This window comes from Chenopodium quinoa, unplaced genomic scaffold, assembly GCF_001683475.1.
Source record: "Chenopodium quinoa cultivar QQ74 unplaced genomic scaffold, ASM168347v1, whole genome shotgun sequence".
NCBI lineage: Eukaryota > Viridiplantae > Streptophyta > Magnoliopsida > Caryophyllales > Amaranthaceae > Chenopodium > Chenopodium quinoa.
Genome location: NW_018745105.1, coordinates 2192772 through 2264860, shown reverse-complemented (window position 1 = coordinate 2264860; position 72089 = coordinate 2192772). Strand labels below are relative to the sequence as shown.

The 72089-nt window shown below is 37.2% G+C and overlaps 4 protein-coding genes across 4 annotated transcripts; 2 read left to right on the top strand and 2 right to left on the bottom strand.

Moving 5' to 3' along the window:
• Positions 1–3726: 3726 nt before the first annotated feature.
• Positions 3727–5297, bottom strand: LOC110710042 (protein FAR1-RELATED SEQUENCE 5-like). The gene is made up of 2 exons (XM_021888303.1): positions 4869–5297; positions 3727–4734 (listed from the first exon to the last, which is right to left on the bottom strand). The coding sequence occupies exons 1-2, from the start codon at positions 5295–5297 to the stop codon at positions 3727–3729; spliced, it is 1437 nt and encodes a 478-aa protein (XP_021743995.1).
• Positions 5298–5327: 30 nt separating this feature from the next.
• On the bottom strand, positions 5328–14028 carry LOC110710041. Its single transcript, XM_021888302.1, has 6 exons — positions 12991–14028; positions 12175–12877; positions 11756–12018; positions 6353–6491; positions 5613–5861; positions 5328–5533 (listed from the first exon to the last, which is right to left on the bottom strand). The coding sequence occupies exons 1-6, from the start codon at positions 14026–14028 to the stop codon at positions 5328–5330; spliced, it is 2598 nt and encodes an 865-aa protein (XP_021743994.1).
• Positions 14029–45077: 31049 nt separating this feature from the next.
• On the top strand, positions 45078–47135 carry LOC110710040 (ankyrin repeat-containing protein BDA1-like). Its single transcript, XM_021888301.1, has 2 exons — positions 45078–45575; positions 47085–47135. Exons 1-2 carry the CDS (start codon positions 45099–45101, stop codon positions 47133–47135), a joined length of 528 nt encoding a protein of 175 aa, XP_021743993.1. The 5' UTR covers positions 45078–45098.
• A 3883-nt stretch (positions 47136–51018) lies between these two features.
• LOC110710038 lies at positions 51019–52018 on the top strand. Its single transcript, XM_021888300.1, has one exon. It carries the CDS (start codon positions 51019–51021, stop codon positions 51709–51711), a length of 693 nt encoding a protein of 230 aa, XP_021743992.1. The 3' UTR covers positions 51712–52018.
• The last annotated feature ends 20071 nt before the right edge of the window (positions 52019–72089 follow it).

Sequence of the window (72089 nt, the reverse complement as noted above, 5' to 3'; positions counted from 1 at the left end):
ATTAAGTACTTCTTTACCCTTAATTCAACATTGGAATGATGAGTTGATTAGGGACAGAATTAAGAAGGAAAAGTTGTCGAAAAGTTTTGGGTCAGGGATTTTGCTCTGTGATGTGTATCCTGTTAGTCGTAAGCTGAATTTTCAGGATGCTCCCGTGGGTACTACAGTGGGAAGTGTGGGAAATGTTGAAAATGTTAGGGAGGGTAATGATGTACCTGGTACAATACAGTTTAATCTCCCACCAGGTTCGATGTCAGATCAGGAGATCCATTCATCTGCTATTGATGTAAGGAATAGCTGACTTTTATTCTTTTTTTTTTTTGAATTATTGGATTTGATTTCAATATTTATACATGATTTTTTTAATCTCTTTTCAGCGTGTTCATGAACAATTTTTGTTCATGAAAAGAGATATGAATGTGATATCTTGTTTTTACAATGACAAGATAAAGCAGATTCTTCTTTCACGCCGCAATGAGATCCACAATGCTCCTGGTATTAATGATTCTCAGGATGATCATTTTTTTTTTGGAACCTCAAGTTCAATCTGTGATTGATGAATCTCTGAACTTGCTATTTGGGTGACAAAAATGCCCGAGGTGTTGGATCAAGTTTCTGCATTTGAGCACAACAAGACAAATGAAGGGAGGAAGGAAATTAGGGAGGAAAATAGGGGAACTTTACCTGTGATTGGCTTTGAAAATATTATTACAAATGGAGGGTCCAGGTGTTCGATTTCTTTTAATTGGAAATCTGATGAAAGGCTTATTGTTATTTCACACTTTTTGAAGTCAAATAACAAAGAAATGAAGCTATTGGATCCATTAGTCTTAGAGATTGTTGACTATTGCATTATCAATGATTCTTATTTGCCTCCTAAGTAAGTAAGCTTTTGTTTGATTACATTGTTTTTCTTTTATTTTTTTTTATTTATTTATGAAACACTTTTATAATTATTACTTTATATTCTTTGACACAGTGAACTATTGGTATGCTTTCATGAAAATCATTTGATTCAAAAGCAAGAGTTCTACACATTAGGAGAGCCTTCTGAAATCATGAACAGTAGTATTTGGATTGCTGGGCGGTGCTTCTCAATGAAAATCAGAAATTTGTTAAGGATGGACCTCGAAAATTGTACTTTGGTTCTTCAATTAGTGTGAGTTTTTTTTATTATTTCAATGTTTATACATGTGTTTACTTTTCACTTATTTTTTTATTTGTTTAAATGTTATGAAGGTTACAATAGTAGAAGCTGCCTGCAGTGATGACAATTCACAACTAATGGACAATGTATATCAAGAATTGGAGGAGTGGATGAAAATAGCTTGCAATAATTTTGATTTGTCAGAAGTGGAGCTGGTAATACTTTCTTTTTTTGATGCTATAATAATATAGTTCCTTTTTTTTTTTATGTTGTAGTTACCTTTATTTAAATGAGAGTTCATATTGTAAAATACTCTTAGAAAGTCTACATTATAAATTGTTTTGGTTTCTACTGGTACTTTTTATACAATTCTTTTGGTAGTTGTATTTTTTTTTATGTTGTAGGTACCTTTACCACAATTACAAATGATATGTGTTTTTTTTTATTGCTAATTATGATATCTTTGTTGCAGATATTTTTACCTTGTCTAAGTGGCAATCGCTATTGCTTATTTGTGGTGAATTTGACTCAAGGAAAAATTCAGTTTATTGATAATCTGAATTATGATGAGAATGGTCGTAACTTCTTGAAAAAGTTATCTAGTCTCTTGGTATTACTTTCTCCCTCTTCCATATTTTCACTATTTTCTTGTCTAAAGGTTTTTACAGTGAGTTTTAGTAATTAGGATTTGGACAAATTTTAAACTAGTTTACATGTTATAATGACTCTTAATAGATCATTTAATGTGACTGTGATCTGATTATATGATTTTTTGGTAGTGTGATATGATCAGTACCTTCTTTGATCAAAGACTTACTCAATCTGGAGCTATGGTTGACTATGCTTTGGAGTTTCCTACTTTGAATTGGAGATCTAGCAAAGATAATTCAGATTCTGGTGTTTATACTATAATGAGTATGCTTTTATTCAATGGAGCTGATGAGTTTAAATGTGAAATTTTAAAAACAGTTATGATTCTATTCCTTTTAACTTATTTCTTTTAATTAATATCACAATATCTTATATTGATTATATACTTTTTTAGGCTTCAAATAGGAAGCTTCTCCGGGTTCAAATTGCTGCATCTTTCTGTTATCTGATATGAATGAAGCTAGATCAAATGTAATTGGTAAGGTGGCTGAATTCAAACCTGATAGGCAGCGCCTTTCAAAAGAGGTTGAAGAAAGAAGGAAGAAAGAGATTGAGCAGAGGAAGAATAAGAAGAAGCAGACTGTAGACAAGAAGAAGAAAGGAAAGGCTTAAGATATCATAATTTTCTGAAACTAAGCAAGGAAAGGCTTAACATTGTGAAACTGATTTTTAAACTTAGTTGTTATCATAATTTTCTGAAACTAAGCAAAGTACTTTGAAGAATGTATAGCTAATTAGTATTCATTCAACTTTTGTGTAGGTTATTGAATGAAGAATGGAAAAATATTCATTTTGTGTAAACAAACTTTTGCCAATATATTATGAAAATGGTATATTGTTCGTTTAATTCAATTATTAAAGATCTCTGTTATCTTATGTCACTATATGTTAAAATAAAGTCACTATATTATTTATAAGGTCCTTGTTTGGTTCAAAAAGGTCACATTTACCATAGGTCACTATATGTTAAAATAAAATCACTATATTATTTATAAGGTCTTTAGTTGGTTTAAAATGTCTCTTCATTACCATAGGTCACTATATTTTAAAATAAAGTCACTATATTATTTACAAGGTCTTTGTTTGGTAAAAAAAGCCCACTTCTGTTTCAATATTTTATAGTGTCAAAAGTATAAGGACTATGTTTTAAATTAATGGTAATTATCATAGGTCACTATATGTTAAAATAAAGTCACTATTTTATTAATAAGGTTACTATTCTAAATATAAAGGTAACTAAGTCAAAATTATGGACTATGTTAACTAATGGTAATAAACTAACAATATAAGGGTATTATATAAAGATTACTATATTAAAATAAAGATCATTATATTGTAAAAAAAGATTACTATTCCAAGAAGTATATATCTCAAAATTAAAGGTTACTATGTTAATCATAAATGATACTATATCATAATAATCAGTATTTAAGATTTAAGCATTTTAATTTCTTGATTTGTTATCTGTTGATCACAGGAAACATTGAAACAACTTTAACAACTAAAAGGAGCCTTCTGTGTAGGACAGCAAACTACCAATTAACAACAAGTTTAGAGAAAAAAGCTTTGTGTGTAAGGTATTACAGTACTCATGTGCTTTATTCCTTGTTTCTTTGAAAAGCAATAAGTACAATTAAGATCAAATCAAAAGACATAATACTATAACAAAGGACACTATGTCAATCATAAAAGATACTATATCATAAAAAAGACACTATATCTTAAAAAAAAAGAAACTATATAAGTATTTAAAAGATATAAAGTTTCCAAGAATGAAATTACAAATAAAAGGTAACCATGTAACAATTCAGGTTACTATGACAAAAAATATTAATATTTGGTATCTTAAAACTATCAGAGCATATACTTATTATTAATATTTGGTGTTTTGGCACCAAATTCTCTATGTTTCCTCCTCTTCCCCTTTTTCATGTAGTCATAGCTTCCTGGAATCCTTTTATTTTTGCACGAGCTAGGTCTAGTACTTGAACCACATTAGATGAAGTTGCTTCTGAATTCTCTTCTACACCTGTAGTGTTCTCAGAATGGTTGTCAGTTGACTTCATAGCAGAAATAATCTCATCAATTGCACTTGAATCTTTTGCATAGCTTTCTTCTAACACTTTCCTTGATTTTTCAAACTTGTGGCTCTTAAGGATTAAACTATAATACTTCCTCACCATGTGTAGCCGCCAGGGTGTGAAGTTGTTTAATGTCCCCTTCTTCCTTTGCTCTGCCTCAATACTCTCCCAAACTTTATCCTTAGCCACTTTAGTCCACCTGATAGATATGTATTGCTCTGGGATTTTTTCAACAGAATGCATGTGTAAGATTCTAAGGCTATGGAAGCATAACCAACCTGACTCTTCAAAATTCTTGCATGGACATTGAGTTGTTTGGTTAACAGGATCATAAGTTACTGCTTGAGTTGTGCCATCCCTGAATAATGTATGTGTATAAACCTCAGCAGCATGTTTTAGTAAGGCAGACATTGGATAGCTTGAAATAGGAATTGATTTTATGCTATTGAACTCATAAAAATCCTCATTCCTTCTCCAAGTCTTCACTGTCTTCTGAAATATGTTGTAGAATTCTGTCAAACTTGTTTTCTTGTTTGCTTTGAATCCCACTGCATGATTTGTGCTCTCACTTCTCTGTGATGACAAGATTCCCGCGGAGAAAAAGTCCTTACTTAGAGCTGTTGACCACTTGTGCTTTAGTGAGTATAACCTTTTGAACCAACTATTGTTTTTCAGTTTGTACTTTGTCATCATTGAATCCCAACATACTTCAAACTGAGCTTCATTAATACAACCACTCAAGCATTTCATGAAAGCAGCTTTGAATGTATCATCACTCTTCAAAACTCCAAATCTTGTTACAGCATTTTGAATCAAGTGCCATAGACATAATCTATGTCTAGTATTTGGAAATACCTGCACATTTTTATACAGTTACTATAGTTTCAAAATTGGTTATTGCATTTAAAATATAGGTAACTATATAATTTTAGTACAAACATATTTAGATGTAGTGGTATTCAAAAAGTTCCTTCAAAATTAGAAATTACCTTTGGTATTGCTGCTGCCATGGTTGCATCTTGGTCTGTAAACAGTGATACAGGACATTTACCACCCATTGCCTTTTTGAAGGTCTCAAATAACCACACAAATGAATCTGTGGTCTCATCACCAATAAAAGAACAAGCAAACATAGTGTTCTTCCAGTGGTTGTTTATTCCTACAAAGGGTGCACAGATGAGGTTGTAACGATTAGTCCTATATGTTGTGTCAAATACAGTGACATCCCCATATATTTTATAATCTTCAAGCATCATGGAATCCCTCCAAAACAAGTTACAAACCCTTCCATCTGAATCCAACCTTACTCTGAAAAAGAAGTTAGGGTCCTCAGAATAAGCTTCCTGTAGTTTGTCACAAACTACTTGAGAATCTCCTCCTTCAATGGCCTCTATTTTTAGTTTATAACAATAATTCATGTGGTCTTTCACTGTATGACCAATAGCATCTTATCCACCAGCTTCATTTGACATGTAATTAAAGGATTCCATAGGTCTTAGTCCAGATTCTTGCATGGCCTCAATTACTTGCCCTTTAATTCCAGTCATTGCACGCTCTGAACGGTGGAAATGGTTCCATTGTGGTCTAGTGAGTGGATGATTGTGCACCAACACATGCTGAACTATCTCAAATTGCCCTTCCTCATTCAATTTTGCTATTATCAAAGCATTACAGTTTGTCCTTGTTATTGGAACTCTCCTACTTTGTCTTGTTTTTTTTTTTAACTGAAGAACTTTCCTCTGTCAAGAGTTCTTCTGCAATTTTTTCCTTCTTTTTACCAGAATTTCTTAATCCTGCTGCAGAACATACAAAGAACTTTTTGGTGATGATATCTTTAGTTCCAATTTTGCTTGTTTGTTTTTCTTTTCTAACACTAAAACCATCTGCAGCAGCATGTTGACAATACAATTCATGTATTTCCGCAAGTGTTGCTCGAGTTTCTCCTACTAACCAACTACTAATCTCATCGTTATTACTTGCACCTGTTATTTTAAAAAATAGATCACTATACTATCACTAAAGGCAACTATGTTACTTAAAAGTGGCTTTGCATGTCAGAAAAGCTTTAACAAGCATCATATAAGTACAATGTATTTATTTTTAAAAATAGATTACTATACTATTACTAAAGGCAACTATATTACTTAAAAGTTGCTTAATTATGCATAATCGCTTAATTTTCAATCAACATCAATTACACTTAATCGCTTAACTTTCACAATTACGCATAACTGCTTAATTCACAATTACGCATAATTCAATAAACATAAATTACGCATAATTACTTAATTTTCAATCAACATAAATATGCATAATCGCTTAATTCACAATTGCTTAATATAATCGCCTAATTCAAATTATCAAATTAAAACCTAAATGTCTAATTTAATCTTCAAATCAAACAATTGCATAATCGTTTAATTCACATTATCAAATTCTAATATGAATTGCATATAAATATATCGTATAATACCCTGAGGCTTCATTAGAGATTGATTTTCGTCATGAACTTCATTATCATCCTCAGCTTCAATAATAGCTTGTTCTTCATCTTCAACAGCTTCATTCAGATCGAAATTGATGACATTAATATCGAAGTTTTCTATAGTGTCCTGTATACTTCGATTTAGATCCATTTCAATTAATTGTATAGAAGAATTCTCCATGAAATTTGAAGAAATTGATTGATTAAGTAGAAAATAAAACCTAGAATTCAGTAGAATTAGAAGGAGAGAGATGAAAATTCGAGCTTTATTTTAGTTGTTAATGGCGTCAAACTGGAAGGAAATTAGTAGGTTGTGGCAGAAGAAATGTCTTGTGAAACAAGTTAGTGGACTGGGCTATGAAATAAGTTAGTAGGATGGGCTGTTCAGTGGCATGTGGCACGTGAGACCCTAAGGTCCACCCAAAAAATTTTAAAATATTGAATGCCTCCGATATTATTTATTTTATTCATAAATTATGCCATATTTATAACAATTATACTTTTAATCTACATATTATTTTTTACCTAAACCACAATATTTATTTAAACACGAAGCGGTATCAAAATCTCAACACGGATTAATAGCATAATCATCTGTCTCATTCATATTTCTTTTTAATTCGTCTGGTATAATTTAAATAATCCTTTGTCCAAATGTCTGCCAACCCCAGAAAAAACCGCAGAACTTCCATTCAAAGTTATGCTAAAACTTCCAGAAAAAAAACACAGAATACTCAAATCAAAATTTCAAAAAAAAAAAAAACACACACACACACAAAATTAAGCTCGAAATGTTTGGAAATTTTGATCAACTACAAGAAAATCAAAGTAGTAATAAAATTGAAAAAGAAAGAAAGAGATTGGAAACAAAAATCGGTAAAAAATAAAGAAAGAAGCCATCAGATTAGCATATTGGCACATTCGTCATAGCAACAACAACCCCAAATATCAAATTGGGAGCGCAATTATTTATTGTTGCCACTCGTGCTTACTGTTTTCATCATCGGCTCTGTTTAATTTTTCAACAATTTTTCGAAGTTTGAAATCAAAATCAATGTCAGAAGCTCAAAATAAAACTAAAAATCATCGAATTCAAAATTGAAAATGGGTAGATTTAGGGTTTGGAAGGTGGAAGATAGTACGGAGTATTATTATAGGGGAAGGTGAAGGAATCGTATAGGTGATTCTCGGCCCAATTTGGCTATACTGTGTCTGTATGTTATAAAGGGCCCATAATTGGGTTTAGTTGATTTAGTTTACAAATTTTTACCTAAGGGAACACTGGCTATACCCCTAACACCCTCTGTAAGTCTGGTTCTGCATTTGTGTATCATAAGATGTTTATTTTTATTAAGGAGTTTTTTTTGTTCAAATTAATATATATTTTGAATTGAATTTTAAGAATTTTTTATAAATAAAAATAAGAGCAAATTTATTTATTAGGATTACTATGTACAAATTAATTTTTTTTTTTTTTAAAAGAAGTAGTGCATCATCCAATGTTCATTTTTGTTTATTCCCGTTTCAACAGATGTTCATTTTTGTGTCATTAAATGTTCATTTCAAGAGTTATGGGTAAGTTTCATAGAAAGATGTATGCAAGTACACACGTCTTATATTTCTATTTATTCAAAGAAAACGTTGTTAACAAATAATTTTCAATATAAAATAAATTTAATTTAACTACAATAATTACACATTTTTATATAGCTATACTATTACATGTAATTGTTCTATAAATATGAAACCTAACCAAATGTACATATGTGTCTTGCTAAATGAACATTATTTGTTACATGGAAAAATTGAAAAGAATAATCCCACCTTTCGCCCATCTTCTCAAAATAATCTCACCTTTTCGAATTTCAAAAATAAACCCACCTTGTTACCCCATCTTCCCAAAATAAACCTTTTTACCTACAACCGTTTCAACAAGTATTTTTTTTTTGTTCAAATAATAAATCAAAGGCAAAAAAAAAAAAAAAAAAAACAAAAAAGAAAAAATCCCCTAACACCGTAACTCAGCCCCACCCCACCATTGGGCATTGGCACTTCCATCACCATCACCACCACCATCACTGTAACCCAGCCCCACCCCATCCCATCGGTGGTTGTTCAGAAAGCTGGTGGTGTTGGAATGATTCTCGCTAACGGAGCATCTAACAGTGAGGGATAAGTAGGTGACGCGCATTTGATCTCAGCCATTGGTGTTGGATCCGACAAAGGAGATTTAATTTAATCAAAGCTTACGCTGCAACACAATCACCGAAAGCAACAATCAAATTTAAAGGAACCGTCATCGGAATCAAACCGGCGCCGGTGATTGCGTCATTTTCCGGCAGAGGACCAACGGGTTAAACCTGGAGATATTAAAACCCGATTTGATTGCACTCGGAGTTAACATTCTCACAGGTTGGACCGAAGCAGTGGGTCCCACCGGGGTAGACGTGGATACTGGAGAACGGAGTTCAACATTTTGTCCGGCACTTCAATGGCGGATCCGGATTATGTTAACTTCTTGTGTGCGATTGGTTAGGGGCCGAAGACGATTCAAGTGATTGGTGGCGATTTGGTGTGTGTGGGTTCGGTGGTGGTAGGTTGTGATGGCAGCAACAACAGAGGAAGCAGAGACTTTGTTGTGATGGTGGCGATGGTGGTAAGGCGCGACGGACAACTGGATCTGACTGGTTGTGATGGGGTTTAGGATTTGTTGTGATGGTGGCAAGGGATAGGGGGCTCTAGCATAGTGGCAGGGGAAGGAAGAAGAAGATGGTTTTATTTTTTTAATTCTTTAATTTTTTAAAAACCAATTAAAAGATGACACATGTCAAATTACCTTTTAAAACAGGTTACCAATGCAAACAATCGGTCATTAAATGAAAAATGTTCATTTTCGGAAGATGGGGTTACAAGGTGGGATTATTTCTGGAATTCGAAAAGGTGGGATTATTTTGAGCAGATGGGCGAAAGATGAGATTATTCTTTTCAATTTTTCCTTGTTACATTTGATATAATAAAGTGAGTATATATCTTCCTTGTTGCAACCCTAATCATATACTTGTATGTTTCCGATGAATAATTTAATCTAATCACAATATATACTTGTATGTTGCTTTCAACTTCCTTACTTGATTATCCTGTACAATAAAAGATTGAAATTTTTTTTCAAAAATAATAATAATAATAATAATAATAATAATAATAATAATAACAACAAAAATAACACATTCCAAACAAAAGTATATGGAATCTAAGGATTCAAAATTGAACATTTACTCACGAATAACAATTAGAACTTAGAAATGAACACATTATAAAGATATAAAAATATTCAATGTATGAGAATGAAAATGTATAAACTCTGAATTAACATGTATTTTATTTTAAATGAACATTTAAATCACTTCCATTAAACAAAATAAGACAATTAAATCATTCACAAAAACAACTTTGATCACATTGTTAGAAAACGAACAAATATTGATATCTAACTGAACATCTTTCAGCATGAAAATGAACATACACCAAAAGTCAAATGAACATGTTCAATAAGAGAATGAATAAATAAAAAAATTAATTAAGCTTTTTTTAATATATAATAACAAACAAGTATTAAAAATTGAAACAAATATCTTTTAATATGAGAATGAAAAAATATTAAACTAATGAATATGCTTAGATCAAAAATATTAAACTAATGAATATGCTTAGTCAAATGAACATGTTCAATACGAGAATGAATAAATAAAAAAAATTAATTAAGAATTTTTAATATATAATAACAAACAAGTATTAAAAATTGAAACAAATATCTTTTAATATGAGAATGAAAAAATATTAAACTAATGAATATGCTTAGATCAAAAATTAAATATTGTATTATGCAAATGAACATCTTTTCATATGAGAAGGAACATGTAATGCAAAGAGAATGAACATGTATCAAATTTAAATGAACATATACTACTATGAAAATGATCCTCAATGAATATGAATTCTATGCCATTTAAAAATGTTTTTTTTCCATCTAAAAGCTAAGGAACATTTATGATAGATATTAGCCAAAATTCGTCTAGTAACACTTTTTAGTGAAAAAATAAGTAATATTAAATAATAATTGATGCTTCAATTTGATAAATTAAATTGATAATTTGTCTTTAATTTTAGTTATTATAAATTTATAATTTTTTTTGCAACAATAATTTGAATATTAATCCTTTTACAAATGAACATAAAGTCCATCTAAAATGAACATTTATGATAGAATAAACGTATGAGTCAAAATTCACCGAATAACAATTTTAATTAAACTATAATATAATTATGGAAAATTCTTATAACATAATTCAATTATTATAATAAAAATCATTTCCATTAAAAGCTATGATATGAAAATAATTCTAATGATTATTTTTTAATAAGTAAATGACCATATACTAGTATAAATGAACATTTGCGAAAATAAAAATGAACATTCATTAAAAAATAATTAAAAAATAAAAACCATTACGAACTAAATTTACATTTCTATGATTCTACGAAATAAATCAAATTATTCATTATATATATTACGGTAATTGAACTCTATTTTTAATCTTTTGTCCAGTAATTGTATAAGCTAATAACACACACCGCAATTTAAATCAACTTATAATAGAGTATATAAAACATCATTCTACTATAATCTTAAGAAATCATATAAGAAATTATGAACTACGACTATTGAAATTTCATATTTATTGAAGAATAAGGCCAAAAAAAAAAGTTAGGGGTTGATTTTTTTTTTTTCAAAAAATAAACAAAATCAACAACTTACAATTTGATTGATGGTCGTTCTTTTGTAGAAATTTTTTTCGATTTCTTGATTTTTTCTTTTACAAGTAGAGATCTAAAAGCATTTTGATTTATTTTTCAAGAAATATTTAGAAGATTTTGGTAGTTAAATTATGAGGAGAGAGAAAGCGGTAAAATTATGAGGAGGGAGAAATTTTAAATGTTAGTAAAATTATGAAGAAAGTTGATTTAATTATAAGAGGAGAGAGAAAATATAGGAAACTAAAGGGGGAGGTGTTGTAGGTATTATGGTAATTTAGTGGGGGGTGTAGGCAATGATGCCTAAAGGGGGGTGTAGGTAACAACTAGGTTTAGTTCGGTTATTTTTTGTACGATTTCCATTTAGGTAGGGATTTGAAAATGGTCGATTTGTAAATGAGTTTTTTTTTTTTTTTTTTTTTTTTTTTTTTTTTTTTTTTTCTTTTGGCAAAGAGAACTAAAAAACTTAGAACAAAGAAACTAAAAAACAAAAGACAATAATTCCCTACGCCGAGCCGCTCCCGCTAAATCATGCGCTTGAGTAATAGAAGACCTCGGCACCTTACGAATGTGGCAAACCATAAAGGAACGAAGAAGGCTTTTAATATCTTTAACAATCCAAGCCACAGTGATATCCGTAGGCCCAGAATCCAAAAGTAAGTGCGGAATAACTGAACAGTCCGTCAGAAGCAAAACACGAGAAACATCATGACGCAAAACATGTTTCAACGCAAATAAACAGGCCAAAAGTTCAGCTTGAAGAGCCGAATTAGTCATACAGACACGAGCCCCCCCAGTCACCTGGGGAACAGCAGAAGAAGGCAAAACAGACCATCCTACCCCTGCATTATGAGAAATAGCATCCCAAGAACCATCAAAACAAACAGTCGAATCACAACTATCCTGGATACTACCCCTAAGAACATGAACCAAAGGAGACCGAGAAAAACCAGGCGGTCTACCAGACTAAGTGACACCAAACAAGCGAGCTGATTTACTTCTTTCAAACCAGGTGTAGGCCAAATCAAGAATAGCAGGTGGAGAAAAAACTGCAGATCGAAAACGCACACTAGTCCTAGTCAACCAAATAGCCCATAACATAGCAAACACTCTATCTAAATTGTCCCAATCCTTCCCACGAAGAAACTCAGAAACAAAATCCATAAACCAAACCGACCAATGGGCTGGCAATGAGGAAGGAAGAGAAGGTAAAGGAAATTCCTCCCACAGCCATTGAGTCACCCGACAGTCACGGAACAAATGAGCAATAAACTCATATGTGTCCCGACAGAAAACACAGGTAGGGTCAACGGGAATACCCTTAAGGGCAAGGATGTCAGTTGTAGGCAGAGCATGGCGAATTAATTTCAACGCAAACATCTTCCATTTGGGAAATAAAGGAGATCCCCAAAGCTGTTTCCAACAACCTACGGGTCTTCCACCAGGATCTAGAATGAAATGCTGAGAAACCAAAGTTGAGTAGGCTGACTTAGTGGAGAAAATACCATCCTTCGTATACTTCCTATACACAAAATCATCAATTCGTTCTTTAGGAAGATCCAGACCTAGAATAGAAGAAGCAATTGAAGGAGGGAATAAGAGACGAATTAGAGATGCATTCCAAACCATCGAATCAGACAACAACAACTCAGATACCAATTCACGATGGTTCTCAACAGGAACGGTATCTTTAAACACAACCTGAACATGTGGAACCCAGATATCATTAAGGATACTAATATTGCTCCCTGATCCAATTTTCCAACCCAAACCTTTAGAAAGAGCCAAACCGCCTTCAAGAAGGCCACGACTACCCCAGATGGCCTAGACCCAGAAATTGATGGCGGATGAGAAAACAAACCCGAATGCTTAGTCTTAAGCACACGAGAGGCCAAGAGATGAGGCTGCCTCATAAGACGCCACGATTTCTTGGCCAACAAAGCTATGTTGAAGGACCTCAGGTGACGAATACCCAAACCCCCTAAACCTTTAGGGGTATGCAAACCTGTCGAAGAGGCCAAAGAAAGACCCTTAGCATCTGAACTTGCCTTCCACCAAAACCGAGTTAACAACAAATCCAGACGATCACAAATTGTATCTGGAATCTTAAAAACAGACAAAACATGAGTAAAAGCAGCCACCAAGACCGAATTAATGACCACCAACTTAGCCGCAGACGACAGATTAAGAGAAGCATAGCACGAAAGTCGTTGAACGACTTTATCTATCAAAAACTGGAAGTCTTTACACTTACTCCGACCTAAATCAACCGGGAGCCCTAAATAACTTCCTATTGAAGATTTTGCGTCCAAACGCAAAGAATCGGCCAAAAAATCCCGATAATCAGAAGGATTATTAGCACTAAATCTAATAAAGGACTTCTGTAAATTCACCATCTGACCAGAAACAGGACAAAACTCCTTCGTAACAAACAAAATATGATCACAAGCCGACGACGAAACACGAAAGAAAAATAAAGCATCGTCAGCAAAGAACAAGTGAGAAACCGAAGGAGAGCGACGAGAAATTTTCAAACCTTGGAAAAGACCTTGTTGTTCATCCCGTCTCAACATCAAGGAAAAAATCTCCATACACAACACAAATAAATATGGAGATAACGGATCACCCTGGCGAAGGCCACACTTAGGGCGAAATACCGTAGAAGGAGAGCCATTAACCAGAATTTGGTAGGAAACTGTAGAAACACACTGTTTCAAAATATGAACCCAATACGGAGGGAAACCAAAACGACGAAGAACCTCCCATAAAAAATCCCAGTTTACTCTATTATAGGCTTTATTCATGTCAAGCTTCAAAGCCGCCGAACAAGCTTTTGAAGAGGAGGAAGACATTTAAGAAAGCAATTCATGAGCCAGTAATCCATTATCCGCCATAAGTCTACCCGGAACAAAGGCGGTTTGTGTATCAGAAACAAGAGAAGGAAGAACCCGACGCAACCTATGCGACAGACATTTTGCAATGCATTTATATAAAACATTACAAAGGCCAATCGGGCGAAACTGAGAGGACAGTTCCAGGTTATCCACCTTCGGAAGTAAAGTCAAGAAAGTACGATTCCATTCTTTTAATAAATAACCATGCGCCAAAAAATAACGAATCGCACTAATTACTAGGCCACCAACCACCCCCCAATGAGACTTAAAAAAAAACAGCTGTAAATCCATCCGAACCAGGAGATTTATCATCTCCAATATGGAACATAGCCTCTTTAATTTTATTATCTGAGAAAGGAGTTTTAAGGAATTGGTAATCCATTGAAGACAGAACATGCATAGAAAGACTATCCCAATCACAGATCCCCAGAGTAGGAGAGGTATCCTGACAATTATAAATGGCTGCAATATGCTGCTGTAACAGATTAGCAATACCAGCCTGTAGGGAATAGATTTCAAGCATTAACCCCTAGCTTGAACCCCACTGTGATCATACACTAAAGTACGGTGGCGTCCAAAAGGGAAGAAGATAGAGCAAAAGAGTCGCCAACAAGTTTTAGGAACTTGTAAACCGTTCACGGGGTGAAGGTTACACCCCTTAACGATCCAAGAGATCGTCAACTCCATAAGGTCTAGAACCAAATAAGGGTTCGGGGATGAAGGTACAAATCCAACTTAAAAGAGATTGAACCTGCCCTAATAATAGGCCTTTACTTTATTCTGATTGTATTTATGTGCGCTTTTTAATTAACATGCAATCAATAAGTTTAACCCTAAACCTGTTTATCTATGTTGGTTGAATTTAATGCAAAAATAAATCTATTATTGGCTATCACTTGAATTATAATCACATTAACCCTAACAAGATTATTAATTATCTTATTAAGCGTGATTACAAGTACCAAATTCCCTTTAACATGCATAAAAGGCATGATCAAGCAATAAATAAATAACATCAAGCAACATAATAATAAATAAATAATTAGAATCATCATCAAAATAATAATAATAAAATAATCATCATGAATAAAATAATCATCATGAATTATAACAATTATAATCATAAATATGTTCATGTTAATATTAAAGCATAATAATAGCAAGATCCTAGGCATGATACTAACAAGATTAATAGCAAACCCTAGCATGTCACTAAGCAATAAAGATCAAATCTTTAACCCTAACATGATACTAACAATCATAAATATTAGGAAGAACATAGGAAGCATCGCAACAATCATATTTAATATTAAAATTACCCTAGACATGATACTAGGAATATCATAATAACAATATAAACATGATTTCTACATCATAACATCAATTAAAATCATTAAAGTACTTACTTTGATGCTTCGTACCTCTTTCTAATTACAAAATACACACTATAGGCATCGCTCGAAGTGCGCCTACGTTAAAGCATGTGTGAATATGCTTGGCACTCTTAGGAAGTGGGAAGTGACGTATACGATTAGGGACAAGGAAAGTAGGGAGCCGCCAACAATTTTTTTAAGGAACTTGTAAACCGTTCACGAATCATAAAAAGGCAACCACAATAAGGGACAACGATAGGCAACAAAGATTGACACGTGAAGGTTAATGTAGGGAATAGTTTCAAGCCTTTAAAAATCCCACTAGCTCGAATCCCACTGTGATCATACACTAAAGTACGGTGGCGTCCAAAAGGGAAGAAGATAGAGCAAAAGAGTCGCCAACAAGTTTTTAAGGAACTTGTAAACCGTTCATAGGATAAAGGTTACACCCCTTAACGATCCAAAAGATCGTCAACTCCATAAGGTCATGAACCAAATAAGGGTTCGGGGATGATGGTACAAATCCAACCTAAAAGAGATTGAACCTGCCCTAATAATAGGCCTCTACTTTATTCTGCTCGTATTCATGTGCGCTTTCTGACTAACATACAATCAATAGATTTAACCCTAAACCTGTTTAATCTATGTTGGTCGAATTTAATGCACAAATAAATTATTATTGGCGATCACTTGAATTTATAATCACAATTAACCTAACAAGATTATTAATTATCTTATTAAGCGTGATTGCAAGTACCAATTCCCTTTAAGCATGCATAAAGGTGATCAAGTAATAATATAAAATAATATGCATATCAAGCAAACATAATAAATAATCAACATCATTAATAATAATAATAATATCATAATAATAATCAATGATAACCATAATCATGTTAAAGCATAGCAAGATCCTAGGCATGATAGTAACAAGATTAATAACAAACCCTAGCATGTCACTGAGCAATAAAAATCAAATCTTTAGCCCTAACATGATACTAACATGAATAAATATTAGGAAGAGAATAAAAGACATCGTAAAAATCATATTTGATATTAAAGTTACCCTAGACATGATACTAGGAATCAAAATAACGATCTAAACATGACTTCTACATCATAATATCAATTAATCAATTAAAGAACTTACTTTCATGCCTCGTACCTCTTTCTAATAACAAAATACACACGTTAGTAACTTCAAGGAAAATAAATAATCAAAACAATTAAATTAAATAATTGAAATAGAGATTTGGGACCAAACCCTCAGAAATTAAAACCTTTCACGTCTAGGGCGAAGGCAACTTCGAATATGGCTAGGCGTATCAAGATCTTGTGAATGCGGAATTTTGTATTAAAGAGCAAGGAAAAAAGGAAAGAATGAATGAATGTTAAGAATTATTGAAAAGAGATGAAGATGATGAAAAGAATTGATGAACGATTTATTAATAAAAAGAGTTGATTAATAGTCAATGAATATTGATCATGGGTAATTGAAAAAGTGATTGTTGATGATAGATGATGAAGATAGTTGATGAAGACTTAAGAATAAGGAGAATTGGTGAACGATAGAGGTAGATGATGAAGATAGTTGATGAAGACTTAAGAATAAGGAGAATTCGTGAATGAAAACGGAGTTTTTGATACGATATTTATACAGAAAATCATCCAAAAAAGATAATTTATCAAAACAGAGTCTGAAGATCGAAAAACTAACTTGGCGCCAGGACCAGTGGCTAGCGCCAGGCGCCAATAGCTGGCGTCTAGCGCCAATCCTGATTCCAGGCGCCAAGGCCTGGGGTTGGACGCCAAATTGGATTTCAACGCGTTTTCGAAAATCTGATAAATTTCCCGTACTGGAAGATAAAATAATATAATTTCAGTCGAAAATGCTATTTGATCATTTGTTCTGAAGAGTCCTAATTGAGTTAGGAATGATAAATCATATTAGGCCCTCCCCTAGATCATTGGGCCGTACTTAAAACTCAAACCGGGCCAAGTTTAGTAAATTGGCCATAACTTCCTCAATATTCATCCGAATTGGGCTTATAATATATCGTTGGAAAGGTCTTTGCAAGCCCCATCCAACTACACCACTATTGGACCCATATCATGGACCAACCAAACTGGATTGGCTGTTTTCTTAAAATAAAGTTTTTAAAAACAGAGAGAAGAGAAAAGAAAAGAAAAGAAATAAAACTTTCCGCAACACTAGACCTTTCCACACTTTCGTTTCATTCGATTATGATTCGACGTGAAAGGTACTCATCACTGGGTTTGGTTTTGGGGAGACACAAATGGGTGTCTACAGTTACACCTCATTCATAATCCATGAGATTACTAACTCCATATGGTTCGGAACCATGAAAGGAGGATCGGGGATGATGGTACGAAGTGAGTCATGGTGTCACATTCGCCCGTATTGGCCTCTACTCGATTCTTATAGTAAAAAGTGATTCCTGCGATCTCAAAGGCATATAAACAAAGATTCAATTTGCTCCAAACTATCATTAAGCTAAATTGGTTGAATATTAATGCAACACATAATTCTAAAATATTTGTGATCACTTCAATTAACAACAAGATTAAAAGGAACCTAAACCGGTTGTCCAAATTATCTTATTAGGCGTGATTTTCAATTACATATTCCCTTTAAACATGCAATATGGTGATCAATAAATATAATAAAATAAACATTAATATTGGAAGCAATTCAACAATAAATTGTTAGTCAAATCAAATATAAAATAACCTAATCATGATACTAGAAATATTAAAAATTAAAATAAGAGTAATTAAATTAATTAATTACTCACATTCTGCGCGTTCCTTTAAATTGCTACATCATGAATAAACTGTTAGTAGCTTAATAAAAAAATATAAAGTAAATGGAAATTAAATTAAAGTAGAGTTGATTTGGTCCAAACCCTCAGTCAATTATACCTTTCACGCCTTGGTTTAAGTATAGAACTTTGGGTATTGTATGAACTCCTTGGAGTGCTTAATTAGGGAAAGAATGAAAGAATAGGGAGGCTAGTGTTTAGGCTAAAGAGGGAGAAGAGAATTATTTTATGATCAATATTGTTGATGATTGGAAAAGGGGTGATATGAATCTATTTATATAGAAAAAAGAGGGTCGAAGAATCAAGAAAAGATCGAGTTCGAATCGGATTAAAACTCTTGCGATACACAGCAGTTTTTGCGGTTTTTGTTTTTATCATATCTTTAGATCCAGAAATAGGAATAAGATGAATAAGATATCTTTGGAAATATATTGAAGTCTAATTTCTAACCCAATTAGAATCAGATTAAAATATTTTATAGAACAAAAGATATAGCCGAAATAGTGAGACGGTATCAGTTTTGGATAGAGTTTGATATCTTATTCATATCTTTTCCGTTATAGCTCGGAATTGATATTATAATATATCATTGGAAAGATAATTTCAAGGGCTATCCAAACATATAAAATTTGGATAAAAACTATGAGGAACTAAAATAATATCTGTCTATCTTTGAACGTCTTTCAATTCGGATAGAAATAGGATTTTCAAAAAGAAAAGTTTTATTCAATTTCAAACTCTTTAATCTTATCTTTTCAAAACGGATAATTAAGATCTTTTAGAAAATTTTATAAGCTTCTAATTAATCCTAATTGGTTTAGGAATGGGATTAAATAATTTAGACCCTCCACATGATCATTGGGTCGTAGGTAAGGTGGGCTTAGGTTCGGTTTGGACTCGGTTTAATATTTTGGCCATAACTTATTCGTTATAACTCGGATTTGGGCTTATAATACATCGTTGGAAAGCTCGTTTCAAGCCCCATCCAAAAATTTAATCATTGGACACAGATTATGGACCAAAATAAACTGGATCAAACGTTTTTTTTTAAAAAGGACACGAAATGAATGATTTTAAAGGACACGAAATGAATTATTTTGGGTTTAAAGGCACCAAAAGAGGAAAATAAGTTATGGTTTGTGGAAATGGGCTAGGAATTGGGTTGGTTTTATGGAAATATGGATTTAAGCACTCCAAAAATTAAATACTTAACCCAACCCTTTTTTTTGTTATGTCCACGCATCTCTGAACAATAGAGCTTTTGATGATATGATCTTCTGAATGATGTGTCCACGCGTCTCTGAACAAAGAGCTTGATAATAGAAGATCTTTGATGATATGTCCATGCGTCTCTGAACAAAAGAGCTTGAATAATATGCCCACGCGTCTCTGGAGCAAAAGAGCTTGATGGAAATGTTCACGCGTCTCTGAACAAAAGATCTTGATTGATATGCCCTCGCGTCTCTGGACAATAGAGCTTGAATGAAATGTCCACGCGTCTCTGAAAAAAAGAGCTTGAAAAGGATTGTCCACGCATCTCTGAACAAAAGAGCTTGAATAATATGCCCACGCGTCTCTAGAGCAAAGAGCTTTGATGGAGATGTTCACGCGTCTCTGAACAATAGAGCTTCGGTACTTGAACGTTTGTTGCGATAATATTCTGAAGAAAAATTTCCGAAGAGCAATGTTTGTCGATCTCTAAAGCTCGCCTAAACTTTGCTTCTGCTAAAACCAGTATGTCGGTGTTTCCGTGATGAGCCATTTCTTAGGCGCTTCAAGCTAAGTGAGACGCTCTTTCATCAGGTCGACTTAATTATCTTAGGGTTGACCTAAGGTTTAATGTTGCTTGACTCATCGACTTGACACGACTCAAGGCACGGAGGCTAAGTACTTCATACTTCGTGATGCAACGATGATTGATAAGTGAAGTGATAAGGCATGCTTCAGCGTTATGTTAAGATTTCATGACAAAGGGTTCCTAAGGGAAGTATATTTGGTCATGTATCTGTGTAGTGTGTGAAAGTGACACTAAAGCTAGGCCACAAGAGCTAAGTGTGTGGAAAGATATTATTTGTTAAAAGAGTCAAATGGTGGTGACTCTTAGGCTAGATAAGCTAATGATGTAGGGATCAAGCCCCCAAGTCTAGCTCTAAGTGAATATGGATGAGCATTAGAGATCCCTTGATATGATCATGGTGTAAGTGTGTGAATGTGAATATGAATGTATGTTTATTACGGCCGCACCTCGATGTGAGGTTGCCTATGTATCCGTTAGGAATCAGGTCGAACGTAGCTCTAGCCGAACCTCGCACAAGTGTGTATACCTCAAAAAGGTCTTTTTAAGGGTTGTAACGTGGTTAGGCTAAAGGCTAAAGAAGAAGGGGATAAAAGTCTCAAAACCCTAGATAAGCCTCCAAGGTGTGCAACCTTGCTTCTGAATCTTTGTATTTTCATGCTTGAGTTTCTACTCTTTTTTAGCTCTCTTTTTTTTGCATTATTTGTTTTATTTTCATAAGTGTGGGCAATCCCGATCATGCGGTCTATCACTCACTTGGCATTCATGTTTCTCAGGCACGGTATCGAGCACTCGATAAGAGACGCAATCTGAGACGTGTTCTTATCGAAGATATTTTCATATCAAAGACATTGGAACACTTTCCCTTTTGTACACTTTATTTATTTATTTATTTTTGCTTATGCTTATTTTTGCTATTTTAATCTTTTGAATCACTCAAGCTTTTGTTCTTTTTTAGGATTGCATAAGTTACACACCATCCCATCCCAAGGTTAAGTAGATGTAGGTTGAAAAAAGAAAGGTTTATCGTTAGACGAGCCTCAAAGTGGTTTATGAAGAAAAGATTGTAAATTTGAAAGGTGAAAGGAGATATGATGTGGCTACAAGGGGTGCCTCAAATCATTGGTATACCTTGTGCTTAATTCGACATGGTTTTTTTTTTTAATGCAATATAATGAAATGATCATATATAAGGAAATAAATGCTCATTTTTATTAAAGGAAAAGAAAGAATCTACAAAATTAATCTAAGGGAAAAGAAAAGGTGCCTATGCTAGACTTGTTGGGGAAAGGAAAAAATGAAAAAGAAAATAGGAAAAGAGGTCATGAAATCTTGTCGTTGAAGCTCGCCTCTATCTTGTGTTGTTTGCTCCGTCATCATCAAGTCTTCTCGCTAGCTAGAGGCAATGGGATCTTATTTGCCTCTATGAGATCTTGAATGAGGTTTTGAAACCTGTATCATTCATCAGTAGTATGACCGTTTCCTCGATGGTACTTGCAATAGGAGTTTGAATTCCATCTCGAAGATCGATTTTCCGGTGTTGGATCCTCGATAGGGCCAATAGGTTTGATTAATCCTCGATCGTAGAGACGATCAAAAGCAGCATCATAGGTCATTCCAATGGGTGTGAACTCTCGCCTGGGTTTCCTTTTAGATCCTTGATTGTCCATGGCTAAGACACCATTATGGTCAAAGGTACTAACATTATTACTAGAGTGGGCGTTTTCGAAAGAATAAGGATTGTCGCTCTTCTTTCCTTTCCAGCCACCGTGGTTACTATTGTTAGTAGCTTTTTGCTTTGTGAGGTCGTCTTCGATTTCAATTTCGATGTCATAAACGGCCTTGAAAGTATTCAAGTTGTGTTGATATTTTAAGTGCTTTGAATAATTTTCTTGGAGATTCTTGATAAACATCCTCACAGACTCCTTTTCGGTGGGGACCTCAATCATCTTGGCGGAAGTTTCCCTCCATTTATTAAAGAAAGAAGTAAAGCCTTCATTCTCTTTTTGTCTTAGAATCTCAAGTTTTCTATGGTCGGTTTCAACTTGGATATTGCACTTGTACCTATCAACGAAAGCGTTTACTATCGATTCCCAGGTAAAGGTTTTCTCCTTGTCAAGGGAGAAGAACCATTGTTGGCAAACGGTTTCGAGAGATAGTGGGAATAGAGAGGGGAAACCTTCTTATCGATACCCTTAATGTTCATTATAGTTTCGAAAGCTCTTAGATGGAAATAAGGGTTATCTGTTGCCTTTAATTTAGGGATGTCAGTGGCGTTGAACTTATGTGGAAGAAGTTCCTTGTCCAGCGAGACCCCTTGTGAACTCATGCCCTGAAATTTTTAGTCACTAGATATCTTGCTTAGACTCTCTTGCATGAGACTCATTTGTTGTTGTTTCACGGGATCATCGATCTTGAGTGTGAGTAGCTTCAGTGTCTCAGTCACGGTGACCAATTGGTTCCTAAGCTCATTGACTTCCTCTTGAGTTGCCATTATCTTTTTAGCCTTCCTCTTTTGACGAATCGGTTTATCAAAAAGTGAGACTTGAACAAAGAGGTTGTCCTTGATTAATCGCCCTTCTCTCCTCGACCAAATACTGTGGCAAAGGAATTTGGGGATATCTATTATTAATTATTTTACTCAAACTTTATTCAACATGCAATGGATGGAGGAAGTGAAGAAAGATTGGAATATAAAGTGAAAGAAGATTTAGATGGAGGGATATGAAGAATTAGGAATAGAATGTACCCCCCAACTCAAATGACGAAAAAAAACCGACTTATGCATGAACCTAAGATATGGTCATGGTGATGTGTACTCAAAGTGTGTACTAAGACTAGTGAGTGTAGGTGAAATGTTAAGACTCGTGTCAAGACCATGTGGCTAGACTATGTGACTAGACTCAAGCAAAGACTAAGTTAAGACTTCACGTATATGCATTAAACTTGACAGACTGTGGTATTTTAGTCATAACTTTTTATATGTGACTCTGATTTGGATGAAACTAACGCCAAATTAAAGATAAAACTCGGGACTACAGATCCATAGCCTTTAAGACTCGTAGTTCTTTCTAGAACTCCGGCTATGACCAAAAAAAGGTGACGTTTGTGCAGTATACAGGAATAAAAATCCGGGTTGACTTAAAGGAACTATGACTCGATTTTATGTTTATTTATTAGCTCAAATTAATTAATTAATTAAACAAAGTCCTTTAGTCATTAATTAGTTTATTTAGTCTTAACACAAGTCAAACAAACGGTTAAGAAAACATAGAATATATGCACAACAAATAATGCACAATTAGTCAAGTAGGCACAATATGATGCAATGAGTTTGCAACCTAACCATGGCTCTAGTTCTCTAAAGTTCGGGACATGGTTTAGTCAATATAGGGTCCATGGTTAATTGTTTGGATGCACCGCGCGGAAGCCTAACTGATTAGGGGATTTTGCTCCCACCAATCGGAATGCGCCACGTGGACCAATCAGGTCCTGCCAAGTGTCCCCCAGTTGGAACAGTCAGGGCTTCCCACGTGGCACGCGCTTATTCGTCCACCTTGGACCTGTTATGTCAAGACATGTGGCATACTCCATGCCTAATGGAGAAACCGGCCACCCAGGCCCAACTTCCGAGGGAAGCCCAATCGGCCCTAGGTTTACCTAAACCTAGGATGGGCACGTTTTCCAAGGTTATAAATACCTCCCTTAATCCTCATTAAGGGGAAGAACATAAACATTACGGAAAAAACACATTAATTACACACAGTAATAACCGGCTGATCTCGCTAACAAAGCAGATTACCTACATTAAACACTCTCACCTAGAGAGACCAAATCACTTTAATTTCCGCATTAATTACTCCTTAATCAGGTACTAACTTGACCGTTGGAGGCGGAGCTCACAGGTATCTCCGTTATTTTGCAGGTACAGGCGTCCGGTTCCAGTCTCGGAATTGTAACTCTCCCGCAGGACATCAGAAAACCCCGAAACATCTGGCGCCGTCTGTGGGGAGAGTACTTCTGAGATGGCATCCAAGTCTGTACCGACTCCTGAAGAGAGACGTCCCCTAGACGACCCTCAAGTTCAGTCGGACCATGATACCGAAAGTGAATTTGAAGTTGAAGCTCATACAGCTTCAGACGGGACCCTAAGGGCCCGACGTACCCGTCATACCGACAGGAGGGAACGGGAGCATCTTCAAACAGGAAGCGAGCCAGCAGGCGCACCGCCTGTTCGGCAACAGCCGACTGATGGGTCTGCTCCCATCATAAGGAACGAACTCATGACCTTCATGAGGGACTTCAAGGGAGAGATTCAAGAGTTGATCAACAAGAAGCCGCCTGCTCCAGTCAAGGAGCAGTCGGCCAAGAAACCCTCCACTTCACTGAAGAGGAAGCCAGTTCAAGGGCGAGAGGCGACTCCTCATCCTAAATCTAGGAAGCGGGAGCCACCTGCCCTTGATTTCACAAAATTCCGTTATCCTACAGGAAATAGGAAACCTGTTCGTCATATTCAGGCGGACGGGTCGAAGCAAACATTCACAGATGCTCGGCTACTGCTAGAGCAGATGAAGAGTGACCGATTGTCAGAGTCGACCTCTACTTCAAACTTTCAAGACAGTTTGCGAAGTGCCTCGATGAGGCATACTCAGTCGTACCATGAGAGTCAGTCAGGCGGCACCTCCCGTCAGTCCGGCTTTCATAGTGACCAGGCGGTACCAAACTTACCATTTGTGCCGCAACAACAGTATTTTTTGCAGCCACCTCCGTTTGGTGGACCTGCAGTAAAAAACGTCCAACCTATGGACTGGCAGCTACGGTTGCTTAGACTTGGTGAACAGCCGTCGGCCTTCTCCAAGGAAATTACTGAAGCCGCTCAGCCGGCCAAAGTGAAAAATGTACTAGTAGGCGCCTATGACGGCACTACTAACCCAGAAGACCATCTGATGGCATTCACCAACCTGATGTACCTTCAAGGGTTGGATGATCCCACTTGGTGCAAGTGTTTCCCAGCGACTCTCAAAGGAATCGCACAGCAATGGTTCGGCAACCTGCCGACTGGTTGTGTAAATAGCTTCAGGACGCTTGCTTACTTATTTGCCTCCAACTTCACCATGAACATCCCTGCGAAGAAAACGACCCTTGATTTTGGAACAATTCAGCAGGGCGAGAAGGAGGGGCTTCGTTCTTACATCAGGCGGTTTAACCTGATGAGAATACAGATTCAAGGGTTACCGGATGAGGTAGCTTATACTGACTTTTTCAGAGGTCTCAAAGACGGGTCTACCTTCAAATTTGATTTGGTTCGAAAAAGGGTGGCGACTCTTCAAGAGGCCTTGATTGAAGCAGAAGCCTATATACAGGCGACTGATCTTTGTACGATAAAACAGTCGGACGGGAAAAGGTTCGACAAAAAAGAAGGACGACAGAAACAGTCGTCAAACAAAGATGAGAAAAGAAAAGAGGTCTGGGCGGCTGATTCCTCTAAACAGCCGGCCCAGAAAAAGAAAAAAGAATTCAAACCATACTCCCCAAAGTATGCGTTTAACAAGGATAACCAGTTTATCCTAAAAGAAATCAAGGGACGGATCTCAATTGAGAAGCCGGTCCCCATGAAGGGTTCTGCAAACAACCGGAACCAAGATAAATTCTGTGCTTATCATGATGATGTTGGTCATCACACCAATGACTGCATCAGTCTCATGCGGTACCTAGACCGCCTGGCTGAGCAAGGTGATCTTGACACTTATGTCAAGAAATCCGCGGGGAACACTTCCTCAAAAAAGCAGTCGGCCAAAAAGAATCAACAGGCCGACAGCTCCGATACAGATGATGCAGTCGTCTACACTATTGCAGGCGGCTTCTCAGGAGGCGGCCCCACTATTAGGGGCAACAAAGACAATATCAGGCGGTTAGATGTAAATTCCGTTCACCAAAAACGGCCGTCCAAATATTCATTTCCTGAGATTGTCATCACTGAAGAAGATCTAGGAGGGGTAAGGGGGCCGCATGACGACCCTCTCGTTATTGAATGTAAAGTGGCCAACCAGAGAGTTGGCCGAATCCTCATAGATACCGGAAGCTCCTCAGATCTCATCAGTAGCAAATGTCTGTCGAAACTAAAATATCAGACTGATTGCATACATCCGGCCTCCCACCCTTTAGTAGGGTTTGGAGGAGGAGTCGTCCACCCACTGGGACGAGTAGATTTACCCATCCGCCTGGGCGAAAAAGGGGAAGGACGACACATGGTAGTCCAGTTCCTGGTAGTAGAGGAACTCTCGGCCTACAACATGATTCTGGGTCGACCTACCCTGAATAATTCCAAGGCTGTTATAATCCCATCTCTTATGTTGCTCAAGTTTGAGAGGGATAATGGAACAGTCGGCTCCCTAAGGGGAGATCAGAGGATGGCCCGAGAGTGCTATCTCTTGGATGTCAAGCCCACTGTTATGGCTACTGGGTCAAGCGGTGAAAAAACAGACCTTGACAAGGAGAGTGCGCCTGTTCAAGAAGCAGGCGGCAAAAAGAGAAAGACATCCCAGACAGGGGCCGCAAGAAAAGAAAGAAAATAGCAATCATTGGCAGAGGAGCGGCCGGATGAGTTCCGCCCTCAGCCGGCTGGTGAGCATGCGGACCTGATCTTAGACGACTCACGTCCTGACCGAACAGTCAAAGTTGGGACGACTGCTCTGAGAAACCTTGGTGACAACTTTCACAAACTATTGAAAGAATACAAGGACATCTTTGCATTCGAAGTCCATGAAATGCCTGGCATTAGTCCTGATCTGGCGGTACATAAACTGGCCGTGGATCCGAAAAAGAAGCCGGTACGGCAAAAGAAGCGGAACCATGGCGAAGAAAGAAGTCAGGCGGCAGCCGCCGAAGTTAAAAAATTACTTGATGCAGGGTTCATTCGGCAATGTTACTTACCAGACTGGGTTGCAAATGTGGTGCTTGTTAAAAAGCCGAATGGCACCTGGCGAATGTGTGTAGACTACACAGACTTAAACAAGGCGTGCCCCAAAGACAGTTACCCTCTGCCTAAAATTGATAACCTGGTCGACTCAACAGCCGGCCATGCCTTGATGAGTTTTATGGACGCCTATTCTGGTTTCCATCAAATTCCTTTATGGAAGAAAGATCAGGAGAAGACGGCCTTCGTCACTGATCAGGGGTTATACTGTTACACGGTCATGCCGTTTGGTCTTAAGAATGCCCCGGCTACCTTCCAACGAATGATAAACACTGTGTTCTTTGATCAGATTGGGAGAAACGTCGAGGCATACATTGATGATATGATTGTCAAGACTAAACTTCAGAAAGATCATCTGTCAGACCTCCGAGAAACTTTCGCCACACTCAGGCGGCACCATGTCATGCTCAATCCCAAGAAATGTGTATTTGGAGTTGAGTCTGGGAAATTTCTCGGATTCCTTGTCAATCAGAGAGGAATAGAGGCGAACCCTGAGAAGGTGCAGGCGGTCATTGACATGCAGTCGCCTCGTACCATCTGAGAGGTTCAGAAGTTAACAGGTTGTCTGGCGGCCTTGGGAAGATTTCTAAGCCGATCAGGCGACAAATGCCTATACTTTTTCCAGGCAATTAAGAAAAAGGCAAGGTTTGAATGGGGGCCGGATGCTGAGGCCGCCTTCCAGAAATTAAAAGTTCACTTGCATTCCTTGCCGAGGCTGGTCAGCCCTTTGCCCAAAGAGGTACTCTACATGTACCTGGCCGTCTCTGATCATGCGTTAAGCGCTGTTCTCCTTGCTGAAAGAGACGGCTGTCAGCTCCCGGTCTATTTTGTCAGTCACGTACTGAAAAATGCCGAGTTGAGGTATCCCCTAGTGGAGAAATTTGGTCTTGCACTCTTCATGGCTGTTAAAAAATTGAAGCCCTACTTTTTGGCACATGCAGTCGTCGTGTATACAGACCAACCTATCAAGCGGCCACTTACCATCATGGAGTCGTCAGGCCGAATGATCAAATGGGCCATAGAAATACAGAGCCTCGAAGTTACATTCGAGCCTAGAAAAGCAGTGAAGGGGCAAGCCTTTGCTGATTTTATTGTAGAGATGACTCGTCCTCCTGACTCTCAAGTTCCAGACCAAGTATGGAAGGTATATGTGGACGGAAGCTCTACTTCAAATGGTTGTGGAGCAGGCGTCATATGTCAGTCGCCAGAGGGCGACAGGTACGAGTATGCTCTACGCTTCAGTTTTCAGGCTTCAAACAATGAGGCAGAATATGAAGCTTTACTAGCCGGGATCCGCATGTGCAAGGCGGCAGGGGCAAGAAAAATAGACGCCTGTTCCGATTCACAATTAATAGTGAGTCAGTACAATGGCGAATACGAAGCAACCCATCCGGCCATGATCAAGTATTTACAGGCGGTCCGACAGGCAGTCGGCTCCCTTGAGGATTTCCATCTGATCCAAGTGCCGAGATCAGAAAACAACCAGGCGGATGCACTGTCAAAATTAGCATCATCCGCCTCCTCTGATACTCCTCGAACTGTTTTTTGGGAAGTAATGGAGAAGAGAAGCATCGAGGAAAACCCTATTGGAATCCTAGACAGAAGCTCAACCTGGATGGATTCAATCAGGGCATATCTGACAAACGGTACACTGCCGAATGATCCTCAACTGGCGGCAGCACTGAAAAAACGAGCCACCTGTTTTGAAATGATAAAGGGAGAACTTCACAAAAAGGGGTACCTTCAACCCTTCTTAAAGTGTGTTACTCCAGAAAAGGGACGAGAGATGCTAGACGATCTTCACTCTGGTTACTGTGCTTCTCATATAGGCGGTAGGACGCTTGCTCAAAGGGCAAGGCGGCAGGGATACTTTTGGCCTACTTTAGAAGCAGATGCAATGGAGATGGTGAAAAAATGTGACAAGTGCCAAAGATTTGGCAAACTAATTCACCGTCCGACTACTGACCTCACTACCATTCACAGCCCACTACCGTTTGCTAAGTGGGGCATGGACATTCTGGGTCCATATACGCCTGCTACAGGCGGAAGGAGGTACATACTTGTTGCCGTCGACTACTTCACTAAATGGGTAGAGGCGGAGGCTGTAAAGGGAATCAAGACGAAAGATGTAATTTCATTCATTTGGAAAAATGTCATCACTCGGTTCGGGGTTCCCATGTCTATGGTTTTTGATAATGGTCCCCAATTTGAGACGCCTGTTCTCAAAAGCTGGTTGGGTGACCAAGGAATTGCAAACTACTTTGCATCTGTCGGCCGTCCACAAGCAAACGGCCAGGTAGAAGCCTTTAATAAAATCATCTCAGACGGTCTCAAGAAAAAGATTGAACGAGCAGGCGGCCTATGGGCGGATGAACTACCACATGTTCTCTGGGCCATTAGGACGACTGAAAAAGGGGCGACTGGAGAAACTCCATTCCTCCTAACTTACGGTGCGGAAGCTGTTCTTCCAATAGAACACTACGAGCCGACTCTTCGAGTAATGCTATATGACAAAGAGGCAAACTGGGAAGCCATGCGCCTGGCATTAGACTCACTTCCTGAAAAGAGGGGCAATGCTGTCTTGCGCCATGAGATCTATCGCCTGAGAATGACTAGATCATACAACAAAAAAGTACACAGGCGTCCACTCAAAGTAGGGGACTTTGTACTTAGAAAAATGGAAGCAGTTGGTAGGGCTAATGAGTCTGGCAAACTAACTCCCAACTGGGAAGGACCCTACCGAATCTATGAGGAAGTCAAGGATGGTACCTACCGTCTGGAAACACCAGACGGACAACCGTTGCCTCGAACTTGGAATATAGATAATCTTAAGAAATATTTCTTTTGAATGATGTAAATAGTCAAGAGCTACTTAATAAAAGTTTGCACTTACTATTCAATTTCGTACTAAGAGGGGCACGCCTACTAACAAATAGTCGGCTACTCTCCATGTTTAATTTTTATTCTTACTTCAGAGGGGCATGCTGTCTGTACCTTTACAGTCGGCTACTCTCCATTGAGTATTTTTACTCTCTTCAGAGGGGCATGCCGTCTGTACCTTTACAGTCGGCTACTCTCCATTGAGTATTTTACTCACAATAGGGGCATGTCGTCTGGGCATATAGTCGGCTACTCTCCATAAGAAGATGGCCGACTGGTTCCAAACACATAGCCACCCCCTACTACTTAGCTAAAAAGATTAGGGCCTGGCCGACCCTGTGCCTAACAGGCGGCTACCCTCCTTTTACTTAGCACCTACGTTCACCAAGAACTTACCAAGGCCACAGGCCGAATGATCAGACCAGGCGCCAAGCCAACTGATCAAATCTACAAAACTAATACGACCTGTCCCAACATCATAGCAGGCGTCCGACGGCATCCCTCCGGATGAAATTCGTCGCAGAGAGCAGCTCCCTTTTGGGTGGAACATTGTTCTATAAACTAATTACACGGCACCTATACGACTGTCCCCAAGGGCAACCACGTAGCCGTTTTTGAGACAAGGATAACTCTATCACTAACCAAACCAGTGGTAGCAGTTGACATCTGAGTCAGATGACCGCCTGTATTACTTGGGATAAATGCAGGGGTACCTATTGAGTTAATAGCCAACAAACATTGGCGAATCAAGGGGTCTAGCCAGCCTACGCCGCCTGGTACCTCTACTTCTCAAGCAAAAGTGACAGCGACTGAGTAACTCCAACGTTAACTCAGTTACTCCCTCAAATTTGGTATGGAACCTAAAAGGTTTGAGTAGACCGCCTGTTTTTTGGCAAACAGGGGCACTCAAACCCCTATTCCTACTAGGTAACCTATTGAGTTAATAGCAAAATATTCAAAGCCCCGGCCCCCTGGCCGGGTAAATACAAAGCAAACGGCACGCAGGCCGTGGAAAGAATACATAAAGCTTAAGAAGGGGGCAGTTCAGTATTAGCAGCTGCCGCCTGGTCAGCACTCTTCTTGCTGGACTCGGCTTCAGCTACATCCTTTTTTGATGCCTTACCCCCAAGCGGCACAAGCGCCACTACTGGCTCCTCTTCCTCCAACGCTTCCTCCAACACCTCTTCTTCAGCAGCCGCCAGGATCTCTTGATTATATGTATCCGAACACTGGCGGTACGTTCTTTCCCAAGAGGCAAAGTCGGCACTGGGGAAGAGGCGGCCCCAGTTCATGCGCTGGATTTGAGCGGAGTCTTCCATCATCTCCCAGACCAGCTCTTTCTTCTCTTGCTCGGCCTTTTCCGAGAGCTCTTGGGTAAGACTCTTCTCCTGGGTCACCAGGCGTTCCTTTACGCTGGCCAAGGATTTCTCCATGGCTTCGTAAGAGTACATTTTCAGGCGAAGAGGTTTCAGCTCGGCCTTGAGATTTGTGATGGTCGCCTCCAGCTCGTCATTCTTCTTCTGGGCCGCCTCTAACTGAGCCCGAACAGCGGCGGTAGCCTGCGCCTGATAATAAAGAATATCAATGGTCAGAACTTCATTTTGGGCAATTTGAAACATTGCCTTATCACAGTCAGAGGCGGCCATAGCTTTTGCAGCCTTTACCTCTTTGTTCTTCCGATCAAGCGGCTTGCGAAGGCCGTTCACTCGGAGCAGGGCCTAAATATAAAGAAACAGGCGTCAGTTTCCAAACAAAAAATAAAACAGGCATCCAGAAATTCAAATACTCAAAAATATGCTAAGTATACCTCAGCAAGGACCCCTGCAATCCCGTCAAGGTCAAGGGTGCCGACACCCCTGACCGCCTCCCTTTCAGCTGGAGGAACTGCCCTGATCATAGACTTGGCCATCTCTACCAAGTCAGGCTCCTGGGGGCCGGCTGCATCAAGCATAAACAAACGGTTTAGACTTAGTAAAAAAGGGAGCAAGTCTAAAATTTACAAGGACAACTTCATACCTCTAGGCGGCCCAGTTGGAGTTTTAGAAGAAGTGGCCGGCTGTTTCTCAGCCGCCACCTGTTTCCTGGCAGAACCAGGAGAGCTCCCAACAGTCGTCTTCCGGGCCTTGGGGTCCGGCTGTTGGGAAGATGAAGCTCTTGGAGCACCCGTCTAAAACAGAAGGAAAAAGTCAGTATATGCATAAACACTCCAAAAAGAGGGTGAAAGGTTCGGAGCTCACCAAGGGTGCCCCCTTTTTGGGGGAGTCGGTTGAAGCTTGTTGCATAATAGAGGCCCGCAACATGGTCGCCGCAGTCTTGGAGGCGGTGATTTTGCTCATGGCGTCAGCTGCAAAAACAAACAGCAAATTTAATAAAAGATAAACAACAAATGTATGGAACAACAGAGTATTCGACAGGTCGACTACCTCTTGAGCACCGACTGCTGAGGCCGCAGGCGGCCAAAAAGTACTCGTCATAGAGCCACTTGAAGCTCGGGACGCAGTGCAGGGGTACTTGCTCTCGTACCCCTGAAGTAGAGTCGACCCTCGACTCTACTTTAAAGAGTCCTTTATCAAGGATCTCTTTCTTAGCCTTGGGGGGAACAGGCGGCATGCTACGGCCGCCTGCAAGAAGGGGCGAATTCCTGTTCCACCTATTGAAGCGCTTGTTCAGCTCAATGTCTGAACTCTCAATGATGAGGAAGGTGCTCCGCCAGTCCTTCCACTTGTTTGCTTTACCTCTTGTCATGAGGTAGCCCCTGTGGCTTGTCAATTGATACCAGCCGGTGCCTCCTGTCTTAGGGGTCCGGCTGAGATAGTTCATATGGGCGAAAGCCTCGAAGCTCGGCTCCACCCTGTGCAGTTCGCACCCGGCCACATAGCCGAGTACGTTGACCCAGGAGTTTGGAGCTAACTGCCATAACCCCAACTCATACCCATCCAAAATCCGCTGAACAGCCGGATGTAATGGGAAGCGAAGCCCTGCCTTGATGGCCGCCTCGTAGCAGCCAAAGCAGGCGCTATCATAACTGGAACCAGCCGGCCAGACGACTGTGTCTTCTGGATCCGACACAAACACTAGAAAATCGGGGCCCATGGTGTGGTTTGCAATAAAGCTCTCCACTTTCTCTTGCATGGCTGTGATTCGGCCCCGAGGTACCGTGCAGTAGTAGGGGGTATTTAGCTCTCGGTAAGAGGCGGATGGTTCCGCCCAATAGTCCCCCTTCTCAACTGCGTGAGAAAGTCTCGCCTCTTGCAGGCGGCTGTTTTTCTCTTCTGTACCCAAAGAAGCATGGCCAGAAGAGCTTAACTCGGAATCGTCCTCCGACGAGTCCGAAGAGGACGACTCCTCCCCTTTCCCGGAGGGGCCCGCCACCTCTCTTTGAAAAGGAGCAGATTTGTTAACTGTTAAATGGGAAGGGGTCACTATGACTCCCCCCACAGAATTTCCGGCATCCAGGCCGCCTTGTTTCACTTCCACATCTGGCGCCTGGTCAGATGTTTCACTAAGCGGCACCCTGTGGGAGGAGCCGTCTGAATTTGAGATCCTAGCTGTCTTTTTCGTTCTGGCCATCCTGCTCTGCATAGACACAGATACAGTCGGACTTTGTATAAAGGGCAAAGATGGGTCCGGAAAAGGGCAGGCGGCACTCCTAGTCCTAGATTCAGCCGTCCCCGGTGACCGGCTGATCACTAACCTAGGTCGTGTCGTGTGCTTCCGTGGTGCCATTTCAGAAAATAAAAAGAAAATTAAGAGTAAGAGAACTGAGTTACCTGAACGAGTGACGGTTGATGAAGTTCTGAAAATCCTGTGCAGTCGGCTTGTCAGAACAGGCGGTAGGCAGAAAAGGTCCAAAATGTCAGAGCAAGTTCAGGGGTCCGAATGTTCTCAAAAAGTTCTCAAAGTGTGAAAATGACTCAAGACAACTCTCCCTTATATAGGCGAAGTGAGAAGGCGAAGGGTCACTTTCAGAATTCAAAATTTGGGCGGGAAATCTCTCGTCCTTTCGCCGACTGACACCTGTAGCAGGTCATCGCCTGTTACAGTGCGACACCTGTCACAGGTAACACGTGACCAATCACGTGCCACCTATGAGGGGCAAATGATTAGGGGATTTTGCTCCCACCAATCGGAATGCGCCACGTGGACCAATCAGGTCCTGCCAAGTGTCCCCCAGTTGGAACAGTCAGGGCTTCCCACGTGGCACGCGCTTATTCGTCTACCTTGGACCTGTTATGTCAAGACATGTGGCATACTCCATGCCTAATGGAGAAACCGGCCACCCAGGCCCAACTTCCGAGGGAAGCCCAATCGACCCTAGGTTTACCTAAACCTAGGATGGGCACGTTTTCCAAGGTTATAAATACCTCCCTTAATCCTCATTAAGGGGAAGAACAGAAACATTACGGAAAAAACACATTAATTACACACAGTAATAACCGACTGATCTCGCTAACAAAGCAAATTACCTACATTAAACACTCTCACCTAGAGAGACCAAATCACTTTAATTTCCGCATTAATTACTCCTTAATCAGGTACTAACTTGACCGTTGGAGGCGGAGCTCACAGGAGTCTCCGTTATTTTGCAGGTACAGGCGTCCGATTCCAGTCTCGGAATTGTAACTCTCCCGCAGGACATCAGAAAACCCCGAAACACTAACCGTGGAGGGTGGGCGCGAGTGGATGGGACACCGCGAGTTTTAGAAAAAACTCGCTTCCATGGTTTGGTGAATTCAACAATCTCGGATGTACCCTTTGTTGCACAGAGCGTTCAATCGGGTAGATGGAGAATGAATTCCCAGAGGGTTATGTCCATATGTAAAACACATATGGGTTTCAGAAAAGTGAGAAAAAATTCAATCAGGAAGTAGGATCGAGCAAACAATACGAAAAACCGGTCGAAATTAGAACGCATATTTCTGGCTCGGTATTGGGGGAAGTTGGCGCCAGAAATCAGAGACTGGCGCCAGCTTTTAGCTGTAGCGTATGGCGCCAATACTGGCGTCTGGCGCTACGACTAAAATGCTGGCGCCAATGCTCTGGTCATTGGCGCTACTTCCCACATGCCTCAGCAGCTTTCTGTTCTCGATAAAATTTTCCAGTTTCGCGCGGTGTTATTTCGGTCCTAGTTGTGAAAGATATTTCTCAAATTTCCTACGTGTAAAATCCTATGTTTTTAACTCATTACAGATGGTCTTTCCAATGAGATCTTTTTTATGCATATGACAATAATGTTAATCAAAATTACGCACATGAAATATTTAGAACGTTTCGAGTCTCATCCACTCATTCTAAATCATTGCCGAAACAAATTCAGGAATTAAAATAGAAATCCTCCCCAGTGGAGTCGCCAAAAACTGTAGGGAATAGATTTCAAGCATTAACCCCTAGCTTGAACCCCACTGTGATCATACACTAAAGTACGGTGGCGTCCAAAAGGGAAGAAGATAGAGCAAAAGAGTCGCCAACAAGTTTTAGGAACTTGTAAACCGTTCACATGGTGAAGGTTACACCCCTTAACGATCCAAGAGATCGTCAACTCCATAAGGTCTAGAACCAAATAAGGGTTCGAGGATGAAGGTACAAATCCAACCTAAAAGAGATTGAACCTGCCCTAATAATAGGCCTCTACTTTATTCTGATTGTATTCATGTGCGCTTTTTAATTAACATGCAATCAATAAGTTTAACCCTTAACCTGTTTATCTATGTTGGTTGAATTTAATGCACAAATAAATCTATTATTGGCTATCACTTGAATTATAATCACATTAACCCTAACAAGATTATTAATTATCTTATTAAGCGTGATTACAAGTACCAAATTCTCTTTAACATGCATAAAAGGCGTGATCAAGCAATAAATAAATAGCATCAAGCAACATAATAATAAATAAATAAATAATTATAATCATCATCAAAATAATAATAATAATAAAATAATCATCATGAATAAAATAATCATCATGAATTATAACAATTATAATCATAATCATGTTCATGTTAATATTAAAGCATAATAATAGCAAGATCCTAGGCATGATACTAACAAGATTAATAGCAAACCCTAGCATGTCACTAAGCAATAAAGATCAAATCTTTAACCCTAACATGATACTAACAATCATAAATATTAGGAAGAACATAGGAAGCATCGCAACAATCATATTTAATATTAAAATGACCCTAGACATGATACTAGGAATATCATAATAACAATATAAACATGATTTCTACATCATAACATCAATTAAAATCATTAAAGTACTTACTTTGATGCTTCGTACCTCTTTCTAATTACAAAATACACACGTTAGTAACATCAAGGAAAATAATAATCAAAACAATTAAATTAAATAATTGGAATAGAGATTTGGGACCAAACCCTCAGAAATTAAACCTTTCACGTATAGGGCGAAGGCAGCTTCGAATATGGCTAGGTGTTTCTAGATCTTGTGAATGGGGAATTTTGTATGTGAAAAGCAAAGTTTAGAGAAAGAAAAGAGAGAGATGAAATAATCAAGAAAACTTGATGAGAATTGGTGAATGATTAAGAGAGAATTAGAAAATTAATGATTGCGAATGAAAACTGATTGTAGGTCCATGAAAACGGAGTTTTTAATACGTTATTTATAGAGAAATCAGCCAAAAAGATAAAATATCAAAACAGAGCACTTGGCGCACGCAAAACGAGGTTGGCGCACGCAAAACAGAGCTGGCGCCAGCACCAGCTAATTGGCGCCAGGCGCCAATGCCTGGAGTCAGGCGCCAGGCTTGTTTTTGATGCGTTTTCGAAAATCAGATAAGTTTGCCGTACTGGAGGATAAAATCGTATTTTTTCCTCGAAAATGCTTTTTGATTTTAATTAAAACTCTTAAAAGTCAACAAAAGTCAATTTATCAATGCTAATTGAATTAGGAATGAAAAGAACCTTCTAGAAGAATCTAGAAGACTAAAATCATTCCTAATTGCATTAGGAATGATAAATCATATTAGGCCCTCCCCTAGACCATTGGGCCGCATATAAAGCTCAAACCGGGTCCAGTTTAGTAAATTGGCCATAACTTCCTCAATATTCATCGGAATTGGGCTTATAATATATTGTTGGAAAGCTCTTTGCAAGCCCCATCCAACTACACTAATATTGGACCCATATCATGGACCAACCAAACTGGATTGGCTGTTTTCTTAAAATAAAAACACAGAGAAGAGAAAAGAAATCAAAACTTTCCGCAACACTAGACTTTCCACACTTTCGTTTCATTCGATTATGATTTGACGTGAAAGGTACTCATCACTGGGTTTGGTTTTGGGGAGACACAAATGGGTGTCTATACAGCCTAATCTGAAATCCAATTATCATTCTCATCTTTTAAACTCATAATCTTGTTTCGGCGCTAACGAGCCTGCACCGATCTGAATAACAAACGAGAATGGGATTCACCCAAAGCATCCCACTTAACCTTACACCGCTTCTTGCAGTACATGAAGGAAGCTTGAGCCTGAGAAATCTTATGGTGTCGCAGATGCAAAAAAGAACTTCGCTCCCCGGAATTTGAAAACTCAAAGGATTCAGAATTCACTGAATTCCGTAAGTCTTGCCAATCAATTCCCCATTGCCTCTTATGAGCCACACACCATGATAAAAGGTCTTTTTTAAGGGTATCCAATTTCCGGGAAATCAAGTACATCCCAGACCCAGGACTAAAATCCTTCCATGAAGAACATATAAGAGATGAAATTTCCGGGAGACCCAAACACCAATTCTCAATCTTATAAGGACGTTTCCTAACCGTAGAAAACCCCCAATTCACGTAAAATAATAACAGCATGATCCGAAAACAAAATAGGCTGATGAGAAATAACAGCAGCCGGATATAAGTCCAACCAAGAAGCTGTAGCAAAACCTTTATCCAACCTTTCAAACATCGGATTGTGTAATTGTCCATTTGTCCAAGTAAAATGTGGACCATAAAACGGTATATCCATTAAATAAGCATTAAGTTTCCATTCTAAAAAACTATGCCGGCCAGGAATATCTAAAGACCCACCTACTTTGTCACTAAAAAACTCAACTTGGTTAAAATCCTCCAAAAGAACAACATTTGGAACCGAAAGTAAAATAGAAGAGATTTCATCCCAAACTGCCTGTCTAAGAGAAATATGAGGCGCACCGTACACAAATATAATATATTTTATTACTTGACCAGGAGCAACCACTTTACAAACTATAACATGATGGGAGAACGAGATTGGAACTACAACTACCGGGGCAAACCAAAAAACTGCTAGCCCCCCACTATGCCCTAAAGCATCCATACCACAAGACCCATCAAAAGCTAAACTAGATAACTTTTTTACAGCCATATCTACAGAGACAAAAGTTTCCATAAGAAACATAACATCTATATCAAAAGAGCGGACTAAGGAGACCACATAAGGAACTTTAGGGGAGTCCGCCAAACCAAGACCCCTACAGTTCCAAGCTGCAATATTCACGATCCCTTTGGTGACTCAGACCGGGGAGTCACCCCACCCTCAGCATCATCAGCACTAGCACCCGAAACCAAAGAACCCGCATTACACCTGCGCTTCTTAAATGGTTTTAGAAAAGACAAGCACACAGACCCCGCATCCGAAGGAACCTCAACCTGATCTGGGATCTGCTGTAAAACGGAATTGCGCTTACACGGACACATCTCCTTCACCCAGTTCCACACCTTATCCCCTTTTTTACTCAACTTCAAAGTCAGGGGTTTTTTTCCCTTTCTGCTTACTGGCAATCGGTGGGGAAGAGAGTTCTGCCACCGAGTCTTCAGAAGATGAGTGCACCGAAATTGGTGGAGAGCAATCCATAGGAGTAGGATCATCTGAAATTAGTATAATGTTATCCGAAATAGGCTGGTTTACCTCATAATCCCTTGATTGCTGATCAGATTCCAAAGAAAAGGTAAAATCCGGCGGCAATGAGTCTGCCATATAACCCGAACCAGTTGCTGAATGAGTGGGGAATGAAGCCGCCAACGAAGGAGAAGGAGACGGGATTGAGAGATGTACTGGTTCAGGTGGTTCAAAGTGAAGCATATTAGAATCCACCCAATTACTAGGCCCAGCCCCAAAAGGATCCGGGTATAACGGACCCGAAGGTCCTAAAGGCGGCGGAGAGAAGTGTTGTTCAGCCATCTGCGGCACACGAGATGGAATGGTATCAAAAGCCCGATACACATAATACGGATTAGATTGAAGAAGTGATGAAAAAGGTTGAGATTGTTGTTGAGAGAAGCCCATGCCAGAAGACCCTTTAAAGATCTGGGCTTGGAGATGAAATCGTGAGTTTGGGCCGTCAGAATCAAACCCATGAGAACTACTAGTACCAGATTAGCCCATACCCACATCAAGTCTTTCAGCCAAGTTTAAAGGATCACATGAGTTTCTTAAAGAACCCGACCCATTTACCTGTTGATTAGAAAGAGCATTTTGACCCGGATCAGAAGAAGAAGCCGACAAAGTCTGATCGGATGAAACATACACCGTTCCAGATGTCTCCCTAGCATCAGAAGATAAAGGATTAGCACTAAAAATTTCATGAGGCAACAAAGGACTCTCACGCGCACCGCACCGCACCGAACAGATGTGAGAGGCATGATTGACATGTGTCGGCTGATTTTGCCAAGTGCCACGATAATCTGCATAGTGAGAAAACAACATGGGCCGCCTTGGCCGTGGCGGAGCAGGCGGTGGTTGAGGCACCGTCGGAGTCTCAAATTCCTCCCTAATTGCACGATTAATACCCAAATTCCGCCTCCACACTTCATCCTGCTCACCACGAAAAACACTAGGCGCTGCTGACGGAAACAAACCCGGTAGAGACCGAGGAGGAAGCTGTCCAACTGTAGGTGATTCCAAACTTCCCGCACCAAAGATATCCCTATCTGAAGGGTGCGAATCCCCCAAATACTCAGATGGGCCCTCATCATCATGATGTCCAAACCATAACTCCGTAGACAAATTCTCAAGATTAGGATTAATTCCCCGAATAGCAGGAACATCCGTAGTTCCAAATAAAACACGTGTGCCTTTGTCGTGGAGCCTACGAAAGCGACGTTCAAGATGGAAACTGACCTCATCTTGTTCCTTAGTACACGTAGTTCGACCATGTTCGACAAAACTACACTTTTTACAAAATCTATAAATACCCTCGTATTTAAATCGAACCCACGTGGCACGATTATCATAGGTAGGAAAATAACAACCCGCAATCAAAGGTAGAGATAAGTCAACCAATAATTTAACTCTAGGACGAGGAATTGGAAACTCACCTGGAAGTTCTTCTTCCATGGTCACATCCCCAACATGAGCCAGCACCGATGCCGCCACCCGAGGAGTAGATTAACGAATTGGAAGTCCGGTAACCGTCACCCACATATCAGCTAAATTCAAATTAAGGTTTTCCGGAATAGAATATCCACGGAGTCGTTGTAACACCATAAGACTACCTTTGAGGTGTACCCATCCTTGATTGTCAAGGTCGAAAGCATCTTCATCATTTGTGCAAAAGAAAATAAAGTCATTATCATAAGGAAAAACAACTACAGGACCTCGGAGGTGCCAGTATCTAGACACTAAACGCTGAACCAGTTCAAGAGAAAACACACGCATCCCAAAAACGGCCAATCACCACGAAATCCCAGCTTAGAAAACTTGTCTCAAAGTGAGGAGGAGGGAGTTCAAACCCTCCAATTTGGTGAGGGTACACAAAAGTATTGGGAATTATACGATCACTCATCGCACCAGTAGATTAGAGATTAGAAAGAAACTTTAGAATAAAGGAGAAAAGGAAGACAAGAGAACTTGAGAACTAAAACTCGAACTAAAGCAGAGAGAATTTCCTCTCACTAAAACTTACTTTCTCTCACTAGAGAATTTTTGGGTTGATTTGTAAATGAGTTTAACCGGCTTTGTTGTATGGTTTTAGGAGTTCCTCAAAATGTGTTGTTATAGTGTAGGAATGTTACATGTGGGCTTTTCTCTCGTTTTCTAGACCAAGTTTGTCTCTATGAATTTAATATTTTGATGAGCTGTGCGGTTTAGAGTTGCTACCGTCATTATTGTTAAAGGACGAACCCAAACTAAAAGGTTAAGGTTACCATTAAAGTCCGAGAATATATTTTATACTCTATTTTAGTAATTTTGAGAAGACGACAAAAACATAATTATATGACTGCATTTTAAATATAAGCATGTTTAGGTCTTTGAAACCAATACTTTGAGGTTGGAATGGTCGTCGATTTTGGAATTGTCGATTTTTACTATAATCGGTTTAGTGAATTTTTCAAAGCGTTTCAATAAGCGTGGATTTATTTAGTTTAAAACACGCATTTAGTTTTGGTCTATAATTAAATTATCATATATAAAGGGTGGTGATCACTTTATTCTATACTAGGTTAGATCCCATGTCATCCACGGTAATCTATAGTTATAGATTATTGATTGATAAGTAGTGTATTGTAATTATAAATTAGTCGTGGAATAAAAATATGTGATATGTTGATTTGATTTTAATTTTTAGCTGTAGCTTCTACACAACTAAAACAAAATTAGGAAAAAAAAATTTGAGCAATAATTTTTCTTGTTGTAAAAAAGGTTACAAACTATTTTAAGAATATGATTTTTGGTTTTATATATTTTAAGAATATGATTTCAATACGTCTTGTGTGTGGCTGGTCACACCATGTGACCAATTGTAAAAGAATAAAGTAACTCATATAATACTGACCAAGTAACCCCTACAATACTGACCAAGTAACCCCTAGGTAACCCCAAATAACACTGATGAAGTAACCTCTGTAAAACTGAACGAGTAACCCCCTATAATACTAATGAAGTCACCCTTATAATGGTCACACCGTGTGGCTAACCACGTATAAGACTTTGTGGATTTTTGGTTTATAGTTGTCCAATTTTTTTTTTTTAGAAAGATTTGTGAAATCTTTTTATCTTAATATAATAAGGCCTCGTTGACTTCACCTTATTTTTGCTGATATGATATTATTTTTCCTAAACTGGAATTATTATTACTGAACTGAAATTATTTTGCTGAATTTAAATTATTTTTAATGAACTGAAATTAATTTTACTGAAATGAAATTATTTTTGCTGAACTGGAATTATTTGTACTGATTTTCTATTATATTTTTTCTTTAATTTTACTGATTTTTACTGAATTGAAATTATTTTTACTGAACTGAAATTCATACTTCATTTTCTTACATAAATTTGCAAGTTATGGAATGCATAATAAAGACTTGAACATTAAAATTTTTGCTTTAAAAAAATTATATTAAAAGCTAGGGAATACAAAGAGTAAATATTAATTAAGGAAAGTGATTTATGGTGACATGTGGCATGTGAATGATTGTGATTTGTGTTTTTAAATACTAAGTATAAAATTATGAATTTATTCACTCACTCACACAACTACACAAGTGATGCAAATAAAAGGGGGGGGGGAGGGAGTATTACGAAACATTACCCTTATAAAATACTATGATAAAATATTAATTATAATATAAGGGTACCTTATGGTATATCACAATGCTTATTTATTAAAATGTAAGGCGATATTTCATGAATAATATTAATATTATAAGGGTAATCATATGGTATATCACAATGTTTATTATTGTACCTTTTTTCTTATACGTTTTTTTTACTTACAATAATTTCATTTTGTACCATTTCTAATAAATGAATAATGAAATATTATTGTAAAACCGTGCAAAGCATGTGTTTTGAACTAGTGTGTGTGTCTGTTTGTGTTTGTGTCTGTATATAATATATATGGCATTTGAAAATTCAACTCACTTTGTATTTGCGTAGTCTCAAATAAGCGTCTTGACCATTAATATCTTTGGCTATGTAAAATTGAAAATTATTTATAATTTTTTTTTAATATTTGGAAAATATAAACTAAGACAAATATAATAAGATCATAAATAGTACTTCCTCCATTTTCTTTTAGATGCAACACACCCTTTAGCGCAGTAATTAGGAAAGGTGGAGTTTACATGATATAATAAACTTTGAAATAGGATGAGTGGTTGTTAGGAGTGTAATTTAGTGGGCCCTATGCTTTAAATAAGAGAAATAGTATAGTTTTTCCCTAAAGTAACTTTCCTTTTATAGTAGGGGTGAGCAAAAATTCCGGGTACCCGGAATTGGAATTAAAACCGGTTAGGAACCGGTGGGTCCGGAGCCGGAATTGGACTCGATGGTTTCAATTCCGGGTACTCCCTCTCCAAAAACCGGCCAACACACCCCCTCAAGCTCCTCTCACTTTGCACCACGTGGCTCCCACACTTGGGCACCAAGGCACCCAAGGTGGGCTGCCATGCCGTGGCTGCCCAGCATTGCTAGCATTCGCGCAATGGCCCAGCCATGTTGCTGCTAGCTGCTGCGGCTTGTTGCGGCATGGCTGCTAGCCAATGCGCGCACAAGGCAGCCCCTTAGCAGCGGTAGCACGCACTAGGATGTGCCTAGTATTGCGATGCTAGCCTTGGTGTGCTAGCACGCACCAACCAGCCTAGGCTCGGCTTGGTGCGCATGCTAGCCACCATGCTAGGTCAAATGCCCTAAGCACTCGGTTTGCTCGGGGCATTCCGATGCTAGGGATATTTTGGTCTTTGTTGATTTATTATTATTTTCATGTCTCGTCTTACCATTTTTCGACTCGACTTCCGACATTCGGTTTCGACGCTCTAAGCTCAAATTCCCAACGTCTAAATATTAATTACTCGATTGACTTATTAATTAATTCATAATTAATTCGTCGCTTCGGTTCGTTAGTTGCTTGGGTGTGACCCGAAGGGTTCAGTCAAGATTAAGCTGTGGTGGTTTCAACCGGTTCCAATTCCAATTCTTGATTTTTTGTACCCGGAACCAGTTGGGTACCCGGTTAATTAACATATACTACACTAAATAAGTTTTTTTAAAATAAAATTATGTTAAATGTATCTAGTTAGTAAAATTAAAAATTATTTTTAATACCGAACATAAATCAAATATCTTATTATACATATAATACTAGAGTTAAGCGCTAAAAATGAAAATAAACTTAAATAAGTATCATAATTTATATTATATTTTAATAATTATTTACATCAGTGGGTACCCGGAACCGGAACCGGTACCCGGTGGTTCCAATTCCAAATCCTAAATTTTAGGACCCGGTTGAACCAATTCCAATTCCGGTTCCGAATTTTAGGACCCGGTTCCAACCAATTCTGGGTCCAGGTCCTAAAATTTTGACTAGGTACCCGATTTGCTCACCCCTATTTTATAGTGTGTTGCAAGTATTGTGACATTTCCTTTTTAGGGAAGTGTTGCAAGTAAAAGAAAACGGAGGAAGTATAAATCATAAAAGTTGGTCAAAGTTATTTTATTTCTTTTGTATAAATCATAAAAAATAGTCAAAATGCCGCAACCCAGCATTTCTAAATAGACTAAACATTGGTATTTTTGTCAAACTCCTTAACCCACAATATTATTCACCTTCCTTCTAAAACGTGTAATTTGTCCCTTTACGAAAATGGATGGAGTTGAGATATGTATTGATATCTGCTGTTATATAGTTTCCATAATTTGTGGCCCTGTTCAATTCACCTTTAAAAAATATCAGTAAAAAAAAAATTCAATTTAACAAAAATAAGTTCAAGTCACTAAAAATATTTTCAGTTCATTAAAAACAAGTTCAGTTTAGTAAAATTCAGTAAATTTAAGAAAGAAACATAATAGAAAATCATTAAAAACAATTTCAGTTTGATAATATTAATTTTATTTCAGTAATAATAAGTAAAGGTGAACAGAGTAAAATATTTGAATAATGAAAAATTTAACTATGTAAAATGTTTGTTTTAATATGATGGGAGTATGTCCCAACGAAATGGATATGCTAGCCTTAAAAGATGACTAAGGGAGTACATACATCTTCTTCATTCCCAACTAACCGTAATAATACCATATGCTCTCTATATATATCCCCATATTAAAGCTACAAAGCAACTAACCCTTGCTAGTGCATTACATACTAGCTAGCTAGCTTTGAGTAGTAACAAGAAACACAAAAAAATGGAAGTACAAACACAAAGAAGCCAGCCAAATGCCATGGCAAGGCTATATGATGCAGCCCTTAAGGGAGATGTGCATTCCCTAAACAACTTGCTCCAAGAAGATGCACTTATCCTCGAACGATGCATTATCGAAAGAGGCCGATACACGCAGTCTCCATTACATGTAGCTGCTAAAATGGGGCACTTAGATTTTGTCAAAACCGTACTCGAAGCGAATTCAACTATGCGTTTTGCACACGATGAAGATGGGATGACCCCAGTTCATGTAGCTGCTATACATGGTAAAATTGATGTGCTTGAAACTTTTCATAGTGAAGAACCTCAAGCAATTCGAGAGCTTACCAAGAGTGGTGAAACTGTTTTACATTTGTGCGTCAAGCACAATCAGATGGAAGCTTTGTTGCTTTTGTTGAATCACAAAGATGAGATCGATCTAGAGTTGCTCATCAACTCCGAGGATAGTGATGGCAATACTATCTTGCACCTTGCAGTAATTGATAAACAGGTTGAGGTAAAATTTACCACTTCTCTTCCAACAATATTATTTTTTAGGCTTAGATTTTAATCCGTAACATGCCCTGATTAAATAATTATGCATCTTCATACATAAATTACATATATTAATGTGACAAGCTAAACTGACACCCTAATTTTACCGGATAACGCCCACATTTTAATATGAATGGACAAACATATCCTCACATGTATTCCATGTTCTAACTCAATCTAACATTCTCTCCTCCCAATAAATCACCACCGACCGAGGGCAAGGTTATCAGACACATCGCCGGAATTAAAGTCATTTTTTTTTGTGAAGGTGAAACGCCTAATTTTTTTTCAAAACTCTAGGGGAGAAACGCCTAGAGTTTTCAAAAGTCCCTAGGAGATTCGAAATTCTAGGCGTTTCCATCCCTTATAATTTTATTTCCAGTTTTTTGCATTTTTTGTTTTTTTTTTTTTGACAAGAAGAAGAATATTATCATTAATAAATAGCCATACGGCATTTACAACAATAATAAAGATGTGTAAACCACAGATCTAGAGAAAATAACATAACTTTTACAATCAAAATCATAACTATTTTGCATATCGGGCATAGCTCACACTCCACCGCTTCAAACTTGACGCGAGTAGTGATTTTCGATGTCTTTGCATCTTTCCAAGTAGAGACCTTCGCAATCTGCGCTGATGTTTTGATCGTAGAGTTGATGACGAACCCTAAAGCCATATGAATCCAAATCACCTTCTCAATTATTATTAAAACCCTAAAAATAAAATTCTCATCCATAGATGAGAATCAAAATCCCAAAAAATTGGGAAAAACCCAAAAAAATTGGGACAGACTCTCACAAACGGAGAGAACAAAACAAAGCAAAACAAATCAAATAACAAAAAAGCAAATTAAATTGATGAAAAGGGTCAGAAATAATCTAATTTCTGAAGAAATTAGACTATTTCCGGCCTAAACGGCCAAGAAAATTGAAACCCTAAAGAGAGGAGAGAGAAGAGAGAAAAGAGAGAAGAGGGAGGCGGCTGTTGCATTTTTTGTTTTTACCATAACTTTTTGATTCCAAACTCGGATTAAAACAAATACTAATATATATCGTTGGTAATCTTTAAAAATCTACTTCCAACCCAATTGAAAACGAGTCAATATCATTGCCAGATCTTATTAAGATATTGACGAAATATTGCAAGGGTGTTGATTTTGAACCAAACTTAATATTTTAGCCATATTTTATCCCCACTATCTTTCTTTAACATTTTTTTTAATACTCGAATTAGTTTACTTACCTCTTATTATACTTAACTCAATTAAATTGTCTAAAACTATGTGTCGGTCATAGTGTAACACTTATTAAAACTTATAGAGAATAATAAAAAAAAAAAATTGCACATAACATGATAAGTTACTCGTATGAATTTTATATACATATAGACATATTAATTTATTATTATTATCTTATTTGATTTTTTTTTTATTTTTTTTCTGATCATATTTGATGTTAATTGTTTTCAGATAGATATGATTGATCTAGCTAATGAAATATGTAATAAAATACTTAAATGAAGTGAATCAAACATAGTCTTATTAGAGTTGCTTTCATCTCACGTCCTAATATTTAATTTCCTAACAAGGAAACAAATTAAACTTCCATACTTGTACTCCTTATGTAATTCTTTTTAAAGCAAGTGTGTCATCAATTAAAACCGGGGATGTAATTCAACTTAGCCTGATCATGATTCATGGTATGTCTGCTAGGCTGCGGCCAATAATTAATTATGACTTACCAACCTTTTCATTGAATTTGAAGTGTTTTTTTATTGGTATTGCCTCAATAGACTCGGCCCCTATATGCATTGACATTGAGTACATTCACAGTACACTTTACAATTAAAAAAAAAAATTAAAAAAAAAATTAATTTTTTTTTTAGTCTTGTTATATTTGATGTCATATATAAATTTCTAATATAAACTATAAACTACATAATTCTTTTCTTATTACTAACTGGAAGCCTAGAAGTAATGAAGTATTTACTACGTATATAAATGTTCGCAAATTATATGCTACTCCTGGATCACCGTGTGCATGGTACTCCAGGTTTATAAAATTTGTGTTATTTTAATATGAATTTCTTGTTATTTTAATTAATATACATGTTATTTTAAAATAAGCATATGTTATTTTATATTTGCATGTTTTTTTTTCAATAATATTATCATTTCGATGTACTCTACATTTATAAAATTCATGTTATTTTGATGTGAACCTCTTATTATTTCAATTATATATGTTATTTTTTAAAGGATTTTTTTTTGTGAAATACTACCTTTTAAACTCCAGATTTTGCGAAAAACTACCCTAAAAACAAAATGTTGTAATTAACTACCTTATAAAATATTAAATGTTGTAATTGACTACCTTCTACCGGAATGACACATTTGACTTTTATTTCTCGACGTTGACCATGTCACCTGACCCATGTCACGTGAGGGTCACGTGACCCTGGCCTTTAATGACTTAATTCCCCTCTTTTCCCCAAATTTTCCCGCTTTACACCAATTCAGCCCATATAATTATCAAAGGGTTTGCAAATAAACAATATAAAATATGATTAATCGTATTGTTAAGGAAAAGAGTTGGTATAAAGCGGGAAAGTTTGGGAGCAAGGGGAGAATTAAGTCATTAAAGGGTCATGTGACCCTCACATGACATATTCAACACCGGAAAATAAAAATCAAATGTGTTATTCTAGTGGGAGGTAGTCAATAACAACATTTTATACTTTATAAGGTAGTTAATTACAACATTTTATACTTTATAAGGTAGTTAATTACAACAATTTGTTTTTAGGGTAGTTTTTCGTAAAATTCAAATTTTAAAAGGTAGTTTTTCACAAAATATCCCTTTTTAAATAAGTACATGTTACTTTATAAATGCATGTTTATTTTTAATGCATGATGTTGAAGTAAATACGTGAATAACATATTACTTTAGCAAAATAACATAAGGTTTTAACCAAAATAATGTAAGACTTGGGCAAAAATAACTCAAGTATATAGGGTATGGAGTACCATGATCCAGGAATATATAATACTAATTGATAAATGTTTGGAAATAGGTTTTTATGTCATAAACCACTTAATTAATAAAACCCAAGCCAAATTTTATTAGAAAAAAACCCTAATAAAATAAATGTTGTAAGAAAGTATCTAATAAAAGATAAAATATAATAAAAAATTTACCGGATGTTTAACATTGATCTAATCTTCTGATCCGGTATTGACCTACTTCAAAACACCTCTGAATTGAAACCACCAACGTGAGGATTTGTTTTCAAGTTGATAACTGGTAAGGCTAATATTGGGATGGTTGGGGCCGGGATATTTCAAGTTGGTGGGGTAGGTTTGGGCAGCGGAATGTTGGTTTGTGGGGTAAGAGGAGGTGGTGGTATTGGGATTGGAGGGTGGTTTTGGCATACTGTAGGCATTTTCAAGCTGACTGTGTTGGTTTGAGGATGAAAGTGGTGGTTTCGAGGGTGTTTTGAGGTGCAGTGAATCAACGTTGGTAAATTATGTCAATGGTGGAAATCCGCCCATATATAGTATTTCACAACATTTTTTTTATAACGTGTTTTCTTAGAACATTTTTTTTAATTACGTAGTTTATCACAAATCTAGGTTTTATTAGGTGGTTTATGACAAAAATTCTTGGAAATAAAAGATGACTGAAAAAATAGATCAAATGTGTTCTGAAATTGATTTGCATGCATAAATGAGTGCAGAAGATATTGGAATATTTGCTTCAAATTGCTTGTGGTTATTTAAATCCTTATGTATAAGATTATATAATATCCTAAGTAATTAGTTTGTGTTAGTGGAGTCATAAGAGTAGTGGGTTTAGTGGATTAATGTTAGGCATGATCTAATAAACATATTATATAGTTATGTTCCTTTTAGCTTAATTTTGCACTTTACTTTTAACTTAACTTGGTAAAATCTCGTGCCATACATAGTTATTATCATTATTTATTATCGATTTAATGTTATAAAAATCAATTATTTGATATTATTCTTCGAGAACTACAAATTTCGATCAATGGCTGCCATTGTTCGTTTAACTTGGTAAAATCTCGTGCCATACATAGTAATTTTCATTTTTATAATTTTTTGTTTCTTTATTATTCTTTGAGAACTGCAAATTTCGATCAATGGCTGCCATTGTTCTTTTAATGTTTCTCAATTAATTTTCAATTTTTTGCTTGTCATGAATGTCATCGTTTTTCTATTTTTTTTTTACTATTGATTATATGATGATCAATTTAATTATGAAATTAAACAAAATATAAGAATTTAATAATTTGAAAAATAAGGGAAAAAAAAACTTTTGAAAAAATAAATTTAACCAAACTCGAGTTATATTAATGACTTGATGATTAGACTTGATGACTAGACTAGATGACTAGACTTGATGATTGTGTAATGACTTGATGACTAGATTTGATGAATGTGCAATGACTTGATTACTAGACATGATGACTGTTTTGTTGAAGTATCGAATTGGACGGCTATGATTAGTCAATAAAAAAATAAACGGATGAGATTTAATCTCTTACCGTAGTCGTCCATAGTCGTCTGTAGTCGTCCATAGCCGACGATTACGGTAGAATTTTTATAATCATATTACATAGTCATGTTCCTTTTAGCTTAATTTTGCACTTTACTTTTAACTTAACTTGGTAAAATCTGGTGTCATACATAGTTATTATCATTATTTATTATCGATTTAATGTTATAAAATCAAGTATTTGATATAATGAAACATGGAATATCTTGCTTAATTAAAATTTATTAGTTGAATATAGAAAGATAAAAATTAAAATTTATTATAGGAACAAAATAAAAAAAAAAAAAATCCCTAAAAAAACCATAAAAGAAAAATTAAAAAAGAGAGAGAATATGAGTTCTGATGAAAAAATATATACTTATTCAGTGATTATATATTGTAATGTCTTGTTTAATTTTTAGAAATTGGACTTTTGTCTATCTCAATTGTATCCTTGAAACAAATATTATGTTTGCCACACATAAACTTATAGTATAAGATTGTATTGTTTTTTAATTTTAATTTTATTTTCTCATATATAGTAAATAAATTTTACGAAATTTTTTTTTTTGAAGCAAATCAATTCATTAATCAACGACATGTACAAATGAAATCTAAATCAACGAATACATCTAATTGATTCAATTTCTTTTTTTTTTTTTAATTTAATATACTAAAGACACACCAAAAACTGACATGTGTCATTATTACTGATATGTTTTTAGTATATAGTTATTGATGGATTGATTTTGCACTATATATGTGCTATATGTAGTAGGGGTTTTAATGGAATGAATACATAAAAAGTTCTTTCCACATTCTCATCTCTATTTATAATTTCAACAGATGGTAAAGCTATTGCTAAAGCAGAATAGGATTGAAGTAAGCTCAGTAAACAAAAAAGGTTTAACAGCTTTGGATTGTCACTTGCTAAGAAGAAAAGTGATAAAAATGTGTTGGTGTCGTGAAGTTACAAAAAAGTGGCCTAATGGTGATGAGATTGGGCCTGCCCTTGAGAACGCCAAAGCATTAAGGGCAAAAGACACACAAAAAATCAAAAAAAGAGAAAAGCAAGTAAAGGACCAAAGCAATGCACTAATGGTGGCAGCATCCGTGATAGCAGCCATGGCTTTCGAATTCTGCGTAAGCCCTAGTGACCGATCGTTACATTTATTGGTATCAAACACAATCGCACTGGCTTCATCTCTAAGTGTCATCATTCTCCTCATAGGTGGTCTTCCTTATAGCAGAATCTTCGTCAGAGTTTTGAGAATAACAATGTGGATTGCAGTTTCAGCAATAGCTATGACTTATATTACGTCAATTAGAATGTTGGCTGATTATCGGTGGTCGACTCTACTAGTTACACTAATGTATACTTCCGTAGTTTGGAGTTCTGTGATGGCGATTCTGATCCTTACTCATACCCATAACTTCCTATTCAATTTCGTCATCAATCATCCCACTTTGCGGTCATTTTTCAGCAATTATCTTTGTTGTGCTTGCGTTAACGACGAGAAGGCTGTAGAACAAGTTTAACTATTTCCAACATCGTACACTCTCGCATTGTTGAGAAAAGTGCAGTAGTTCCAGTAATTCTCCATTTTATTGTGTTCAGCATTTTTTTTTTTTTTAATGACGGGTGTATTAAGCATTTTATTTGTTGAAGATTAGGAAGCTAGTTATTTGATGTATTTGTCAATGGGTCATTAATCGTTATATGTCTATATATGTTACTTTAAGTCATATAGCATATGTTCAAATGTTCAATTTAGAATTTAATAAGTAAGTTGTATACTAATATTATTGTGATAACCTTTTGCTTTCTTATATTATTCCGATTCAATCCCAATTGTCAATTCTCTAATAACAAGTTATTGGTTAATTAAGATTGATATTGTGGCATTAAGGAGAGTAGTACTTGTTACCTAGTCCCTTTGTTATCGACTAAAGCTAATCATGCGCATGTGTAGTTAGTAATCAGCTGGGGTGGTTGGTTCAAAGTAACAACCCAGGACATCGTCCGGGCCACTCACTAACAAAGGTCAATAACAAAGGGAGAGGAAATAGTAATGGAGGAATGTTATGCATGTAGAAATGCATAATAAAGGGCATTCATGTAACTACATGTATGTAAGAGAGTGGTATCATTGGATGATCAAATAAATAATACCACTGAGCATACGATGATACTATATATTCATATAGCGGTATTATATATGCATTTAGTTGTATCAAATTTATGCATAAACAGTACCACTGAAGATTCAATGGTACTATATAAGCTTACAGTGGAACAATCAACATGTGTTCCCTCATCACGTGAGATAATTTGACCAAAAAATAGGTGGGGTCCACCTACAAACCCTCCTATTCCAATCTCTCTCCTCTTTTCTCTCTTTACCATGCGTTTTTAGAATATTTTAATCATTGTTATGTATTTGTAAATACATAGCGTTCCTCCCTTTAAAATGCCTCACAAAGGGAAGCACTCTGTTTACCATGATGGAAATCGAACAGCGGATTGGTTGGCCAACCGCGAAGTCATTCAAAACTCTCAATTTGTGTTTCTTTAATGATGTTCCGGTAGTACTTAGACATATTTTAGAGGAGGATTCTAGAGGTGTGGCGTTTCCATGTTTAGTCCCTCCGTAGTTAGGTGTTTTTGTGCTCTAGTAGTTGCTAGTTGTTCATTGCTTTTAGTCTTTTCTCTTCTTGGTCATGTATGTAATACCCCTCATGATTGCTTTAAAAGGATTTGATATACTACTAATATCAACAAGATGCATCTTCCTTTTGGGGAGCCCATATGCTAAGATACTCTATAGTTAAGCGTTCTTGGCATGGGGTAGTCTTGGGATGGGTGACCTCCTGGGAAGTTTTCCCGGGGTGCGCATGAGTGAGGACAAAACGTTAAGGCTATATCAGAAATTAGCATATTTGTAAGAACCTATGGTTAATCTGCTCCCCAATATTACAAGTGTAAAAAATTGGATCGTCACAGGGTCATTGAAAAGCGAAGGCCATGACCAAAGAAAGACACACAAAAGCACGCAATCAGCAAAGATGAGTACATACGAGCTGCGAAAATAAGAAATCCCTAACATGATTCTAATAATCAATCATCACGCATCATTAAATTATAGACTCAACACACGACTCAACTATCAGTTTTACTAAGACTTCACTTGTTAATAGTAGATAATTCATTTTATTTTATTCATTGGATTAAGCAATAGACAAGGTTGTCCAACCCATGCTCCATTTGGAATATCATTAAAAACAAAACCCCATGCTCCTTTCGGAAACATCAATAAAACATCCAACAACCACGGGTGTGACTCTGTGAATGTAGCTAGTATGAGATCTCATCTAACTCCTAGTTTTTGAAAAGCATTTGAAATAAGAGATTTTATGCACGGCTAATACCCCGTGTACCCCAACCCATGATTGTCATTACTCCAGATGTGCATAGATCAAGAGTTTTATTGCTTATCCATCTTGCACTTTACGTAATTAACAAGTTTAGACTTGGTGATGACTCATATGCAAAACAATACAATCAATCTAATATCAATTCAATCAAGTAAACCAAGATTCCAATTCAATTCTTGATTTATTAGTGAGAAGCAATATATATTATTGATTCCTTTAACTACCTCGGTGTATAAACACCTTGAGTGCATAAAGCACCCCAAAACTTTATCCTCGTCTTATAAGACTTTAATAAACTCCCTCTACTCAAATCATAATTAATGCATGAAAGAGTATTAAAAATTAACCTCATGGAAGTATGGAAGCATTATCAAAATTAATTCCATTTATAGAAAATCAAGAATTCATAACCTTTAATTAATCATAACATATCCAATTGATAAGAAATCACTTATACATCACCCACAACTGTAGTCATATACTTATATCTCAAACATGTCTCATACACAATATACGGAAATCACAATGTATAACCAAACAGTTAAGCTCAGTCTTCTCTATACATGATAATAAGTTGTCGATACATCCCTAAACATGAATATAAAGGCAAGGTTTCATAACTCGTACGTACCTTGAATAAACGAATTGGTGCCACTTTACCAACTAGAAATCACCTTCTATAAAGTCCTCTCCTAAACCAAACAATAAGATTTCAATCAATACTCAAACAACCAAATTTACAGCAATACTAACTTACTTAAAAACCCTCAAAATCCAATTAAACAACACTTTAAAACATCCCCTTTAATTAAAATAAAAAACTTATATATAGTTCTTTAAATTTCCTTCATAAAAACCTTAAAATACACCCTTGTACATGAAATTACAGCAAGTTTAAAGCTTTAAAAAAATCTGAAAATTTACTTTCTACATGAAATCTTAAAATAATTATAGTAACATTTGAAACTACCAATATTATATATTAAGTTAGTAGGATTTAAACTAAAAAATTCACCAATTCAATGCAATTAGAAGCTTCAAAAACAATAACCTAAAATCTGAAAATTTGATTCAGTATTAGAATGTATAAATACAACAATTTACACTTGAAATATATAATTGGAATTCAATTAGTTTCATAAGAACTTAATCAAACCTTCAAACTTCACAATTTAAACCCTAAAATATACACAATTAAAATCTGAAAATTAAATTATAAATAAGATAATTGAGTTTAAACATAATTTATACTTAATATAATTAGATAATTTAATCAACACGTTATGAACCCTAAAATCATGAAAAATCAAGGTTTAAGCCCTAATTTTCATACTTATAAAAATCTGAAAATTTTGTCATTAAATTAAACATAGAAAAATTTAGAAATTTATAATCTTTTATAATTTATATGCATAATTAAATCACAATAATAACAATTTAAGAACAAAAATTTAATAAAGATAGAAACTTGAATTAAATTAACAAATTAAAAGAAAAAGAAGAAGGAAGAAGGAGATAGAAGGGGGCGAATTGGTGGTCGTGGGTGAGCCATGGTGGTCGCCGGAGCAGCACACAGGCTCCGGTGGTGGTGATATAGGACAATAGGAGAGCCACCCCAAAAGCTAGCTCAAGGGGAGGAGAGCCCATTGTCCTATATAAATCCCACATCAACCCCCCATATGACCGATGTGGGATTCAAGTCCCATACCTTGCAGTGGATAGTCCTATAACATTCGCCCCTCTTTAAAGGACCGACGTCCTCGTTAGTCACGACCACGTTTGGTCATGGTTGGCTCTTTAAAGGACCGATGTCCTCGTAGGTCACGACTGGTTTCTTCCAGGCCACCAAATCCATGGGCCACCAACTCCGTGGGCCACCACTCCGAGGTTGGCTCTGATACCATTGATATTGGAAAATAGGAGAGCCACCACAAAAGCTAGCTCAAGGGGAGGAGAGTCCATTGTCCTATATAAATCCCACATAAATCCCCCATATGACCGATGTGGGACTCAAGTCCCATATCTTGCAATGGATAGTCCTATAACATTCTCCCCTCCTTAAAGGACCGACGTCCTCGTTGGTCACAGCCACGTTTGGTCACGACTGGCTTCATCCAGGCCACCAACTCCGTGGGCCACCACTCCGAGGTTGGCTCTTTAAAGGACCGATGTCCTCGTTGGTCACGGCCACGTTTGGTCACGGCCATGTTTGGTCACGGCTGGTTTCTTCTAGGCCACCAACTCCATGGGCCACCAACTCCGTAGAGAACTTTTTATTTTAGTCTAATCACACTACAAGAAAACAGCTTAATTACGACGGAAAAAATCCGTCGGAAACACCCTGTTTTCCGTCGGAAAAGTGTTCGTAGGAATATCGACCTTTTCCGACATAATTTCCGTCGGAAACACTTTTCCGACGAATTTTAGCGTCGGAAGAGGTTTTCTGGGTATAGAAAAGTCCGTCGGAAATTTCCGACGGAATCATTTTCCGTCGGAAATTCCCGACGAAAATTCCGTCGAAAAATCCTTTTAAAAAAACAAAAAAAGCCGCACCACCCAATACCACCACCAGCCCCCACCGCTTCCGTAACCACCCCATACCACCAGCCCACACGAGCCCCCTAACCAGCCCACACCAGCCCAACCACGGACAACACCAGCAACCACCTCATACCACCAACCCAACCAATATACAACCACCAAACCTCCACCAGAACCCCTACCCACCTAACCCTAACCCACCCAAATACAGATCTACCACCCCAATACCCTAACACCCACCTAAATCCCCCACTGCCACCGTCGAAACCCAAAAAACCACAGCCAACCACCCTAACACCCACACAAATCCCCCAATGCCGCCGTCGAAACCCAAAAAACCACAGCCAACCACCCTACCACCCACCTAAATCCACCACTGCCTCCATCGAAACCCAAAAAACCACCATCACAACCCAAAAATTAAAGGAATAAAAATCCCAACCCAACCCCTTAAATTCGAACTCCAACAGCTACGAACAACAAAAAAAAAATCAAAAAAAATACACATACCTTAATTCGAATACACAAAACCTTGAAATTGGGTTTACAAGGCCAAATTCGACCATGAAAACTCTAGATCTAGAGTATTTATGGTTGAATTTGACCCGAAAACCTTTGTTTTCATCATGAGGAGAGAAAAAAGGAGAAAAAGGAGTAGATTGTAGTTGATTTTCGTTGTCATTGTTGGTGTTGTTGTTGGTGTTGTCCGACGTTGTAAAGCGACGATGGTTAAGTTGGCGGTGGTGGTGGGAGGTAAAGAGGGGAAACAAGAGGAGAAAGAAGGGGGAAGGAGAAGACGAAGAGGAGAGAGAAGAGGGGGGAGAACGAAGAGGAGAGGTGAGAGGAGAGGGCAGAGAACAAAGAGGAGAGGTGAGAGGAGAGGGCAGAGAACATAGAGGAAATAGAAGAGGAGAGAGAAGGAGAAGTGGAAAGAGAAGGAGAAGGGGGGAAAAGAAAAGTGGAGGCGGAAGAAAGGTGTAGGTTATTAAGGTTTTTAAAAAAGTTTTCCTTTTTTTTTAATTAGATTCCGACGGAAAATTCCGTCAGAAAGTCCCAACGGATTTTTAGTCCGTCGGAAATAGTACTTTCCGACGAAATTTCCATCGGAAAAGTCCATATATTCCACGGAATTATTTTCCGTCGGAAATTTCCGACGGAATTATTGAATTCGTCGAAAATATCCGACGGAATAAAAATTTGTCGAAAATTTGGTTTTTTCGATGGAATAATGGGTCCGTCGGAAGCAGTTCGTCGCTATTTCCTTGTTTTCTAGTAGTGTCATTTAAGTCAGCTAGAATGCTTTTCCAAACAGAGTCTAAGACTCGTGTTGACCTAAAATATCTGATAAACCTAATTTGAACTTACCAAACTTCGCTTGAATGTGTACCTTTCACAGTTTTAACTTGCATGAAACCAAAAAGTTTGCCCACTTGAGCCCAAATTTTGAATAATAAGTAGAATGAAGCTAACCCAACTATGTTCATCACCCAGGATTATATAACCATTTTAAAACACAAACAAAAAAAATCAAGCAAAAACCTAGAAGCTATAGTTACACGACTTTGTGAGATATATTCTTCACAAGTACGGCTTTACAACTGATACAATACTAATATTATCTTGAGCCTCAACTATCAGCTTAAACTTTTGGTTAATATGGTTCATTAACATAGTTTCAAAGTCAACGTGACGGCATAAAAGTCACGAGTTCGAATCTCATCCACTCCTAGCTCTTTAGCTTTTGGTGTTTACCATCTATCGAAGTAACTATGCAAACTCCATTAGTTCACTCGCTAAAGACGGGGGGGAAACACCTCATAATGTTACCAATCGCAAGCTATTGGACCTTATTAGATTAGATTACTGCACACTAATTAGAACTGATTAGACATAATTTAAATTATTTAACCAACAATAGAATTTTTTTTTACTTCGTAATTATTTTTTGAAGGAACAAGAATTGAATTTGATTATAGAAATATTGAAAAAAAAAATGGACATATCACATGCAAGCCAGCCAGCCCATTGAAATCTTGGGCTTTGGAGACCGGAAGGGAAAAGGTTTGTGAAACATTATAATTACTTTGAATTTTGAATTTTAAATTTCGAATTTTGAATTTCGAATAGAATAAGAAAGAATTTTGGATTTTCCTTTGATTCCTAGAATTTTTTTTTATTTTTTTTATTTTTTTATTGAAGACAAACACGGGAAATTATATTATTAAATCAAGGTCCGCCAAAGTTGGAAGCTTTGGGGAAACGAAGACGTACATATCCAATCATTACTAATGCCCGTATTGAAGGAGTTATGTCTTCGATAAGTGCAATTACTAGATATATCAAGGATCACGATTATGGAGATAATTAGTTCATTCTATAGGGTCGTCAATGTTTGGTGCTAGATATGACAATTGATCTTTGGGCTACTTTAATAGCCCAAAGCCTTATAGAATGGATCCTACAAGGTCACACATAAGAGTATTGAGTTAAACAAGTTATAGGCCCATTATTGGGCCTCATGAGTTCATGACATACCATATTGATAATTGGGCTTGGATAGTTAGAAGAGTCTAATGGGTTTTGGACTTGACATGGTTTTATTTCTAGATATGATCTATAAATATAAACCATGCCTAGGATTGCATGATACAACAGTTGACATACAGTAAATTGTCACACAAGCAACCAAGCTTCCCAAAACCCTAACTCTCTCTCTCTCTACTCGGCCCTCTCTCTCTCCTCCCTGTCCGTACGGCCCTCCCTTGTGGGTGGCGCGTGGGTGGTGTTGTGGTATGTTCGTGGCTCAAATCTCCGTTGAAGGTTGATTGAAGTGTTCAGTCACAACTAACTAGCATTAGTGGAGGTTTAATCCGTGCTCGTGGACTAAGTAGAGGAATCACACGTGGGGTTCTTGTTCTCCTTATTGTTCTTGTTTGATCACTTGTGGAATCACGCTTCAAAGGTATAATTCTTACTTCTTTATGTGTTATGCATGAGATCCTTGGTTTAGGTGCTTTATGAATATGATTCATATATTACCGCAATTTAGTACCTATAATCTCCTACACGTATCCCATCTAGCCGCTAAGTGAGCAATAGTATTTCCCGCCCGTCTAACATGAACACAACTAAAATTAGAAAAACCATTGCACAAACTCCTAATATCATCAAAGAAGTGGAAGATAGGGTCTGCCCCTTCCTGTCTTTCTCTAATAGCACGCACAACATTCAAGGAGTCACATTCTAACACCACATTCCCATAGTCGAGTCTTCCAGCGAGCTCAATGCCAAAGCGTGCAGAAGCAGCCTCTGCAGTCTCAGAAGGCCATCTGCACGTGGTCTGCTTCGTCGCAATCACCAGCAGACTTCCCATTTCATCCCTAACAACAGCTCCCAAGCATACACCCCCTGTCTAGGCACATACGCATCCACATTTACCTTAACATAGTGGCGAGGCGGGGGAGCCCTAGAAGCTCTTGAGTACGTGACAGGGACGCTCATTATAAACAACATAGTCCTCACACAGTCTAACGAAACCCGCAGCCACCCTTATCCCATTAATGTCAACATCAGCGTCAAAAATCACCTTATTTCTGCAATGCCAAGCAGCCCACGCGAGACATAGAAACTTGCGAAGTTTTGCCTTATCAAGTTTACTTGACACCCGACAGAAGAGTTCGTGAAAGGATTAGTTCGGGCCTTCCTCAATAAGCTCCAGAAAGTCAGTATGTTGCCATATACTCACAACATGAGTGCATTCAAACAGGGCGTGTAAGATTGACTCACTAGCAGCTCCACAAATCAGACATGTACTAGAGGGTCGAATATAACGATAGTATATCACCTCCATTACACCAAGAGAACCCTTGCAAGCCCTCCACACAAAATGGCATAATTTCGGTGGACCTTTCAAACCCCAAACCTCTCTCCACAAGTCACGCTCTCTGTCACCATAAAATAACTCCCATGATTGTAATTTCCCCAATATGCCCAGCCAATATGCTGATTTGACAGTGAAGAGACCATCCTTTTTAGGCCACCAAAATCTTCTATCCTCAACCCATACATTTGGCAGCTGAATGTCAAGTATTGACATCCCTTCCACATGGTCAAACGTGGCACATACCTTTCTCATAATTCCATCATATATTCTCAAAGTTGATGAGCTCACAAACCCGCAAGTCTATATCGCAATTTAGTTGAGGGGTAGGGGTAACTTGTGTGCCATTGCCAACAAGCCAAGCATCCTCCCACACCTTAATCAACGAACCATTCCCCACTCTTCACTTTAGCCCTTCGAGCAACAAAGATTTTGCCCCCCCCCCCATATGCTTCTCCACGTATAACTAGGATCAAATCCTCTAGCTGCATCACAGAAATCAGAGTATTTATAACTCTTTCATTCATTTTCTTTCACATTTGAGTTGCTTTTTTCCTCTTCGACGGTACGCTCCATCGATTGAAGTGCGAACTCCATTGAAGCTTCCTTCTTAGCTATCTCTCCTCCTCCTTTGAAGCAGCTTTTGAGGTATGCTCTTAATTTTTTCGCGAGTACTAAATGCATTACAAAATAACCTAAATGCAGAAATTAATTAATGATATGAAAATAATAAAATGACCGAAATACCCTTTTCCAAAATGAAAAAACTGATTTGCCATTTCACCAGGTTTTTTGTTTTTACATTTTTTATTTTGCAATTCATTATATTTGCCAATTTTTTTCATTTCATTCACAATTTCAGTCACCATTTAATTATTTATTTATTTATTTTTGCAATTCATTTCATTCCGCCACTTCCCTTAAATTCTTCAATTTGAGCCCTAGAGACGAAGAAGTTGTTCACCGCTCATAAACCATCCGGTCTTAGGTTTTTTTCGTTTAATTTTTTTGTTGAATGGTTATAATTTTTCATTATAATTACCCCGGATTTCTTTTTCGAGGGTACTAGAGACCCCCAAAAATCTTAGTCGGGGGGTATTGGAGACCCCCGGAAATCATAGCTGGGGGGTATTGGAGACCTCCAGAAATCCCAGCCGCTGGGTACTTGAGACCCCCGGAAATTGTATAAGGGGAATGCTAGAGACCTTCAAAAATCTTAGCCGTATAAGATGGAAATTTTATGTTGTTTGATTTTTCATCTATTACAGCACATAATTTTCATACCTCAAAAAAATGTCGTAGTAAACTTCATTATTGTCTAGGAATTTGTATAGTATTGAATACTCCGTATTAAATAGAATACAAGATTGAATACGTTAGAATATGGTTGTAAATTAAACAATTGAGATGATTATATAGTTAGGAGTGTACAGGATTTAATTTTAATCATTTAAAAAAAGTGTAAATGTAGACACCTAAAAATGTCTCCCAAAAACCAAACCCAGTGATGAACAACCTTTCACCGTCATTATTGGTCGGGTTGAGTATTTAATCTTGGAGTGCTTAAATCCATATTTTCATTTCATAAACCAACCAAAATTCTAGCCCATTTCCCTAAACCATAACTTTTTTCCTCTTTTCGTGCCTTTAAACCCAAAGTAATTCATTTCGTATCCTTTTTATAAAAACGTTTAATCCAGTTTATTTTGTTCCATAATATGGGTCCAATGATTGAATATTTGGATGGGGCTTTAAAAGATCTTTCCAAAGATATATTATAAGCCCAAATACGAGTTATAACGAATAAGTTATGGCCAAAATATTAAACTGAGCCCAAACCGAACCTAAGCCCACCTTACCTACGACCCAATGATCATGTGGAGGGTCCAAATTATTTAATCCCATTTCTAAACCAATTACGATTAATTGGAAGCTTCTACAAGTTTCTAACAGATCTTAATTATCCGTTTTGAAAAGATAAGATTAAAGAGTTTGAAATTGAATAAAACTCCTTTTTTGAAAATTATATTTCTATCCGAATTGAAAGACGTTCAAAGATAAACAGATATTATTTTCGTTCTTCATAGTTTTTATCCAAATTTTATATTGTTAGATAGCCCTTGAAATTATCTTTCCAATGATATATTATAATATCACCGAGCTATAACGGAAAAGATATGAATAAAATGTCAAACTCTATCCAAAACTGACACCATCTCACTATTTCAGCCATATCTTTTATTATATAATATATTTTAATCTGATTCTAATTGGGTTAGAAAGTAGACTTCAATAGCTTTTTAACGATATCTTATTTATCTTATTCTGATTTCTGGATCAAAAGATATGATAAAAACAAAAACCGCAAAAACTGTTGTCTATTGCAAGAGTTTTAATCCGATTCGAACTCGATCTTTTCTTGATTCTTCGACCCTCTTTTTTCCCTATAAATAGAGGTCATATCACCCCTTTTTCAATCATCAATAAGCTTGATCATCAAATCCTTCTCTCTTCCTCTCTTTTACACCAAAAATCATTCTCTTCTTTCTCTCTCTCATATTCTAAGCCTTAAATCTATATTTTTAATTACACCATTCTTCCCTTAAGCACTCCAAGGAGTCTATACTAAACCCGAGGTTCCGTCCTTAAACCAAGGCATGAAAGGTATAAATAACTGAGGGTTTGGACTAAATCAACTCTACTTTTTATTTAATTTAATTTTCATTTGATTTATATTTTTATTGAAGTTACTAACAGTTTATTCATGATGTAGCAATTTCAAGGAAACGCAGAAAGTGAGTAATTAATCCCTTGATTACTCTTATTTTATTCTTGTTGCTAGTATCATGATTAGGGTTATTATTATTATTTGATTTGACTAACGTTTTTATGGTTAAATTGCTTCCAATATTAATGTTTATTCTATTATTTTTATGATCACCATATTGCATGTTTAAAGGGAATATGTAATTGAAAATCACGCCTAATAAGATAATTTGGACAACCGCTTTAGAATCCTTTTTAATCTTGTGTTTAAATTAAAGTGATCACAAATATTTTAGAATTATATGTTGCAATAATATTAAACCAATTTAGCTTAATAATAGATTGGAGCAAATTGAATATTTTGTTTGCATGCCTTTGAGATCGCAGGAATCACTTTTCACTATAAGAATCGAGTATGGGCCAATACGGGCGAATGTGACTCCATGACTCACTTCGTACCATCATCCCCGATCCTCCTTTCGTGGTTACGAACCATATGGAGTTAGTAATCTCATGGATTATGAATGGGGTGTAACCTTCACGGGTCAATCATTTTGCCTATCGTTGTCCCTTATCGTGGTTGCCTTTTTATGATCCGTGAACGGTTTACAAGTTCCTTAAAAACTTGTTGGCGGCTCCCTACTTTCCTTGTCCCTAATTGTATTATGTCAATTCCCACTTCCTATGAGTGCCAAGCATATTCGCCACATGCTTTGACGTATGCGCAATTCGAACGACGCCTACAGTAAAGGAATATAATTTTTTTTTTTTAAATAACTTATTCTGCATTTAGGTAAAATTGTCCTGTATTTAGTACTCCCCAATTTTTTTAGTTGGGCTTTTAGGGTTTTGTTTAGTTTGAAATCCATATTTTGAATTTCTTTTAGTATTTCACTTACCATTCATTTTTTTCAACTAGAATGTGCACGTGTTATAATTAAAGATAGGATTAAAAAATACAAAGTATATTGATGCACACAGTATTTGGAAAAATACACTTTAATAATCCCAACTATGGGTGATTTACTTTTAATATTCCCAACTAAAGTTTATTATCTAATAATCCCAACTATGCTATGTGTTTGCCACTAATGGTCCCAATGACAGGTAATCTGCTAAAAAGTTTTTTATTTTAGTTTTAAACTTTTAATAGCAATGGTTCAAAATTTAAAAAAATAAAAAAAAAAAAACAAAAAAAAAGGAAAAAAAACCCAAATTTCCCAACCCACCTTCCCCACAAGACACTGCCAAACTCCATTTCCACCCTTATACCTCCACTTTCTCTTTCCTCACCCCTTCTTCTTCATCTCTCAATCTTCCTCAATCCACTACTCAGATCATTGTTGGTGATTGGAGCATAATTCGAAGATTGAAGACGAAGTTCGAAATTGATGTAATTGCAAATTAATGGTTGTTAGTGGTCGAATGGGTGGAGCAATTGGTAGTTGCGACGGAGAAGGTGGCTGATGGTGTGTGAGGTTGCGTGGTTAGGGATTTTATAATTTGGTGTGGTGGAGATAATTGATGGTGGTTTCAGGGAACAGGTCAGCAGAGGAGTGCGAATTGATTGGTTGGTTGGTGTGTGTTGGTGAGCTGTGTGGTTGGGTTGTTTGTAGCGGGCTGTGGGAGAGGAATTGGTGGTTGTTGCGGTGGAATGGGTTGCGGGTTGAAGTTGTAAGAGAAGCGAGCATTGTTGGTGGCCGGTCGTTGCGGGAGTTGTAGCTGGTGATGCGTGAGATCGAAGGTGCGGTGGGCTGGTGTGCTGAGGTTGAACGGAGGGAGAAGCGAGCAGGGCGTGGCTGGACGGAGTTGTACGGGTTGTTGTTGGGTTGGTGGTTTTTGGAATCGAGGTTGGCTAGGTTGGTGACTTCTGAGTCGGGGTTGGGTGATGTGGGTGGTTAAGAGGGGGTTACCGGCCGATTTCCGGCGAGGTTAGGGGCGGGGTTAAGGTTCGATGGTGGGGAAAAGGTAGTTGTGATTACCTTTTTATGTTTTTTTTTTATTTTTCCCTATTTTTTATGATATAATTTTTTTTTAAAAAATATCAACCAATTGCACGTTGACACGTGTCATGGTTACCTGTGATAACAGGTTATTGACTTAGTGTTAACCGGTTGGGACTATTGGAGGCAAACACATAGCATAGTTGAGATTATTAGATAATAAACCTTAGTTGGAATTATTAAAAGTAAATCACCCATAGTTGGGATTAGTAAAGTGTATTTTTCATAATATTTAATAAACCATAAAATAGTAACAACAACAAAAAAGAATGGTTAGTAATACTCCAATATCAATCAATAAACATAATATTAAAACAGACACCAAGAATGACACTTGTCACTTTTTGGTGCTGTTTTTTCCCTCTAATTTTTTTTCTTTATTTTTTTATTCACTTCATAAAAAAAAATACACTTCTTTATATAATTGTGATTTTCTTCCCTGCAATACATAATCAGTCATAAATTAAATCACACCGTAGACGATAAACTCTATTTTCACAATCCAATAAAAACTACTACTAAGTACATGAACCGTTAAACTCTATCCACCTTTATCAAATTAAAATTCAACCTTTAAATATTTTCAGTAGAATTATCTTGACAAACCTTGGCATCAATTGATTGAGATTTCCTCAATTTTCGGGAACAAAATATGGGATTTTGATACAACTTTATCAAGATTAAAGAAATATCAATTTTCCTAGGAAAAGATAAATAAATTGCCTTGTTGATTTCATTTATCAAATGGAAAATACGTAATTAACTAAAGAAATTTAATAAGAGAAAAAAAGTGATATGCTATTGCAGTAGAGATTATGAAATGGATAAGTATGAGTTTAGTGGGTAGTTTATATTATAGCCATGTAAACGTAAAGTGTGCTATTGTAGTAGATTATGATGGGTAGTTTGTAGTGGGTACTTATTATATTATTAGTTTTTTGTTTGGAAAATGTAACTGTTTTAAAATTTTAAATTAGAATATAGTAGGTGATTTTGGAGGTATTAGTGTATTTGGGAGGGAGTGAATGTGAGGCAAGTATTTGGGTTTTTGATCACTCTCGTTAAAATGACTCTTAAATTATATAATAGACTAGAATGAGCACGTGCTAATGCACATGTTATAATTAAAGATAGGATTAAAAAATACGAAGTATATAGATGCAGATAGTATTTGGAAAAATACACTTTAATAATCCCTACTATGGGTGATTTACTTTTAATAATCCCAACTAAAGTTTATTATCTAATAATCCCAACTATGCTATGTGTTTGCCACTGTAGACACCCATTTGTGTCTCCCCAAAACCAAACCCGGTGATGATTACCTTTCACGTCGAATCATAATCCAATGAAGCGAAAGTGTGGAAAGTTTGGTGTTGCGGATAGTTTTAATTTCTTTTCTCTTATCTCTGTTTTTGAAAACTTATTTTAAGAAAACAGCCAATCCAGTTTGGTTGTTCCATGATATGAGTCCAATAGTAGTGTAGGTGGATGGGGCTTGCAAAGACCTTTCCAACGATATATTATAAGCCCAATTCCGATGAATATTGAGCAAGTTATGGCCAATTTACCAAACTGGGCCCGGTTTGAGCTTTATATGCGGCCCAATGATCTAGAGGAGGGTCTAATATGATTTATCATTCCTAATGCAATTAGGAATGGTTTTAGTCTTCTAGATTCTTCTAAAATGTTCTTTTCATTCCTAATTCAATTAGCATTGATAAATTGACTTTTGTTGACTTTTCAGAGTTTTAATTAAAATCGAATAGCATTTTCTAGGAAAATATACGATTTTATCCTCCAGTACGGCAAACTTATCTGATTTTCGAAAACGCGTTAAAAACAGGCCTGGCGCCTAACTCCAGGCATTAGCGCCTGGATCCAGGCTTGGTGCCTGGCGCTAGACATTGGCGCCTGGCACTAGTGTTGGTGCCTGGCGCCAGTTAGCCAGGGTTGGCGCCAGCTCTGTTTTTCGTGCGCCAAGTGCTCTGTTTTGATATTTTATCTTTTTGGCTAATTTTCTCTATAAATAACGTATTAAAAACTCCGTTGTCATTCACCTACAATCAGTTTTCATTCGCAATCATTAATTCTCTAATTCTCTCTTAATCATTCACCAATTCTCATCAAGTTTTCTTGATTATTTCAATCATCCTTCTTTTTCTTTTTTCTAAACTAATCTTTCACATACAAAATTCCGCATTCATTAGATCTAGAAACACCTAGCCATATTCGAAGTTGCCTTCACCCTAGACGTGAAAGGTTTAATTTCTGAGGGTTTGGTCCCAAATCTCTCTTTCAATTATTTAATTTAATTGTTTGCTTGTTTATTATTTTCCTTGAAGTTACTAACGTGTGTATTTTGTTATTAGAAAGAGATACGAGGCATCAAAGTAAGTGTTTTAATGGTTTTTATTGATATTATGATGTAGAAATCATGTTTATATTATTATTATGATATTCCTAATATCATGTCTAGGGTAAGTTTAATATTAAATATAATTGTTACAATGCTTCCTATGTGCTTCCTAATATTTATGATTGTTAGTATCATGTTACGGCTAAAGCTTTGATTTTTATTGCTTAGTGACATGCTAGGGTTTGTTATTAATCTTGTTAGTATCATGCCTAGGATCTTGCTATTATTATGCTTTAACATGATTTATAATTGTTTTGATTATGATTATAATTTTATCATTGCTATAATTATTATTATTATGATTAACATGATTATTATTATGGTTAATATGATTGTTATTATGATGATGATTTCATTGTTATAATTTTACGATCATGATTATATTTATTATTTATTTTATTATTATGTTGCTTGATATATTTTATTGTTATTGCTTGATCACACCTTTTATGCATGTTTAAAGAGAATTTATACTTGTAATCACGTTTAATAAGATATTTAATAATCTTGTTAGGGTTAATTTGATTATAATTTCAAGTGATCGCCAATAATAGATATATTTGTGCATTAAATTCAACCAACATAGATAAACAGGTTTAGGGTTAATCCTATCGATTGCATGTTAGTCAGAAAGCGCACATGAATACGATCAAAATAAAGTAGAGGCCTATAATTAGGGCAAGTTCAATCTCTTTTAGGTTGGATTTGTACCTTCATCCCCGAACCCTTATTTGGTTCTAGAACTTATGGAGTTGACGATCTCTTGGATCGTTAAGGGGTGTAACCTTCACCCTGTGAATAATTTACAAGTTCCTAAAACTTGTTGGCGACTCTTTTGCTCTATCTTCTTCCCTTTTGGACGCCACCGTACTTTAGTGTATGATCACAGTGGGGTTCAAGCTAGGGGATTTACGCTTGAAATTTATTCTTCACAGTTTTTTGGCGACTCCACTGGGGAGGATTTCTATTTTAATTCCTGAATTTGTTTCGGCGATGATTTAGAATGAGTGGATGAGACTCGAAACGTTCTAAGTATTTCATGTGCGTAATTTTGATTAACATTATTGTCATATGCATAAAAAAGATCTCATTGAAAAGACCATCCGTAATGAGTTAAAAACATAGGATTTTACACGTAGGAAATTTGAGAAATATCTTTCACAACTAGGACCGAAATAACACCGCGCGAAACTGGGAAATTTTATCGAGCACATAAAGCTGCTGAGGCATGTGGGAAGTAGCGCCAATGACCAGAGTATTGGCGCCAGGCATTTAACTGTGGCGCCAGACGCCAGCCTTGGCGCCAGGCGCTCAGCTAAATCCTGGCGCCAGTCTCTGATTGCTGGCGCCAATTTCCCCCAATACCGAGCCAGAAATATGCGTTCTAATTTCGACCGGTTTTTTGTATTGTTTGCTCAATCCTACTTCCTGATTGAATTTTTTCTCACTTTTCTGAAACCCATATGTGTTCTACATATGGACATAACCCTCTGGGAATTCATGCTCCATCTACCTGATTGAACGCTCTGTGCAACAAAGGGTACATCCGAGATGTTGAATTCACCAAACCATAGAAGCGAGTTTTTTCTAAAACTCGCGGTGTCCCATCCACTCGCGCCAACCCTTCATGGTTAGGCTTCCGCGTGGTACATCCGGACAATTAACCATGGACCCTCTATTGACTAAACCATATCCCGAACTTTAGAGAACTAGATCCATGGTTAGGTTGCGAACTCATTGCATCATATTGTGCCTACTTGACTAATTGTACATTATTTGTTGTGCATATATTCTATGTTTCTCTTAACCGTTTGTGTGACTTGTGTTGAGATTAAATAAATTAATGACCTAAAGAACTTTGCCTAATTAATTAATTAATTAATTATTAATTTGAGTCAATAAAGTCTAAAATTTTAATCGGAATTGACCTAGTACGACTTTAGGCATACCCCAATTGACTAATAACACCAAAAACAGTCCCAGATTGAAGCTCCAATATTGGCGCCAAGGTCTGAGCTGTAGCGCCACTCTGTGGAGTGTGGCGCCTGGCAATAGCTCTGTCGTCTGGCGCCAAGCTCCACAGTGCGTTGCCAGTTCTGTCGCTTGGCCGACAGTTCGGATTATTGGTCGAGTCATCACCTAGTGTCTAATTAATCAGTTTGCTAATTAATTCGGTTAAGTTTTGCTGTCAATAGTACTTGTTTGCGTCGTTAATTGAGTTTAGGAACTAAGTCCCATGGTCTTACACAAGAGTTCAAGCATGTCACTTACACTCAACGCACACACCAATACATATACTTTGACCATGTTTAAGAGAGTCTTGTGTACGCGTTTTTCCGTCATTTTTTTAGGGGGGTAAGTCAGATATTAATCCTCCATTTTTTTACAGAAAAAATAATAAATAAATAAATAAATAAAAATAAAATATACTTAGTTCCCTAAAAATATGTACATTATTTTTGCCAAAAATAGGCACCCTTTTTTTTATTTATTCTTTTTTCCTCCTTAAAATAAACCGTAAAGTCAAGTTGATTCGAGTCAAGTAATTAAAACGCAAAATGGTTTAATTTACAGCGCGTGGTAAGAAAGGAAGGACGGTTAATCAAATACAACCTTTTTGTACAAGTCCAACTTTTCGACAAACCCATAGCTCGTAAGAGGAAAGCTAAGACTATAATGGCAACATAAGAAGAAGTCAATGATCTTAGGAACCAACTGGTTACCGTGACTGAGACACTGAAGCTTCTCGCACTCAAGATCGATGATCCCGTGAAGCAACAACAGATGGATCTCATGCAAGAGAGTCTAAGCAAGCTGTCTAGCGACTACAAGTTTCAAAGGCCTTCTTCCGCAGAAGTTCAATGCCAACGACATCTCAAAATTCAGAGCAATTGATAACCCTTATTTCCATCTAAGAGCTTTCGAAACAATAATGAGTATTAAGGGTATCGATAAGAAGGTTTTCCCCTCTCTGTTCTCACTATCTCTTGAGACCGTTTGCCAATTATGGTTCTTTTCTCTCGAGAAAGAAAATACCTCTACCTGGGAGTCCATAGAAAACGCTTTCGTTGATAGGTACAAGTGCAACATTCAGGTTGAGACTGAACATAGGGAACTTATCCTCAAACAGAAAGAGAATGAAGGCTTCACCTCTTTCTTTAACAAATGGAGAGAAACCTCAGCCAAGATGATTGAGGTTCCAAGTGAAAAAGAGTCTGTGAGGCTATTCATCAAAAATCTTCAAGAAAAATATTCCAAGCATCTCAAGTATCAAAATAATCTCCATACCTTCAAGTCCGTCTATGACATTGAGATCAATATTGAAGACGACTTGGCTAAATTAAAAGCTGCCAACAATAACTCCAACAGTGGCTGGAAAGGAAAGAAGAATGACAATCCTTCTTCTTCCAAAATCACCCACTCAAACAACGTTAGCACTTTTAATTTAGGAGAAGTCCTTGCTATGAACAATTAAGGACAGAAGAAACCATTTAGGAGGAACTTTACTCCTATTGGCATGAGTTATGACACCGCATTTGATCGATTAAATGCAAAAGGTCTTATAACTCCTATTGGACCATTTGGGGACCCACCAGTCAAGAAGAGGTCGGCTAATTGGAACCCCAATGCACACTGCAAGTATCACCAAGGTAGGGGCCATCTCACCGAAAACTGTTGGAAGCTTAAGGAATCTATCCAAGACTTAATCGACAACAACAAACTGCCGTTTCCCCCTGCCAGTAAGAAGCCAAGCATCGATAATGCACCTCTCGCTCAAACCCTGGCTATCTCTGATGAGGAAAACGAGGTTGACCCCTCGTCTCTCATTAGACCTGTCAAAGAAATCTATGCCACAGAAAAGGAGGAGGAAACCTTCTTCGATGTCAAGGATAAGCTTCCAGAACCGGCAAGTAAAGAAGATATACAATTGCTCACACTGTCTATGATGGAGGTATCGCATTTACTACGTGAAACTCTCAAGGCTATAAAGGAACCCCAAGAGAAACATGACGAGGTTCCACTTCTGCAAGATAAACCTAAAAGAGAATTCACACCCATAGGAATGACCTATGATGCTACTTTTGATCGTCTCTATGATCAAGGACTAATCAAACCTATTGGTCCAACAGAGGATCCAACACCAGAAAAGCGATCTCCGAGGTGGGATCCCAAATCATACTGCAAGTACCATAAAGGAAACGGTCATACCACAAATGAATGCTACAGGTTTCAAAACCTTATCCAAGATCTTGTGGAAGCTAATAAGATCTCATTACCTCTAGCTAGCAAGGGAACGACTTATGAGGCAAAGCATTTTTCCTTACAAGTCACTGAAAAACCCAAGAGGAGTAACAAAATCTACACTCCCATTGGGATCCCATATGCACAAATGTTCGAAATGCTCTCCGAGAGTGGCGAGGTCAAACCTCTCGAACCGAGACCATTCGAATCATTGAAAAGGACGGATAGGTATTACTTTCATTAACATCAATCAGGGGGTCACACTATAGAAAATTGTTTTAAATTCAAGGATTTGGTTCAGAAAATGATTGATGAAAAGAAACTAGTCCAAGCTCCACAAGAAGTCGATGCAACTATTAATGGAGTTTGGGACAGCGATGAAGAAGACGTCTACTTAAAAGACATGGTAGGACCTCCACCTTCGGTGTCATATGCCAAGGATGATTTTTGGGTTGAAGAAGATCCATCAATAGATGTCCTCACAAGGTCCGGGAGGATGCAACCTCCCGTTTCAACACAACCTATGCCAACCACACAACAAGTTCCCATACCTATCATTGAAGACAATGATATTGTTAAGCAGTTTAAGAAAACAAAAGTTGAGATGAACGTATGGAAACTTTTGGCAACA

Bases quoted from the DNA above. Each gene is read 5' to 3' on its own strand.
- LOC110710042 (XM_021888303.1), bottom strand. From the start codon at position 5,297: ATGAATTATTGTTATAAACTAAAAATAGAGGCCATTGAAGGAGGAGAT. The intron at 4,735-4,868 runs GTAATTTCTAAT...AAAAATGTGCAG, and splicing joins TGGCAGCAGCAATACCAAAG to GTATTTCCAAATACTAGACA.
- LOC110710041 (XM_021888302.1), bottom strand. From the start codon at position 14,028: ATGTCTTCCTCCTCTTCAAAAGCTTGTTCGGCGGCTTTGAAGCTTGAC. The intron at 12,878-12,990 runs GTAGTCGTGGCC...CCACATGTTCAG, and splicing joins CTGGGTCTAGGCCATCTGGG to GTTGTGTTTAAAGATACCGT. The intron at 5,534-5,612 runs GTTCTTCAGTTA...CTTTGATAATAG, and splicing joins AGAACTCTTGACAGAGGAAA to CAAAATTGAATGAGGAAGGG.
- LOC110710040 (XM_021888301.1), top strand. From the start codon at position 45,099: ATGGCAAGGCTATATGATGCAGCCCTTAAGGGAGATGTGCATTCCCTA. The intron at 45,576-47,084 runs GTAAAATTTACC...AATTGTTTTCAG, and splicing joins TAATTGATAAACAGGTTGAG to ATAGATATGATTGATCTAGC.
- LOC110710038 (XM_021888300.1), top strand. From the start codon at position 51,019: ATGGTAAAGCTATTGCTAAAGCAGAATAGGATTGAAGTAAGCTCAGTA.